Source organism: Anomaloglossus baeobatrachus, chromosome 7 (genome assembly GCF_048569485.1).
Source record: "Anomaloglossus baeobatrachus isolate aAnoBae1 chromosome 7, aAnoBae1.hap1, whole genome shotgun sequence".
NCBI lineage: Eukaryota > Metazoa > Chordata > Amphibia > Anura > Aromobatidae > Anomaloglossus > Anomaloglossus baeobatrachus.
This window is the reverse complement of record NC_134359.1, coordinates 273,366,125-273,424,052: the sequence shown is the minus strand read 5'-3', so window position 1 is coordinate 273,424,052 and position 57,928 is coordinate 273,366,125. Positions and strand designations below refer to the sequence as shown.

The 57,928-nt window shown below is 50.3% G+C and overlaps 2 protein-coding genes across 2 annotated transcripts; both read left to right on the top strand.

Annotated features, from left to right (window-relative positions):
• The first annotated feature begins 8,846 nt into the window (after positions 1–8,846).
• Positions 8,847–9,941, top strand: NHLRC4 (NHL repeat containing 4). Its single transcript, XM_075319381.1, has one exon. The coding sequence runs from the start codon at positions 9,259–9,261 to the stop codon at positions 9,895–9,897; it is 639 nt and encodes a 212-aa protein (XP_075175496.1). The 5' UTR covers positions 8,847–9,258; the 3' UTR covers positions 9,898–9,941.
• Positions 9,942–28,939: 18,998 nt separating this feature from the next.
• PIGQ (phosphatidylinositol glycan anchor biosynthesis class Q) lies at positions 28,940–56,256 on the top strand. Its single transcript, XM_075319380.1, has 11 exons — positions 28,940–29,069; positions 30,202–30,838; positions 32,087–32,218; positions 32,297–32,417; positions 32,516–32,642; positions 35,545–35,698; positions 36,369–36,480; positions 38,948–39,028; positions 41,011–41,125; positions 41,202–41,263; positions 53,772–56,256. Exons 2-11 carry the CDS (start codon positions 30,204–30,206, stop codon positions 53,922–53,924), a joined length of 1,692 nt encoding a protein of 563 aa, XP_075175495.1. The 5' UTR covers positions 28,940–29,069; positions 30,202–30,203; the 3' UTR covers positions 53,925–56,256.
• Positions 56,257–57,928: the final 1,672 nt, after the last annotated feature.

Here is a 57,928-nt window from a genome sequence, read left to right as displayed (position 1 = left end):
TGCTTTGCTGCCTCTGGCACTGGACTGCTTGACCGTGTGCATGGCATTATGAAGTCTGAAGACTACCAACAAATTTTGCAGCATAATGTAGGGCCCAGTGTGAGAAAGCTGGGTCTCCCTCAGAGGTCATGGGTCTTCCAGCAGGACAATGACCCAAAACACACTTCAAAAAGCACTAGAAAATGGTTTGAGAGAAAGCACTGGAGACTACTAAAGTGTCCAGCAATGAATCCAGACCTGAACCCCATAGAACACCTGTGGAGAGGGACCTGGAGCAGTTTGCCAAAGAAGAATGGTCTAAAATTCCAGCAGAGCATTGTAAAAAACTCATTGATGGTCACCGGAAGCGGTTGTTCGCAGTTATTTTGGCTAAAGGTTGTGCAACCAAGTATTAGGCTAAGGGTGCTAATACTTTTGTCTGGCCCATTTTTGGAGCTTTGAGTGAAATGATCAATGATTTGATTTTTGTTTCATTCTCTTTTGTGTTTTTTCATTGCAAGCAAAATAAATGAAGATAATAATACCAAAGAATTTGTGATTGCAATCATTCTCAGGAAGAAACGGAGTATTCTCTGACAGAATTGCAGGGGTGCCAATATTTTTGGCCAGCATTGTATGATGGATTAGGAGGTTGCACTTAGTTTAACAATACCATTTACTGTACAGTATGTACCAGTGCTTTTTTTGCAAAAAAATATTTGCCAATACGCATCTCTGAGGCGAGGGGGGAGGGGGTGTTGTCAGGCGCCGCCAGCTGAGAATGAGGAGCAGGGGGGGAGGGGGGGTGTGTTTCCAGCCTCAGTCAATTCATTTTCATTGAGCATGTTCTGTTCAGCACGTGACCACATCTATGTAAATCGCATACTTTAGCTTCGTAACCTCCCACTGTCACCACCGGCACCAGAGAATCCTGACAGCGTGCAGTGTGCGCACTGTGAGAATTCAGAAGGCTGCAGTCACAGAGTGACATAAGGAGTGACTGCAGACTCATCACAAATTTGGACAACCCCTTTAATGCTCCTAACAACATAAATAAAAACATAGTAACCCTTAACTTTTCAGACGGTACAAGACTTTATTAAAGAGATTGTCCACTACTTTAACATTAATGACCTTTTCTTAGGATAGGTCACCAATGTCTGACTGGTCGGGGTCCGGTACCTGGCAACCCCGCCAATTCCCTACTCTAGGTGCCGTGCCGGTGGTGGCAGGTGGCCAGAAGTGCTCAGTTCTGGATCTGCTCCGTCTTCTGATAGTGGCAGCAGTCTCCTATTAAAATCAATGAGGTGGATGTGCAGTACCCGGCCGCGGACACCATCAGAGGACGGAGCAGATCCAGAACTAAGCATTTCCGGCCACCTGCACCATAATCAGCTGATCAGTGGGGGTCCCATTGCGCTCACATCAGAAGCAATGCGCAAGTGGGACCAAGGCCTAATGATAAGACATAGTCAGTATCACAAATAAACTTTTACATTCAGGTACCTTATAGATGATGTTGCCTCTAGTCATTTCTTTCTATTCTTCACCTTGTCCTGACGCAATGATGACTTTTCACATTCACATCTCGTCTCTGCAGATTTCCATCTTCTCCGGTCTTCTGCGGCACATCCCGACACAATGCCCCTAAAAATAGCAGAATGATTATAATACTTCCACTTAAAAATATCTGCCCTACACTGTGTCCCAGAATAAATAATGACCCCCTCACAGTATTCTCTGCACAAAATATGACCCACACTGTCCCTCTTATGGTACATGCCCTCCATATTCCCTCTCTTTCCAAACTGAGCCTACTGTTTACAGTGTCCTTTACACTGTGTCCCCTTATACTGCCAGTCTTTATACTGTGCCTTCATCACACTCCCCCTCCTCGCTATAACCTCACACTGTCCTTCCATTCTGCCCCCTCTCCATACCACCCCCCTCCACCACCCAGTCTTTTTTCTGTGCCCCTCACATTCTTCTCATCCCTTACTGTCTTCCTCACTACCTCCTGTGTGTCCATATACTTTTCCCCCTCACTCCCCATCCTGCCCACTTGCTCCTCATACTAGGTCACTTTATTCTGTGTCCTCAAAATTTCTTTCCAGTTCGCTCCGCAGCCTCTCTGTCCCCATGCATCACCCCTCATCCTCTCTATCCCCATGCATCACCCCTCATCCTCTCTGTCCCCATGCATCACCCATCATCCTCTCTCTCCCCATGCATCACCCCTCGTCCTCTCTGTCCCCATGCATCACCCCTCGTCCTCTTTGTCCCCATGCATCACCCCTCATCCTCTCTGTCCCCATGCATCACCCCTCATCCTCTGTCCCCATGCATGAAATCTCATCCTCTCTCTCCCCATGCATGAAACCTCATCCTCTCTCTCCCCATACTGTGTCCAAAGATACTTCCCCCTCCCCATTCTCTCTTCCCACCATACTCTATCCAGATCGTTCCCTATCCCACCCTCTCCCCCTCATACGGTGTACATAGATATTGCCCCCTCCCCACCCTCTGTCCCCCCAAAGTGTGTCCACAGATGGTTCCCATTCCACACCCTCTGTCCCCCCATAGTGTCCACAGATAGTATGGGTGGGGGAGGGAACTATGTATATAGATTTTGCCCCCTCCACACCCTGTCCCCCCATAGTGTGTCCACAGATAGTTCCCGTTGCCCACCCTCTGTCCCCCCCATAGTGTGTCCACAGATAGTTCCCTCCCCCACTGTCTCTTCCCCATACTGTTTCATAAATACTCCCTCTCACCCCATAATGTTCCTCCTCCGTGTCTTCAGCTCCACAGTGGAGCACTTATCAGTGATTCTATGCCGCCTCCGCGCTGCGGTGCTGGCTTCCGGGTCAGCAGTGTGATCAGCTGACCTGATCACATGAAAGCCGTCGCGCTGACCCGGAAGTCAGCGCCGGTGTCACCGCTCCAATTGTCCTCGCGTCTGACAGATACAAGGATAATTGAGCACCGCCGCATCAGGTAGCCCGACAGCGCCCGCCAGCTCCCCCCTAGATACGCTTCTGGCTTGTGCCTCCCCTCCACACATGGCTAATTTGCATAGTTTACAAATTAGCCACGTGGACAGAGCCAGTGGTGCTCTTCAGATTTTCCGGTATGCTGTACCGGCACGTACCACCGCAAAAAAAGCACTGGTATGTTCTATTAGCAGTCTACAGTATTTCGTCAGGTATGACGTTGCACACTTATTTGCATAATAGGGTAATTCCCCGTTTTATACGTTCTAATCATAGCATTTCTGTATGCAAGGTGTCGATTCGTATTGAATTGATGATGCCCTACAACTTTGTAATTCACTTTTTTTCTGTATCTCGTTCCGTTTTCGAGATAAAAATGCTAACTCCGTTGTTTTCCAGCAGGTGGCGCTATAGGTGGTTTCATTGCGTAGCGTATGGCTACTTTACTATACCTAGACACCACTTCTATGCCTATAGCTGCCGCCGTTCTCAAGTTAATGGCGGTGGACAGAATATGGGTGGACACACTGTATATAGATACTGGAGACGGACACAATGTTAAGGGACCTGAAAACTAGCTTGCAGACTGGTATACTGACTAACTGAATGTGTTGTGCAGGCATCTCCCCTAATGGGAGGATCCCTTAAATTCACAGTGCCTCTCAGCCATAGGCTGAGAGACATTTACAGGAAAGGGCACACCGGCCCTTTTAAGATGAGGGCTGGTGTGTGCGCACGTCATAAGTGCACTCCTGGGAACCTTATGCTGCATGTACAGGGTTCCGCAGGGGTAGGAGGCCACAGCAGACGTGGATTGCAGGGGAAGTGCTGTGGAGGACGTGACCAGGCCGGGGCAATGAGTAAGTCGGCGTCTCTGCAGAGATGACAGCGCTATGGCGGTTGACTGAGTATCCCGGAGGCCCGAAATATTTACTTTGAAGAAATTATTGTTCTAAGCAGGCAGCCACCCCTGAATACGCCAGCTAGGAATAATAGAATTGGCCTCCGGTTCTATTTTGTTGCTTGTTGGAACTGGAGTCAAGATTAAGAGACCAGTGGACGACAAGGCGAAGGAACTGGAGGCACTCTCAGCCATCCAATCTAAAACCGCCTCTACTTGTTCTGGCCTCACCATTCATACAGCGGTACTCTGGCTGGCCAGGAGTAGGGCAAGGAAGGCGGCGCAGACATCTTCACCATTCAAAGTATCTCTGGGATTAGGGATAGCTAGGGCCCCCTAGCCTGAGGGCCAGTTTAAGAGCCCTGGTTCTTTGTTATCCCCAAGGGAAACTACTGGAAGAGGTGCTGCGTCCCTATGATAACACATCTGAACAAGAAGTGTTGTCATGGAGCGAGAGACACAGAGGCTGTTCTTACCGGAGTCCATTGATTGCTCAGCACAAGAAAACAAAATATGTAAAGGATCTTTATTATGAAACGGTAAAATCAATACTGAAAAGTACAAAGGCCATTCAGTAATATATCCTCATATCAGAAAGTGACAGGAGGAATGCTAAGAAACCACGGAGCTGGTGTCCACCATGTTTATTCAGTGCTGTGGTAAGAGGTGTTACTCAATCTTGGTCTCTAACAACATTATATCCAGGGACGTTGGTTTATCAGATAAGATTCCCGGAGGCGGATTATTATTATTCGCCTTAATATCGCACAGAAGGACACGGGCAGAGCCGGGGCCGACTAATCTAAGACTTGTAAGTACTGAAGGGGAATAATCTAATGTCTTCTATCGAGAACTGATCCTTCATAGTTACTGACGACAAGGTTTAATAACAGGGACTGGACACTCGGGCTCGATCCATGTTCCTTGAGCTCACTAGAGAAAATGACTCCGAAGACCATCCCTAAAGAATACATGTATAATCAGATTTAACCCTCCGTCAGGAACAATGGCTCTGACAGGCGCAGTTTGTGTTGTTTCATATAGGTAGTGAAAACAAAGTTTGGACATATACCATATGGTGGGACCGACGTCTTAAAGGAAATTTCCTATGGAATCTGAGAGCAGTATAATGTAGGGACTGAGACACTGATTCCAGCGATGTGTCACTTACTGGACTTCTTAATGCCGGCTTGATAAAATGCCTGTTTTATCTAATGTAGATGTAGCAGAGCTAAGACTTCTGTGCTATGTATAATCCGCCCACACCCCTGATTGGCAGATTCCTGTGTACAGGTGAACGGTCAGCAAGCTGTCAATCAATGGTGGGGGTATAACTGTTCTGCAGGAGACATCTAGTACTGCAGTGATAATCTCCTGCTGATAAAACACTGATTGTATTAAAACTAAAGCACACAGCTTAGTAAGCAACATAACCCTGGAATAAGGCCCTTTACATTATGCTTCTTTCTATTAAATGATTAAATAGCAAAAACCTGCTGACAGATTCCCTTTAATAATTGAATTTAGGTTTTTAATTCAGCCCCATTGCCCCTGGTATATAACCTCCGGCCCTCACCCCTGGTATATAACCTCCGGCCCTCACCTCTGGTATATAACATCCGGCCCCCGCTATGCCGTCTGCCTTTACTAATGTGTGACAGAACGGGTGGTGGTGCAGAGCTCACTGATACCAGCGCAGTCCTACAAGTCAGTTTCTTTGCATTGATGGGTCTCACTTCTGTGTCTGATGAATGAGTCTAGGTTTGGTGGATGCCAGGAGAACGTTACTCGGCTGACTGCATGGTGCCCACTGTACAGTTTGGTGGAGGACGGATAACATTATGGACTAGTCCTGAGCCCTTTAGTTGTAGTGAATATTTCAGCTTACAAGAGATTTTGGATAATTGTTGTGTGACGCCCTGGCAAAACCAGGCAGTCACACAGTGTAGGCCCCCGCATAACACCTTCCCACAAAGGGTTACACTAAAGCCAACCAAATCCTAGTCACCCCCCCAGGATAGGAAAATCACACCAGTGGGCGGGACCAGGCGGATGGAGAATGCCCACCTAGGGGTCTAGAGAACCCAGGGTGGGAAAAGTAGTCAGTCAAGTTCTAGTTGAAGTTCAGTGAAGGTGGAGTGGAGTAGTTGAGAGGAGGAAGTTGGAGTTGAGGAGACAGAAAGGAAAGGCGTCGGGGTTGGAGCCCCGCCGTGCTGGCTAGGTGGCAGACGGTGGTCCGTGTCTGCCAGGAGACGGAAGACTGCTGCCGGAGATCCGAGGTGGACCAGGACAGGGTTGGAGCCCGCCGGTACCGACACCGGAGAACCGACCCGGAAACCGTGCACAGAGGGGGTACTTGGACCCTGAAGCCAGGACCGGAACCAACGGCCTAGCTAAGTAACCAATTGAGGGCAGGATTATAGGTCCTGTCCTAACCAAAGTCTCAAAAGCAGACAACCATCCACCGCGGGGAATAGGGCATCCGCCAGGACCCGTAGATCCCAAGGGTCAGCATCAGCAGGCACGGCTTCCAACCAAAAGGACCGGGAGTGGACTCCTATGTTTCACGCCGGGAAGTCCACACACTACAAAACACAGTGCAGAGGAAAGTGACACAGACCACCAGCCCGGGTGTGGGAACAGAATACACCCGGCCACGGCGGCCGGTCACCAACACTTTGGTTTACCATTGGACTTGTGTGAAGTTATTTCAATCGTGAGTACATTGACATTCCCCGATCCATCCGGGCGCGCCGGCCCCTGGAGTCACCATCCTCAGCACAGAAACACTGGGCCCTGCGGCATCCATCCCTACCCACGGAGGGGTTAACATCCAGCTGCTATCCCATCACCCCCGGGTGCCCCACAACAGCAGCGGTGGTGCCACACTTCACCACACACCGTGGGTGGCGTCACAGACTGTTCACAGCAAACCCCGTACAAATACGGCCCCTTTTATTTGAAGTGTCCGCGCGACCCCCGGGTCCGGTAGAATCCCTCGAGCCACACTGCGGATCCGGATCCGAGCAGCCTAGCTGCTGGCACGGGGGCGGCACAGTAGCCTCCAGCTTTGTGAGAGAAGTCTAGAGAAGGCCCTTTTCTGTTCTTCATGACTGTGCCCATTGGGGGGGAGTTCTGTGAGAACATCAGCGGCTGTATCACTGCATCCCTGCACTCCTTGCTCTCCTGCAGGGATGCACTCTGACTCACTGCCGCGGCTTGGTCCTTTCATGCTGCCCAGCGTCCCAGCCTCTCTTCCACATGGGCTTCTCCTTCACTTATCGCTGAGAGGCACTGGGTATTTCAGGCATACTCCCACTAGGGGAGTTGCCTGTTCAACACCATTAGTCAGTTGAGTTCTGTCTAGTTAGTTGTCAGGTCACCCTGTCCATTGCGTCCCGTCCTGTTCCGGGTCCCAGCCCATCCTGCCCATTGGCACCTGGTTCCAATTCTGTCCTGCCCGTTCCTGGTCCCAGACAGTCCTGCTTGTTGGCACCTGGTTCCAGTCCGTCCTGCCTTGTTGGAACTGTTGACTGTGTCCATCCTGGCTGTACCATCTGTCTTGCTTTTGACTCTGCCTGTCCTACATGCATGGAGCCACTCTGGTGGTCCCTGTCTGCACTTGACACTCAATCCCATCTGCTCCGGTGTCCGCTCCTGTCCTGGGGGTCAGCCGCCACAGTCCCTGCCTCTACCCCACGTAAGGGTAAGCCCAGGGTCTCACTAACGCTCTGACTTTATCTCCATCCAGCACTACGCACAGAGATTGTGAGCCCGGCCTCTCCCCAACATCAATGTCTGGCCTCACAAATGCTCTTCTGGAAGAAGGAGGAAGAAAAATTCCGTGGGATCCAAAATCTTGTACAAAAGCTTCCCAGAAGAGCACGAACTGTTCTATTTGCAAAGAACAGACTATATATTAAAGTCCATGAAAATAGAATGGGAGGTTAGAAAGCCCCTGGAGACATGATGTCATGGGGGCACATACTTCTGTCCATATAGTATAGCATTAATAAGGTGAAATTTGGTATTTGTGGTCCATCCATGCAGAATAGACCTTATTGTTGAGTGATTGTCTTCTCCATAAATAAGGTTGTCTTTTGTTGGATGTTTTGGCTCCGCCTTGTTAGAGTTTGGTGTATATAAGAGATCTTCAGTTTTTTGGCAGGACAATCCAATCTTGGGTCTAAAGGGATGGAATCCGACTGACGATAGTAGAATGGGCAATAAATATGTCACTAAAGTCTTGAGAATTATGGTTGTACATTGGTAATGGAGGTAGACCCTTAAGGGTGCTTTACACGCTGCGACATCGCTAACGATATATCGTCGGGGTCATGTCGTTAGTGACGCACATCCGGCGCCGTTAGTGACATCGCAGCGTGTGACACCAAGGAGGGACGATAAACGGCACAAATCGTTGATCGTTGACACGTCGCTCCTTTTCAAAATGTCGTTGGTGGGGCATGCCGCTGGTTGTTCGTCGTTCCTGCGGCAGCACACATCACTATGTATGACACCGCAGGAACGACGAACATCTCCTTACCTGCGTCCACTGGCAATGAGAAAGGAAGGAGGTAGGCGGCATGTTCCGGCCGCTCATCTCCGCCCCTCCTCTGCTATTGGACGGCTGCCGTGTGACGCTGCTGTGATGCTGAACGCACCTCCCCTTGAAGGAGGGATTGTTCGGCGGTCACAGCGACGTCGCTGAACAGGTATGTGCATGTGACGCTGCCGTAGCGATAATGTTCGCTACGGCAGCGATCACCACATATCGCACGAACGACGGGGGCAGGTGCTATCGAGCTCGACATCGCTAGTAATCGCTAGCGATGTCGCAGCGTGTAAAGCACCCTTTACTCTCGAAGTAGCATTCAGTGGGCATATTATATATCGATGAATATAATTTGTAACTAGCTTTTGTCGGGAAGTCATAGATCTGTAAGAGAATTCTATATCTTTTTCAGAATAATGGACAGCTCTCTGGAATTCTCTCGTCAAAAGGAAGACCTAGTCCGCACAGTAAGGAGTCTTCAAGTAGCTTCACAGAACACTCTTCAAAAAACCGTCCCTCTTCTTTCTTCTCAGCCTGGACTTGGACTACTGAAGCCTTCACATGTACAACAACTATCCAAAAAGACCACTCAAGTCTGTCGAGATCTCGAAGATGTGGGCAACCTGCTCTTGTTTCGCCAGGATGAACTTACTCAAAAAATATCGGTGCCCAAAAATGGGGGTGCGTCTTCTCTTCACTGGTGTTCAGACGGCACCTTCTATGTCTGTGGAGATAACGGTCCTTACATCCATTTGTTGAATAGTCACGGGAAACCCACCCAGACCATCCAATGTATTGATGATGTTCTATTTCTTCCAGATGGCATTACCATGACTCGTTTCAGTGCGGTAGCAGTCTCGGACATGGCTGAGGGTACAGTCCGAATTTACAGTCCAAATTCACACCCACCTTGGACTAAAATAGGTGGTAACTTCAAATCTCCAAAGGGTATAGCTGTGGACTCCTCAGGACGAATGCTAGTTGCAGAATACGCTTCTGGGGAAGTCCACGTTTTCCATATTGACCGAAACTATCGCATCCATGGAGTCAAAAAAGTGTCAGGACTCCAAGGGCCTCAGTATATTTGCTCGATGCCAGACGGTGGCTTCGCAGTTAGTGAAGAGTGCGGAGATGTCAAGTTATTTACATCAAACTTTAAATTCTCCGGCTCGCTTTCAGAAAGGTACAATCATGAGTTTGGAAACCCTGCAGGAATATGCTCCGATCCAGAAGGAAACATTTTAGTAGCAGACGCCCAGAGTAGAAGCATCATCCTCTTTCCACCCAGCGGCTCACCCATTTGTATCGTTTCACAGGGTTTGTCCAAACCAATGGGGATAACATGTTCCCCTTTTGGGCTCTTGTATGTTGCAGACTCTGGTGACAATTGTGTAAAAGTTTATAAATACCGTGCCAAACCATTCTACGCTCCCACCAGCCCTCGGAGGTCAGGAGAAGCCCCGTCATAGATGCCAATGTCTTCACTACGTCAGAGATATCAAAAGAGTTCTCCTCTCAAAGACAATCTCTGATGCTGGGGCTACAAGGCGTCATGTGTGGTGCGACAGCAGTTCCCAGACAAGTTGTGCGACAAAAAAACATTTGTGCAACTTGCTGTTGTGTGATTAGATCCGAACAGTCAACAGACAAGTCAGCTTGCACTGACGCCTATGGCAAATGAGAGGCAAACCACAACAAACAATCCAACACATTTGTAAAAATGTATTTCTGCAATACCAAGATGTCACTGTCGCGCAACACGTCACATTGTAGCCCTGCAGGAATATGCGCCGATATGTAAAGAAACATTTTAGTATCAGTCAAGGCAGCTTGCATTAAAGCCTATGGCAAATGAGAGGCAAACCGCAACAAACAATCCAACACATTTGGAAAAATGTATTTCTGCGATACCAAGATCTCAATGTCGTGCATCACATTTCATTGTAGCCCTGCAGGAATATGTGCCGATCCGGAAGGAAGCATTTTAGTATCAGTCAAGTCAACTTGCATTGAAGCCTATGGCAAATGAGAGGCAAATCACAACAAACAATCCAACACATTTGGAAAAATTAGTGTTTCTGTGACAGCAAGATGGTAATGTTGCGCAACATGTCGCATTGTAGCCCTGCAGAAATATGCGCCGATATGGAAGGATACATTTTAGTATCAGTCAAGTCAGCTTGCATTGACGTCTATGGCAAATGTGAGGCAAACCACAGCAAAAAATCCAACACATTTGGAAAAATGTATTTCTGCGATACCAAGATCTCAATGTCGCGCAACACATGTCGCATTGTAGCCCTGCAGGAATATGCGCCGATATGGAAATAAACATTTTAGTATCACTCAAGTCAGCATGCATTGAAGCCTATGGCAAATGAGAGGCAAACCGCAACAAACAATCCAACACATTTGGAAAAATGTATTTCTGTGACACCATGATCTCAATGTCGCGCAACACATTTCATTGTAGCCCTGCAGGAATATGTGCTGATCCGGAAAGAAACATTTTAGTTTCAGTCATGTCAGCTTGCATTGACACCTATGGCAAATGAGAGGCAAACCACAACGAACAATCCAACACATTTGGAAAAATGTATTTCTGCGACACAAAGATCTCAATGTCGCACAACACATGTCGCATTGTAGCCCTGCAGGAATATGTACCGATCCGGAAGGAAACATTTTAGTATCGGTCAAGGCTGCTTGCATTGAAGCCTATGGCAAATGAGAGGCAAACCACAACAAACAATCCAACACGTGGAAAAATGTATTTCTGTGATACCAAGATCTCAATGTCGTGCAACACATTTCATTGTAGCCCTGCAGGAATATGCGCAGATATGGAAAGAAATGTTTTAGTATCAGTCAAGTCAGCTTGCATTGACGCCTATGGCAAATGAGAGGCAAACCGCAACAAACAATCCAACACGTGGAAAAATGTATTTCTGCGACACAAAGATCTCAATGTTGCGCAACACATGTCGCATTGTAGCCCTGTAGGAATATGCGCCGGTATGGAAAGAAACATTTTAGTATCAGTCAAGTCAGCATGCATTGAAGCCTATGGCAAATGAGAGGCAAACCACAACAAACAATCCAAAACATTTGGAAAAATGTATTTCTGCGATATCAAGATCTCAATGTTACGAAACACATTTCATTGTAGCCCTGCAGGAATATGCGCCGATCCGGAAGGAAACATTTTAGTATCAGTCAAGTCAGCTTGCACTGAATCCTATGGCAAATGAGTGGCTAGCCGCAACAAACAATCCAACACATCTGTAAGAATGTATTTCTGCAACACCAATATATCAATGTCGCGCAACACATGTTGCATTGCAGCCCTAGCCTTAAGGATGGGACACAGATCGTGTGGCCAATGACCTCTGTCTGCTGCTGCCACATCATAGTGTAATGCAGCCACTAAGGTACCACAACAAAATAAGTTGAAAAAGTTTAATTTTTGACACTTCTCATGGTACCTCGTGATGAAGCCTGTATTATTCTATGACGTGGCAGCTGCAGAGTGAACTTAGCTGTCTGAACTTTGTCACTATTTAAGTTTTTAAAACCCATTTTTTTATTAGCCATTGTCAAAGGTTTAAAGGGAACTTGTCACCAGATTTGGTGACTATAAGCTGCGACCACCACCAATGAACTCTTATATACGGCATTCCAGAATACTGTATATAAGAGCCCAGGCCGCTCTGTAGAACGTAAAAACACCCTTATAAATACTCACCTAGGAGCGGTCCGGTCTGATAGGTGTCACTGCTCTCCGGTCCAGCGCCTTCTTTCTTCGTCCTCCTTCTTCTGAGGCCTGTGTCCATGACGCGTCCTACACTATGCACACTCACCGGAATGGAGATCCTGCGTAAGCGCATTTACATCTCCCCTGCTCAGGGCAGATCAAAGTGTTGTAGTGCGCATGCAACGGCGGTCTTTAACCTTTCCTCGCACCTGCGTATTACGGTACTTGGTCTGCCCTTGGTGGGGATGATCAAAGTGCGCCTGCGCAGGACCGCAATGTCGGCCTTTGTGGATGACGTGGACGCGTCATCCACACTGTGCTGGGTAGAAGGAGGATGGAGATCGCAGCAGAGAGGAGACGCCGGACCGGAGAGCAGCGACACCCATCAGACCGGACCACCCCTTAGACGAGTAGGTGTTTTTTACATTCTACAGAGCGGCCTGGGCTCTCATATACAGTATTCTGGAAGGCTGTATATATATAAGAGCTCAGTGGTGGTGGCCGCAGCTTATAGTCGCCAAATCTGGAGACCGGTTCCATTTAAAAAGAAAAAAATAATACTTGTACCGTCATTCTGGTCGTGGCATGTGTCTGTTTACCAGGCTCCAGTGATGACGTGGCGTATAGACCTGTGAGAGCTGCAGCCAGTCATCTCGACGGCCACTGATTGGCTGCAGAGGTCACATGTCAAAACTTTATGATGTTTGGCTAAACCCTTTAATATGGTTTCCACTAGTCAGGCAAAAAAATAAAAAATAAAAAATTAGTCCATCTATACATTTTTGCTACAGCAACCACAGGACATTTCAATAACCAGTGCGAGACATGTAGCTCAGACTGTCAGTCATTACATGTCTCACACTGGTAACGCCTACTTTACTTTACAAACAGCTCTGGAGACAGATTTTTAAGGAGATTTAGGACCGACCCATAGAGCTTAACAGCTCATTGACATATTAAGAAAAAGGTGGATTTCTCTGGAATAAGACATCGGATCACAGATATCAAGGCAACATTTTATTCAGTTTTCTATGACCTATATTCCCATGTAGCCGGCTTAGGACGGCTAATCCTACTGACACATCCCCTTTAAAGCTGTCCATATTAATCCATTGTATACTGGATACACAATCTATATATTATATAATATATTGTTTGCATTTACATATATACATTTACATTTAATGTTTTGAGATAATTATGACAAATATATAGATAATTGTACTTTTACCAATTTGTGAACCTTTTGCTGGCTTTTGTTTCAATAGATTGTTTTCAGAGGAGTAAGTCACCATTGCTGCTTCTACTGAAATGCCCTAAATTCATGATGAAATATCACTGTAGAGGGAACTTTTCACATTTTACATAAGGGTCATCCGAAAGTCAAATATCCCAAACTTTGTATGAGTGCGTATAACTATAAACGCAATAATTTTGTTTTTGCTTCCATTTTTCATGAGCTGAGCCCAAGGCACACCTGTGCAATAATCATGCTGCCCAGGCTAAGGAACACCTGTGCAATAATTATGATGGCCAGGATAAGGCACACCTGTGCAATAATTATGATGGCCAGGATAAGGCACACCTGTGCAATAATCATGCTGGGTAGCCCAGCCCAAGGCAAACCTGGGCAATAAATCATGCTGGCCAGTCTAAGGCACACCTGCGCAGTAATCATGGTGGCCAGCCCAAGGCACACCTGTGCAATAATCATGCTGAACAGCTTAAGGCACACCTGTGCAATAATCATGCTGGAAGCCTAATACACACCTACGCAATAATCATGCTGGCCAGCCTAATACACACCTATGCAATAATCATGCTGGCCAGTCTAATTCACACCTATGCAATAATCATGCTGGCCAGCCTAATACACACCTACGCAATAATCATGTTGGCCAGCCTAATACACACCCAAGCAATAATCATGCTGGGCAGCCTAAGACACACCTACGCAATAATCATGCTGACCAGCTTAAGGCACACCTGCGCAATAATCATGCTACCCAGGCTAAGGCCGGTTTCACACATCTGGATTGCCGGATGCGGCGCACACCAGTACAGTGTATACGGTACAATGGCAGCGCCGCAACCTCCGAGTCACATGCTTCGGTCACATAACAGCATGTGACCGGTGCTTGTCTCGCTGCCATTGTACTGTACACAGTGAACTGGTGTGCGCCGTATCCAGCAAAAAGCCGGATGTGTGAAACCGGCCTAAGGCAAACCAGTGCAATAATCATGCTGGCCAGCCCAAGGCACACCTGCGCTGTAATCATGCTGGCCAGCCTAAAGGGTGCTTTACACGCTGCGACATCGCTAGTGATCTAGTTAGCGATGTGACACGCCAGATTGCATCTGCGATCTGGCGTGTCACATCGCTAATGAGATCGCTAGCGATGTTGCAGCGTGTAAAGCACCCTTAAGGCACACCTGTGCAATAATCATGCTGGCCAGCCTAAGGCACACCTGTGCAATAATCATGCTGGCCAGCCTAAGGCACACCTGCGCTATAATCATGCTGGCCAGCCTAAGGCACACCTGTGCAATAATCATGCTGTCTAATCAGCATCTTGATATGCCACACCTGTGAGGTGGGCAGATTATCTTCACAAAAGGACAATCTGATATCTACAGGGGCCTCCTGTCTCTCCCTCAACAAAGATGTCAGAGGAGAGAAGGATGAGGCAGCTGGAATTTCAACACCCAAAAGTGTCTCAGAGGCTTTTTCCTGTCTCCCTGTTGAAAATACATTAACCCTCTTGCCGAGCCGAACATTCATGTATTCGAGGAAGTCGAGAGAGATACTGGACCCGCCAACCGTTACCTCGTGTTTGGCCAGCTTCAAAGTTCCCCATGAACAGAATCATCAAGACTTTTCCAATATAAAGTGTATACTTGCCAACTCTCCCAAAATGTGCAGGAGATGCCCAGAAAAAAGGGGAGACCTCTTAGGAGAGCTGACAAACATCCACCTTCCCAAAATGTCATAGAAAGTAACGCTCCGCCATGATGGAGCCCAGAAATCCAAACACATTCACAGGATGCAAAACAGGGGTGAAAAAGAAGTTAGGCATCACCAAAAGATGGAGTGCCATCTGAGTATCCGTATAGATGGTGCCGGCCCTCCGGTGTGCCCCTTTATAGTTCCCCTGAGCACTTCTTTGTCCAGTGCAGTGGGTTTATGTGGTTTTTGTCTTCTTTTCTGCCAGGAGGTGTGTGACGGGGTATGCAACAGAGCAGTGAGGGACGCCAGGCCAAGGAACAATCCAAAGGGCTTTATTGGAACCACAAAGATAAAGCAGCAAACATAAATATAAATCCTTCAAATCTGCAAGGAGTCCACAACAGAAAACAAAAGATCCAGGGGCACCGCCTGGTATTCCGATGCCAGGGAAATTAGGGCAATGGTCCTTATATGAGTTCCTTGAGTCCAACAGGTGAACAACAAAACACAATCCCACGTGGCCGCGGATCTCCAGTCTGTAACAGTCCACACACACAGACCCCAGGATTCAGCCTCAGCTATAGATCCTAGTCCTTATCTAGCCGAGCTCCAACTAAATGAACTAACATGTTCTTCTCTCCTGGGATCAGCCCCTTAGGTGGGCACACCTCCCCCTGGCCATTTGATGCATGAATGGACTTTAGACTGCTGGCTCTGTTCTGTTTACCAAGTTGTAGATTGGAGAAGTCCCATGCTGAGAAGAACAATATATACATGCACCACCAAATCAATGACAATAGCTACTGCTGAAGCCTGATTGCAATATGATACAGGCTGGGGGAAGGTATGGTCACTTACATCACAAGACATAGTACTACAGCAAATACAGAGAGAAGGTAAAATACATCACATGGCATCTTATACAAAAATATGGGATGGAGAAAACTACATACATCATGACAATTCCTTCCCCTCCCAACTTGTGTACGTACTAGGGACCACTACAGGTCGCTAGTTAAGTACACGCAGGCATGGCTGACAGGATTCAAGGCTCCTCTTGCCTGGACAGTCCATCTGCATTTTGGGTGTTGGCTCCAGGTTCTTTAGTGTATGATGAAGATGTAGGGTTGGATGTTCGGGTCCAGTTTATATCCTCCTTCACTTAAACTCTGCTTCCTGCACCCACAAATCGGCATTGTATATCTCCCACATCATTGCCTAGGAGTATGTCTGCAGGGAGGCCGCTCATCACAAAGATTATGCATTGTTTTGCCCCAAAGCCATAATCCAGGGTCACACTCGCTCTTGGAATGTATCTTTGAGTACTTCCAGCCAATTCAATGGCAATTCCTGGTCCCTGTTGAATTGCTTCTGGTTGAATTACTCGGGGATCTGCGATGGTGAGAAAAGCCCCAGTGTCACGAAAGCCAACAACTTTTTGGCCATCCAGCACAACCTCCTGTAGATGTTTATGCTGAAGATCATAAGAACGCGTGGCTGTGGCTCGCACTCCATAGACTCCTGGTAGGGAAGTCAACATATCAGGGTCACTTGGCAAATCATCAGGGCCTGAATCCAGCTCTTCTCCTGCTGAAGGTGTCTGTAGATAATGGACAGGCAAAGGTGGTCTGCAGCTGTTCTGCCTCTGAACACCTGGACAGTGAGCTTGCAGATGACCAGGCTGCCCACATTGATAACATCTGTGCTGCATCTCACTCCTTCCAGTTTGCCTTCTGGAGAAGTAGGTAGGAGACCCTGGTGACTGATAGGGAGGTGCAGGTGCTGGAGGTGGTTGTCGATTTGGAGGATGACTCCACTGGATAGATGGGCATGTGGCCCGCAGATGTCCGGGATGCCCACAGCTATAACATCTCCGCTCTTCTACTTTCTCTCCTCGTCGTATTCCAAAAAATGTGGTAGAAACAACTGGAGGCACGTACACACGGGTATCCACATGAGGTGGTGATCTAGGTCGAGGAACATTGGACACTGAAGGACAAGGAACCTCTGGTGTTGGGGAGCTGTTCATTTTTGCTCCCTCTGCTAGCAGCTTCTTCCATTGAGGCTTGATAGTGAGCACCTCATCAGCTAGAGCTGCAGCTTCCTCCACAGTGGCTGGTCTCCTTTCACGCACCCATTCCCGGATCTCAGCGGGGCACTTGAAGTAAAACTGCTCTTTTAGGAGGACCTGGAGGACGGTCTCCAAGGTTAAGGCCTCCTCTGCCTCCAGCCAACGATGCCACAGATGTTTGAGTTTGTGGGCATACATCTTGAAGGACACTTCCTCATCACATGCTAAAGTACGGAACTGAGTCCTGTAAGTGTCTGGCATTACAGCATAATGTTCTAGAATAGTCTGTTTAATATCCGCATACTCACAGTTCCACCGAGGGTCCATAGCTCTATAGGCTGCAGCAGCTCCACCCTCTAAGAGCCCAACCAGATGCCGGACGCGCTCCCTTTCTGGGACTTCCATTAATCGACACTGATGCTCAAAGTCCTGGAAGAAGCCCTCAATGTCACCAGCAGCCTCATTAAACTGCTTGAAGTCTTTGCGGGACACCCTGGGAAGTTCCCTCATGATGGGTGCTGGGGTTACAGTCTGTCTGGAACCTCTCGCGGCTTCCACAGCGAGCTGCTTATCCAGCAATGCCATCTCCTCCATCCTGCGCTCCTTCTCTTTAGCTCCACGCATGACCTCCATCTTATATTCTATGGTGGTCTCCTCTCCCAGCAAGGCCATCTCCTCCTCGTACCACACAACCCATTGACTTTTTTGGGTATTTACCTCCGGCTCCCGTCTTTGCTCCCCTTGCTGTGGAAATTGTTCCTCGGTGCCATCTTGCAGGCAAGCGTTTTCCAATGCCTCAATTAGTTGCTCCCTAGAGAGTCCTTTGTAGCCGACACCTAATTCACGGGCCTTTGTTTGTAGGCTCACCACAGTCCAGTTCCTGTATCCTGAGGTTCTGGTTTCAGACGTTGATTGGCCGTTGTACTCCATTTCTTCTGCTCTGATCCCGCTGCTGCCAACCAGTTTGTGACGGGGTATGCAACAGAACAGTGAGGGACGCCAGGCCAAGGAACAATCCAAAGGGCTTTATTGGAACCACAAAGATAAAGCAGCAAACATAAATATAAATCCTTCAAATCTGCAAGGAGTCCACAACAGAAAACAAAAGATCCAGGGGCACCGCCTGGTATTCCGATGCCAGGGGAATTAGGGCAATGGTCCTTATATGAGTTCCTTGAGTCCAACAGGTGAACAACAAAACACAATCCCACGTGGCCGCGGATCTCCAGTCTGTAACAGTCCACACACACAGACCCCAGGATCCAGCCTCAGCTATAGATCCTAGTCCTTATCCAGCCGAGCTCCAACTAACTGAACTAACATGCTCTTCTCTCCTGGGATCAGCCCCTTAGGTGGGCACACCTCCCCCTGGCCATTTGATGCATGAATGGACTTTAGACTGCTGGCTCTGTTCTGTTTACCAAGTTGTAGATTGGAGAAGTCCCATGCTGAGAAGAACAATATACAGTTAGGTCCAGAAATATTTGGACAGTGACACAAGTTTTGTTATTTTAGCTGTTTACAAAAACATGTTCAGAAATACAATTATATATATAATATGGGCTGAAAGTGCACACTCCCAGCTGCAATATGAGAGTTTTCACATCCAAATCGGAGAAAGGGTTTAGGAATCATAGCTCTGTAATGCATAGCCTCCTCTTTTTCAAGGGACCAAAAGTAATTGGACAAGGGACTCTAAGGGCTGCAATTAACTCTGAAGGCGTCTCCCTCGTTAACCTGTAATCAATGAAGTAGTTAAAAGGTCTGGGGTTGATTACAGGTGTGTGGTTTTGCATTTGGAAGCTGTTGCTGTGACCAGACAACATGCGGTCTATGGAACTCTCAATTGAGGTGAAGCAGAACATCCTGAGGCTGAAAAAAAAGAAAAAATCCATCAGAGAGATAGCAGACATGCTTGGAGTAGCAAAATCAACAGTCGGGTACATTCTGAGAAAAAAGGAATTGACTGGTGAGCTTGGGAACTCAAAAAGGCCTGGGCGTCCACGGATGACAACAGTGGTGGATGATCGCCGCATACTTTCTTTGGTGAAGAAGAACCCGTTCACAACATCAACTGAAGTCCAGAACACTCTCAGTGAAGTAGGTGTATCTGTCTCTAAGTCAACAGTAAAGAGAAGACTCCATGAAAGTAAATACAAAGGGTTCACATCTAGATGCAAACCATTCATCAATTCCAAAAATAGACAGGCCAGAGTTAAATTTGCTGAAAAACACCTCATGAAGCCAGCTCAGTTCTGGAAAAGTATTCTATGGACAGATGAGACCAAGATCAACCTGTACCAGAATGATGGGAAGAAAAAAGTTTGGAGAAGAAAGGGAACGGCACATGATCTAAGGCACACCACATCCTCTGTAAAACATGGTGGAGGCAACGTGATGGCATGGGCATGCATGGCTTTCAATGGCACTGGGTCACTTGTGTTTATTGATGACATAACAGCAGACAAGAGTAGCCGGATGAATTCTGAAGTGTACCGGGATATACTTTCAGCCCAGATTCAGCCAAATGCCGCAAAGTTGATCGGACGGCGCTTCATAGTACAGATGGACAATGACCCCAAGCATACAGCCAAAGCTACCCAGGAGTTCATGAGTGCAAAAAAGTGGAACATTCTGCAATGGCCAAGTCAATCACCAGATCTTAACCCAATTGAGCATGCATTTCACTTGCTCAAATCCAGACTTAAGACGGAAAGACCCACAAACAAGCAAGACCTGAAGGCTGCGGCTGTAAAGGCCTGGCAAAGCATTAAGAAGGAGGAAACCCAGCGTTTGGTGATGTCCATGGGTTCCAGACTTAAGGCAGTGATTGCCTCCAAAGGATTTGCAACAAAATATTGAAAATAAAAATTTTTTTTTTGGGTTTGGTTTATTTGTCCAATTACTTTTGACCTCCTAAAATGTGGAGTGTTTGTAAAGAAATATGTACAATTCCTACAATTTCTATCAGATATTTTTGTTCAAACCTTCAAATTAAACGTTACAATCTGCACTTGAATTCTGTTGTAGAGGTTTCATTTCAAATCCAATGTGGTGGCATGCAGAGCCCAACTCGCGAAAATTGTGTCACTGCCCAAATATTTCTGGACCTAACTGTATATATGCAACCCCCACCAAATCAATGACAATAGCTACTGCTGAAGCCTGATTGCAATATGATACAGGCTGGGGGAAGGTATGGTCACTTACATCACAAGACATAGTACTACAGCAAATACAGAGAGAAGGTAAAATACATCACATGGCATCTTATACAAAAATATGGGATGGAGAAAACTACATACATCATGACAAGGTGCAACTGCAGTAACAGACTATTATATGGCAATGTAACATTTTTCCGCCATCAGCAGCTCTGGGCGGTGTCTCAGTGGCCCTGGAAGGAGGGCGGTTTCCTTATCAGTAGTAGTTCAGGACTATTGTGCCATTACATGCGTTCGGTGTGCAGTCTGTGAGTATATACTGTATGCTGTACTTGTATTACAATCCTCCATTTATAACATTGCTGGAGTTGTGTGTGTATAACAGTATATTGGATGACGCCGCAGCGCGGTATTAAATTGCATTATACTTTTAAGCCTGTAATATGGTTACTTTCAGGTCAGTTATAATTGTCTTTAGCGCCATTAGAATACGGTATTATTTATCAGCCCCGTACTTTGTATCTGCTGCATATCACACTACTGTGCCGCCATATTCTGTAAAAACGTAATTACGAATGCAATTGTATCCAGGCTTTCCTGCATTGTGGGGATATCTTCTAGGGGGGCACGCTAAGGAGTGACCCCAATATGGACATTTTTTTTGTACTGTTGTCCATTCATGGGACACGCTTTCCTGTCAGGGGTGTTAGTAGTAATAATAATAATAATAAAAAAGTTTATATAGCGCCAATATATTCCGCAGAACCTTACAATCCGGTGGGGGGTTGTATAGACAAAAACAAAACAAAATAGTACATAATTCAACAGCTACAGTAGGAATGAGGGCCCTGCTCGAAAGCTTACAATCTATGGGGAAGAAGGGGGACACAAGAGGTGAAGCACACTTGTAGATCTGGCCGGCCATCGTTATGCTAGTTGATTGGTTACATGTAAGGATGAATGATCTGGTCTTTTGACAGTCACCTTTTGGGTGCCCTTACATGCTATTGGTTGTATGTAGGATGTGAGGACAGCAATAGGAGAGAGAAGGTTACGAGTAGCATTTAGAAGGTGGGACGGGGGAGAGTTATTATGATAAGCTTGTCTAAAGAGATGTGTTTTTAATGTACGCTTAAAAACTTGGGGGCTGGATATTAGTCGCATTCTTTGGGGTAGTGCATTCCAGAAAACTGGCGCGGCACGAGAAAAGTCTTGGAGACGGAGGTGTGAGGTTCGTATTATGGAGGATGTTAGTCTAAGATCATTTGCGGAACGAAGGGGGCGGATAGGATGATAGACGGAGATGAGGGATGAGATATATGGTGGTGGAGAGCTTTGTGGGTGAGGGATATGAGTTTGTATTGTATTCTGTAGCTGATAGGTAGCCAGTGTAGTGACTGGCACAAGGTGGAGGCATCGGTGAAGCGGCTGGACAGGAATATGACCCTGGCTGCTGAATTCAAGATGGATTGGAGAGGGGAGAGTTTGGTCCGAGGGAGACCAATCAATAAAGAGTTGCAGTAATCCAGGCGGGAATGAATAGGAGCGACAGTAAGGGTTTTTGCAGTTTCGAAAGTAAGAAATGGTCGGATTCTGGAGATGTTTTTGAGATGTAGGTGACATGTGCGAGTGATTGTATATGGGGAATGAAGGAGCGTTCTGAGTCAAATATGACCCCAAGACAGCGAGCATGCTGCTTGGGAATAAGACTAAGTTACCTTGGGGCTGGCAAAGGAGTAAGACATTGAGATCGGAGACCTGGGGTGCGGGACAACAGACTCCATTGATAGCACTTTGGTGTCAGGTGGCCATGGACTAGGGGTGTTGGTAAAATTCTTAAAAGAATTTGATGATGTTCCCGACTCATGCTAGGTACTGTCACGGATGTGTCTGGACCTTCAGGTACTGCTACTGGGACCAGGTGCAGAAGGGCCCGGCCATCGTCCATTAATGGATGCTGTCCCTTTAAGGGCTGGATTTAGGGGTTTTTTTTCTGTTCCTTGCCAGGTTGGGGGAGCCTTTCCTCAAGCTGGTAATTAAGGGCCTTTATAAGGTTAGGCCTCTCACTCCTCCAGTGCGGGTTATACTCTTCACTTGGAGAAGTTGCTTGCTCAGGAGTGCATGTGGCTTCAGACTACTGTTGCTGTAGATTCCCTCTCAAAGATAAGTTGTTTTTCCTTATTACCGGTTATTTTTGTGTTTGTTTTTCCCTTCGTGTTTTGGTGGGTGGTGGGATCTAGTCCTAGGGTCTGGCTAGGAGACAGGGGCACGTTGGCAGGCCACACCTCCTAACCCTTATAGGTACCTGTGGTTTGAAGGCTAGAGCAGGGCCTCCCAGTATCGGGGGTCAGCTCAGGAGCCCCTGATTTCCCCCCCCTCTTTGTGTTTCAGCCTCCCTTATTCCCAGGAGTCCACTTGCTGGGGTCTCTCCCCACACCCAGCGTGACAGGTACAGGGAAGTACCCAGCATACGGCGAAAGGTAAACCCGTGTCTAGGGAAGGGTGAGATGGTGACTCCTGACCGAACCTACCGCAGGGCCTTGCCTTCCTTCCCCATCCTAGATAGGCCCCGCACCTATGCACCAAGCTGGAAACCTGACCCTAGGCTGACCCTGATCTGGGCCCTAGGTAGTGAACGGATGGGACGAGCGCTAGTCAACCCCACTAGGTGCTAAAGGATACACAGGGATAACAAGCGAGGGAAGGAACCTATAACTTTTCTCCAGACGCCTCAGGATGGGGAACTGCAAACAACAACCAGGTTACACCATAAGAATGCGAACCGACTGTTTGCACTGATGACTTGTTAAGGGTAGAGGACTTACCACCAGCACTGAGTATGGGGAAATGAGGGTATATAGAAACACCAAGGAAGTGTTGATGAAAAGCAGCTAAAAATGTGAGGAACTCCACAGGGTCCTAAAGGGAAAACAAAGCTGGGGCGATACATAGGATACCAAATACATCAAGCAGGAATGATAGGTCAGGGAGCAGTTTGCGCAGCCAAACACTGTGACCTTCTACTGCCAGACACCATAAGACTGTCTGGTACCAGAGACACGGGGGTATCTGTTTTAGTAAATGCTTGAATTCCCCACAATATAACAATTTTGGGGTATCTTTTCTGTGAACTTTCTAATGTGCCATTCCTCTGTTATTCATCCTGGGTATGTATGAATGATTTACCAGCACTGATTGGATAGCGTAGTGACATGTTCCCCCACCAACGGGTAACACCCAGTCGTTAAATTCTTACTTCCAGGAGGAGTAATAGATGAATATCACAACGCAGAGTGCTACAAAAAAAAAAATACTTCAGAAGTGGAGAGCTGACAAGTGACCTTTATGTGTGATACTATGGGCCACTGACTTAGATGCCCCAGGTGCCCAATGCTTCACAAATGTTGGCAGACTTAAGATATTTGATGCTCTATGGGAACTGGCAAAGAAGAAGGACACAATCAGATGTGGTGATTGCTGATGCCAGGAGACTTGGGCAGCAAACGTTTGGGCACGTTGTCCTAGTGCCAAGTAGTAAGACCCTAAGAAGAGTTACCAACATTTATGCAAGTTTTTATTGGCAATTTAAGGGTGCTATAGACCAACCAGTCGGGCTCACCCTGTCCCATCCAAATGCCCTCATTTGTGATGGGGTTCATGTAGGCCCCTGCTCTCTTTTTGTCCTACGAGTCTGCCTATCTGACACATGGTCAGAAGAATAAAAGGAACACGATGAAGAGGAAGACCCGATGACTTGATACAATCAAGATAACGGTGGAGAAGACCCCGGTGGGCCTATCTAGGCTTAGAAGACCCCGGTGGGCCTATCTAGGCTTAGAAGACCCCGGTGGGCCTATCTAAGCTTAGAAGACCCCGGTGGGCCTATCTAAGCTTAGAAGACCCCGGTGGGCCTATCTAAGCTTAGAAGACCCCGGTGGGCCTATCTAAGCTTAGAAGACCCCGGTGGGCCTATCTAGGCTTAGAAGACCCCGGTGGGCCTATCCAGGCGGAGAAGACCCCGGTGGGCCTATCCAGGCTTAGAAGACCCCGGTGGGTCTATCTAGGCTTAGGAGACCCCGGTGGGCCTATCTAGGCTTAGAAGACCCCGGTGGGCCTATCTAAGCTTAGAAGACCCCGGTGGGCCTATCTAAGCTTAGAAGACCCCGGTGGGCCTATCTAAGCTTAGAAGACCCCGGTGGGCCTATCTAAGCTTAGAAGACCCCGGTGGGCCTATCTAGGCTTAGAAGACCCCAGTGGGCCTATCTAGGCTTAAAAGACCCCGGTGGGCCTATCCAGGCGGAGAAGACCCCGGTGGGCCTATCTAGGCTTAGAAGACCCCGGTGGGTCTATCTAGGCTTAGAAGACCCCGGTGGGCCTATCTAGGCTTAGAAGACCCTGGTGGGCCTATCTAAGCTTAGAAGACCCCGGTGGGCCTATCTAGGCTTAGAAGACCCCAGTGGGCCTATCTAGGCGGAGAAGACCCCGGTGGGCCTATCCAGGCGGAGAAGACCCCGGTGGGCCTATCCAGGCGGAGAAGACCCCGGTGGGCCTATCTAGGCTGCACAGGGTTCATCTTCCCACGGAGCTTTCATCCATCATGTCACCATGGCTCCAGATCTAGCTCACGGCCATTGAAGAAAAAAAAAAATCAGGAAAAAACCATTTCCAACAAATTAGACTCTTAATTTACCCAGGGAACTGACAAGGAGGAAGGACACCATATAATGTGATGATCACTGGTAGGCAAGAAACCATGGACTTTGGGCAAAAGACCCAAGGCAAATGCCCCTAGGGTTAGGTGCCCGGATTACTACTGAGACATTGGTAGGCTCCATACCCCTCCTTGCCCCATCCTCTCATCCGTCACCCCTCCAGCAACATCCTCAAACCCCAATCCTCCACCCCTCTCCCTTCCCCCATCCTCACACCCCCTCCGCCCCCCCATCCTCACCATATCCTCACACCCCCTCCGACCCCCCATCCTCACCATATCCTCACACCCCCTCCGCCCCCCCATCCTCACCATATCCTCACACCCCCTCCGCCCCCCCATCCTCACCATATCCTCACACCCCCTCCGCCCCCCCATCCTCACCATATCCTCACAACCCCTCCGCCCCCCCATCCTCACCATATCCTCACACCCCTCTCCCTTCCCCCATCCTCACCATAGCCTCACACCCCCTCCGCCCCCCATCCTCACCATATCCTCACACCCCTCTCCCTTCCCCCATCCTCACCATATCCTCGCCCCCCCATCCTCACCATATCCTCACACCCCCTCCACCCCCCCCATCCTCACCATATCCTCACACCCCCTCCGCCCCCCCATCCTCACCATATCCTCACACCCCCTCCGCCCCCCCATCCTCACCATATCCTCACACCCCTCTCCCTTCCCCCATCCTCACACCCCTCCCATCCTCACCATATCCTCACACCCCTCTCCCTTCCCCCATCCTCACCATATCCTCACACCCCCTCCGCATCCTCACCAAATCCTCACACCCCCTCCGCCCCCCCATCCTCACCATATCCTCACACCCCCTCCGCCCCCCCCCATCCTCACCATATCCTCACACTCCTCTCCCTTCCCCCATCCTCAGCATATCCTCACACCCCCTCCGCCCCCCCCATCCTCACCATATCCTCAGACCCCTCTCCCTTCCCCCATCCTCACCATATCCTCACACCCCCTCCTCCCCCCCCATCCTCACCATATCCTCACACCCCTCTCCCTTCCCCCCATCCTCACCATATCCTCACACCCCCTCCGCCTCCCCATCCTCACCATATCCTCACACCCTCTCCGCCCCCCCCATCCTCACCATATCCTCACACCCCCTCCGCCCCCCCATCCTTACCATATCCTCACACCCCCTCCGTCCCCCCATCCTCACCATATCCTCACACCCCCTCCATCCTCACCATATCCTCACACCCCCTCCGCCCCCCCATCCTCACCATATATTCACACCCCCTCCGCCCCCCCATCCTCACACCCCCTCCGCCCCCCCATCCTCACACCCCCTCCGCCCCCCCATCCTCACACCCCCTCCGCCCCCCCATCCTCACCATATCCTCACACCCCCTCCGCCCCCCCATCCTCACCATATCCTCACACCCCCTCCCATCCTCACCATATCCTCACACCCCCTCCGCCCCCCCCCCCATCCTCACCATATCCTCACACCCCCTCCGCCCCCCCCCATCCTCACCATATCCTCACACCCCCTCCACCCCCCCCCATCCTCACCATATTCTCACACCCCCTCCGCCCCCCCATCCTCACCATATCCTCACACCCCCTCCGCCCCCCCCATCCTCACCATATCCTCACACCCCCTCCGCCCCCCCCCATCCTCACCATATCCTCACACCCCCTCCGCCCCCCCATCCTCACCATATCCTCACACCCCTCTCCCTTCCCCCATCCTCACCATATTCTCACACCCCCTCCGCCCCCCCATCCTCACCATATCCTCACACCCCCTCCGCCCCCCCATCCTCACCATATCCTCACACCCCCTCCGCCCCCCCATCCTCACCATATCCTCACACCCCTCTCCCTTCCCCCATCCTCACCATATCCTCACACCCCCTCCGCCCCCCCCATCCTCACCATATCCTCACACCCCTCTCCCTTCCCCCATCCTCACCATATCCTCACACCCCCTCCGCCCCCCCCATCCTCACCATATCCTCACACCCCTCTCCCTTCCCCCATCCTCACCATATCCTCACACCCCCTCCGCATCCTCACACCCCCTCCATCCTCACCATATCCTCACACCCCCTCGGCCCCCCCCATCCTCACCATATCCTCACACCCCTCTCCCTTCCCCCATCCTCACACCCCCTCCATCCTCACACCCCTCTCCCTTCCCCCATCCTCACCATATCCTCACACCCCCTCCATCCTCACACCCCTCTCCCTTCCCCCATCCTCACCATATCCTCACACCCCCTCCATCCTCACCATATCCTCACACCCCTCTCCCTTCCCCCATCCTCACCATATCCTCACACCCCCTCTGCCCCCCAATCCTCACCATATCCTCACACCCCCTCCATCCTCACCATATCCTCACACCCCCTCCGCCCCCCCCCATCCTCACCATATCCTCACACCCCCTCCATCCTCACCATATCCTGACACCCCCTCATCCTCACACCCCCTCCGCCCCCCCATCCTCACTATATCCTCACACCCCCTCCGCCCCCCCATCCTCACCATATCCTCACACCCCCTCCGCCCCCCCATCCTCACCATATCCTCACACCCCCTCCGCCCCCCCCATCCTCACCATATCCTCACACCCCCTCCGCCCCCCCATCCTCACCATATCCTCACACCCCCTCCGCCCCCCCCATCCTCACCATATCCTCACACCCCCTCCATCCTCACCATATCCTCACACCCCCTCCGCCCCCCCCATCCTCACCATATCCTCACACCCCCTCCATCCTCACACCCCCTCCGCCCCCCCCATCCTCACCATATCCTCACACCCCCTCCATCCTCACCATATCCTCACACCCCCCCCATCCTCACCATATCGTCACACCCCCTCCTCACCATATCCTCACGCCCCCCCATCCTCACCATATCCTCACACCCCCTCCGCCCCCCCATCCTCACCATATCCTCACACCCCCTCCGCCCCCCCATCCTCACCATATCCTCACACCCCCTCCATCCTCACCATATCCTCACACCCCCTCCGCCCCCCCCATCCTCACCATATCGTCACACCCCCTCCTCACCATATCCTCACGCCCCCCCCATCCTCACCATATCCTCACACCCCCTCCGCCCCCCCATCCTCACACCCCCTCCATCCTCACACCCCTCTCCCTCCCCCACATCCTGAGCTCTCTCACCCCTCATCCTCACTCCATCCTGAGCTTCCTCACTCTCCATCCTCACACTCCTCCGCCCCTCTCCTGAGTTCCCTTAGGGTATGTGCGCACGTTGCTTTTTACCTGCTTTTTACCTGCTTTTTTGCTGCTTTTTCTTCTGCGCTGTTTAATGCCAAAATGGATGTGTTCTTCTATTCAAGCAAAGTCTATGGGAATTTGGGTTTCTTGTTCACACTATGTTGTTCAAAATGCTGCCTTTTTGTGGCAGAACTTTGGTCAAAAACTCAGCTTTGCAGTGCAAAACCCAAATGGCAAAAACAATTGACATGTTGCTTCTTTGAAAAGTTGAGTTTTTGACCAAAGTTCTGCCTCAAAAAGGCAGCATTTTGAACAACATAGTGTGAACAAGAAACCCAAATTCCCATAGACTTTGCTTGAATAGAAGAACACATCCATTTTGGCATTAAACAGCGCAGAAGAAAAAGCAGCAAAAAAGCAGGTAAAAAGCAACGTGCGCACATACCACTCTCCATTCTCGTGCCCTGCCCTCAGTGATATTTGTCTCTCTCTACAGCTCAGCGCTGCGCTCTTGTCTCGGCTGCAGATGCCCCGCCCCTTCCGGTGACGTCACCCCTCCCCTCCTATCAGCAGCTCCTCTCAGACGCCACATTTCTCGGGCGCGCGCCGTCGCTTAGTTACGGAAGTCGGGAAAGCCGGAAGTAGATTTAAATGACGGTCTATGGAGAAAATGACCTCCTGAGGAGGGTAATTAACCCCTACAGAGGAATCTCAGTCATGTGACGGATGTGAGAGCGGTTGACACCGGACAGACTCTCTGACAGGTGAGCCGATATTCCCCGCATATTAGAACACCCTGGCGTGATGGAGAAAACAACTACAACTCCCAGCATGCCGTGCAATACCAGTAATATTACATGCTGGGATATGTAGTTAGACCAGAGCTGGGGAGACATTTCTGAACAGGGCAGGGGGGCTGTTTTGACCTGGTAAGTGGGGGGACACAACTGCTGGTATCCCACTGAACACAGGGGCAACGCTGAACCCGCAGGAAGCCCGCAATGTAAGGTGACGCTGCGGACCCCCCAAACATGGCAATAGAAGCCTTTTATTAATCTGATGTATTGGGTTTCCAATGTGGCGGCACTTTATGGGGTCACCCCAACCACAAAGCATCAATTAATGGTGAAGTCTGGACCATATGTCGCTAAAAGGGGTCATCTGAAGGGTGTCGGGGCCATGGGAGGGGAAGAGGGCCTCCCCGCGAGGGAGGGTATGAAGGGGGCCGTCTCATGAGTGAGCGGCTCCACGAGGGAGGGGGAAGAAGGGGTCCTCCCCGCGAGGGAAGGTATGAAGGGGGCCGCGTCGTCAGTGACCGGCCTCGCGAGGGAGGAAAGGGGGCCTGCCCCGCGAGCGAGGGGCCCCGGGAGGCAAAGAGGGGGGGGGACTGCCCCGCGAGCAAGGGGCCACAGGAAGAAGGGGGCTGCCCCATGAGTGAGGGACCGAGGGAGGGAAGGGGGCCTCCCCGCGAGCAAGGGTCCCCGGGAGGGGAAGAAGGGGGCCTCCCCGCGAGCAAGGGTCCCTGGGAGGGAAAGAAGGGGGTCCGTCTCACGAGTGAGGGGGCCGGGAGGGGAAATAAAGGGGTCCGACCCTGAGAGGGGAAAGAAGAGCCAGTCAGAGAGAGGGGGGCCCGGGAGGGGAAGAGGCGGGAGGTGGATTAAACAGTGACGATGGGTTGCTCAAAAGGGGTCACCCTGAAGGGGCTGCTCTTAAAGGGAAAGTCAGTTACTTTATAGTAGGGGGCACCTTGGCGGTTCTTGGTGGACAGAACGTAGGACAATGGTTGGACCCCACCAATATATTCATATCCTTTAATATGAACTCCTGGAAGGGGACGGCCCCATTTTCTGTTGGTGAAGGCACAATATGACCCTCTTTGTTTTTCTCTATTTGCAGTCATGGCTATAAAAATCTTCTTCCCGACCTCGTGCTCCGGAGCGGAGAATGGGCTCCTGATCGGACGCTGGCTGGACGAGCACCGCTCCGCCGTCATCCTGGCCACGCTGCAGTTTCCATTCATTCCTGCCAATGTGAAGGAATACCTGGGCCAGCTGGAGCGAGCGACGGGCATGGCCCTCTCCATCCTGGGCACCTGGAGCCACAGTAAAGCAGAGGCGGATGAGAAGATGGAAAACTTTCTGGGGGAGCTGAGCCGCATCTTCAAGCACCAGCCCTGGCTCCGGATGGCGAGGGAGTCCACCAGCAAGTTCTGGGACTGTCGGATTGAAAGACTGGAGGACGGGGCCTCGGAGGACGTAGTGTTGGTCTACTACGATCAGAGGAAGGTCATGTTATCAGAGCTGCACGCTGCGTCTGACCACTCCGAGATCGCCGCCATGTTTAATACAGTGGCCAAGAACCAGCTCCTTTTTGCCAATGACAAGTACGACGAGGGGCTGGTGAGGTTAACGCATTGGCAATCGGAGGGCATGGAGGCCAGTATTATTGTGGAGCTGGCGAAGCAGGCGTCTGTGCCAGTGTGCGCTGTTCTTTCTTTCTTTGTGTCTGTGATCACCAGCATCTGCAGCCTCAGGTAATAATATAAAACAATATGATACATTGTCTATGAGACTGGCGAGTGCGCGTTCATTGTCTATGAGACTGGCGAGTGCGCGTTCATTGTCTATGAGACTGGCGAGTGCGCGTTCATTGTCTATGAGACTGGCGAGTGCGCGTTCATTGTCTATGAGACTGGCGAGTGCGCGTTCATTGTCTATGAGACTGGCGAGTGCGCGTTCATTGTCTATGAGACTGGCGAGTGCGCGTTCATTGTCTATGAGACTGGCGAGTGCGCGTTCATTGTCTATGAGACTGGCGAGTGCGCGTTCATTGTCTATGAGACTGGCGAGTGCGCGTTCATTGTCTATGAGACTGGCGAGTGCGCGTTCATTGTCTATGAGACTGGCGAGTGCGCGTTCATTGTCTATGAGACTGGCGAGTGCGCGTTCATTGTCTATGAGACTGGCGAGTGCGCGTTCATTGTCTATGAGACTGGCGAGTGCGCGTTCATTGTCTATGAGACTGGCGAGTGTACTTTAATGGTTTATGGGACTGGTGAATGCACTCTCATTGTCTATGGGACTGGTGAATGCACTCTCATTGTCTATGGGACTGGCGAGCACAGTGCGTGGCTATTTCTGTCAGTCCTACAGACAATGGAGCAGAGGCCACGCATGCACATCTCAGCTCTATGGGGTCCCTGTGCTCTGACGCCCAGCAACACCAACTATCAATTTATTTCTAGATTTCCAGGAGGAATAACAGAGGAATGAGACATTGCAGACTTATACAAAGACATGATCCAAAATTGCCATTTCATGTGGAAACCCTTTTATTTACTAAACTAAACCTATCTGGAAAGGGTCAGATGGGGGTGAACGGGGTTCTGTAGATTATAGACATAAACGCCCTAATTACTAGAAAGTTTAATTCCGAATTGATGACTTATTTTAGCTATTTTTTTCAATTATTATTTTTATTATTGTTATTGTTTATTATTTATTATTATTAATAATAATAATATATATTATTATTATTATTTTAAGGGCTTTATCCATCTCCACAGGATATGCCATAAATGTATAGTAGACGGGAATCCCATTAAGGGGCCCAGGGGTCTGACCGAAGCCCACTCATTGTTTATCCCATGCACTTGCCACAGCTCTGATTTCTTTTATTTCAGGGGCCACCATTTTTTTTGCACTATTTTTTTTCTGTGACACTTAGATGGTTAAAATGTGCCGGGTGGTCTCCATGTATCAATCCCCTCTCCGTGTTGCAGGGTCCTGAGTGGGAAGCCGCTCTCCTTCCTATGGAACAAGCTTTCCACTTGTGAACAACTGGGGAAACGCCTGGAGAACCTGCGTGTCATCAGCCGGCCGGAGAAGGCCCGGGACCACCCGACGTCCATGAGGTGCCCGCTGTGTTCTGATATTACCGGGGTCCGCCCGAGGTGTCTCCCTCCTGATGATCTTGTCTTCTTGTTTTCCAGGAAGGCCGGTATTGTCCTGTCGCTGCTCCTGGACGTGGTGCTCGGGATCCTGCTCATGTCCTGGCTGTATCGGGGGAACCACATAGGTCAGCTGGCCAACGCTCTCATGCCGGTGGCAGACGTGAGTCCCGTCTATTCTCCATAAAGACGTCGTTGAGGGTCTCGCTTCTGAATAACTATCTATTCTGTCTCTATTTTTTGGGTTTGTACCCTCAATAGCGCGTGGCTTTGGAGCTTCAAGGCCTCCTGCAGTGGCTGATGGGAGCCCCGGCCGGGCTGAAAATGAACCGGGCGCTGGATGAAGTCTTGGGGCGATTCTTCATGTATCACATCCACCTGTGGATCAGTAAGTTACATTTATTACACAGCCGACATCCGGTTTACTATTCACCGATCCTCCGATATACTTCCTTGTCCCCCATGGATATAAAACTTGGGTCTGCAGAACTTTTTTGCCAACAGATTCACCTAGATCCGTTGTAACAGATGGACAGGGGAACTAATAGTACATCACCGTTGGGGTGCACATGTACCGAGCAGGCGCTGAGCCTGGTAAATGCCAGGCGGGTGCTCACTGTGTTCCTCATCCAGCCCCTGTGTGATGCCCTGGCGCCGCCAAGTGGTCACAGAAGAACACTACACCCCACACAACACCATCCCACACCAGGTTCCATCAGCCACCCCCCAAAGGGTAGGAAGGACACACCAGTGGGCAGGACCAGGCGGATTGGAAGCGCCCACCTAGGGGTCTTGAGGATCCGGGGGAGGAAACCAAGAGAGAGTGGAAAGTAGCCAGTGACAGTGACTGACTGTGGCGGAGAGTTTGAGTCTGTGCCTAGTGCAGGTAGCCAGGGTAGTGGCCCTGGTCTACTGGCTAGGTGGGAAGCAGTGGACCGTGTCCAAAGGCGACAGGAGTCCGGTCGCGGGAGATCCAGAGTGGACCGGGACAGGGTTGGAGCCCGCCAGTACCGACAGCGGAAATCCGGTCCGGAAACTGTACTCAGGCGGGGTACCTGGACTCTAGTTAGAAGACGGTTGCAAGCCCCTTCTCTAATTCACCAGGCCGGGAGCAAGGTTCCAGACTTTGTTCCAGTGTGTTAGCCCAGATAGAGCGAAACGGCAGCACACCGCGGGGGACAGGGTATCCGCAAGCACCCACTGAGATCCCGAGGGTCAGCTTTCGCGGGCACTTCTCTTAACCAAAACAGAACTGGGAGAGGACTTTCCCGTTCCATACGAGGTCGTCTAAAATAGAAGGAAAATACAGAGTGCCGGAGGAAGGGACACCGGTACACCAGCCGAGTGTAGGAACCGTATACATCCTGAAGCCGGCCACTGACACCTTGGTTTACCAGCAGACTCGTGTGCATTTATTCAGCCGTTAGTACACCAACACCCTCCGGTCCGGCCCGGTGCATCACCACCAACAGCCATCACCTTCCGTGTTCTGGACACTGAGCCCCGGGGCATCCACCCCTACCCACAGAGGGGTTAACATCCAGCTGCCATCCCATCGCCCTCGGGTGCTCCCCAATAGCAGCAGTGGTACCCCACCTTACCACACACCGTGGGTGGCGTCACGAAGTATCTACAACAAATCCCCTGCACATATTGCGCCCCTTTTTATTTGAGTGGCCGCACATCGCCCCCCCCCCCCCCCGGGTCCGGAGACCCCTCGTGCCACTGCGGATCCGGATCCGAGCAACTGCTGGCTCGGGGGGGGCGGCACACCTGCCTCTCGGGGGGGCGGCACACCTGCCTCTCGGGGGGGCGGCACACCTGCCTCTCGGGGGGGCGGCACACCTGCCTCTCGGGGGGGCGGCACACCTGCCTCTCGGGGGGGCGGCACACCTGCCTCTCGGGGGGGCGGCACACCTGCCTCTCGGGGGGGCGGCACACCTGCCTCTCGGGGGGGCGGCACACCTGCCTCTCGGGGGGGCGGCACACCTGCCTCTCGGCAGCGATCAGATCTAGCTCCAGGCGCTGCTGTTTAACCATTTACATGCCGGTGTCGATCACTGGTTGGGGAGCTGCTGTGCACAATGCACTCACAGGCTTCCGATAGCCATGTCAGCCGGAGGCTTCATGAAGACCCCTGTCGCTGCCATCTTGGTCCTGCCATGATCCTTTATAGGTCATCAGTTTTATTATAAACTGCAAAACAGAAGTATCGCAATATGTAATAGAAGCAATGAAAGAGTCGCGGGTTCACCTTCCGTACAGAGACCAGAAAATAATGTAGTAATGGTTTACTGTGCAGTAGCGATGATATCACTTTTACACACATGACCACTGCAGCCAATCACTGACGCTCACAGTTGTTGATCCCGAGCAACTCATTCATTAATGAAAAGGGGTTGTCCACTTTTTAGATAACAGCTTCTTAAATGCTGCAGTCACTTGAGTAAATTAAAAACGTTTATACTCCCCTCTCACCCTAGTGATGTCTGCCCATACATGACCCTGTTATGTCCCAGGTACGCTGCAGCCAAACAGAGGGCACTAATGCGCTCTCTCTCTCACATTCCCTTCGACAATCAGGGGGACGTGAGTGCTGCAGCCAAACAGAAGGCACTAATGGGCTCCTTCTCTCACATTCCCTTTGGCCGTCAGGGTCGTGCTGCAGCCAAACAGAAGGCACTAATGGGCTCCTTCTCTCGCACTCCCTTCAGCTGTCAGGGGTACGTGAGCGCTGCAGCCAAACAGAGGGCACTAACGGGCTCCTCTCACATTCCCTTCTGCCCTCGGGGACATGAGCGCTGCAGCCGAATGGAGGGCACTAATGGACTCCTCTCACATTCCCTTCGGCCGTCAGGGGGATGTGAGTGCTGCAGCCAAACACAGGGCACTAATGGGCTTGTTCTCTCACATTCCCTTCTGCCCTCGGGGACGTGAGTGCTGCAGCCATTAGATGCTTATGGGGACTTGTGAGCGCCGGCAAATGGGGGGCTGACATCACTGGTGCGGGAGGGGGGTATAATAAGGGGACAGCGTGATATAAGAAGGGGGTGTCCCCGTACTGAAACATCAGCTGAAAATTGGATTTCAAGTAACAAGGAAAGAGGATTATTGGGTCATTTTCTATTTTAATGTTTTGAGATATTTCGCACCCGTCGATGATGACTGATGCCGCATGTTTTCTATAATTTCATTCCGTTTTCTAACCCGTGGGATTAACACTGATCACTTACCACCTGTAGTGGTTGCACCGCATGTGGCTCACGGCTCCCTCACTTCACTGCTTGCAGGTTACATCCGCCTGATGTCTCCATTCATTGAGGTTATCCTGTGGTACATCGGGCTGTCAGCTTGTCTCGGGCTGTCCGTGGCGCTGTCCATTCTGTCCGATATCATTGCCCTCCTCACCTTCCACATATACTGCTTTTATGTATACGGGGCCAGGTAAGCAAACCACCCACCGGACATCACTCACACCACCATAGATGATCTGTTAATTCAGCTCATAACATAAAAATCCAGGATTTTTTTTCCCCCCTGGATTTATGCATTCTGCCGTTCCTCTGTAACACCTCCTGGAAATTAATGTATAAATCGACATCCGGGTGTCACCTTGCACACTGACACTGTCCAATCAGAGCTGCCAGTGTCAAAACTGTGTAGGAATGGTAACATCCATAATGGCAAAACAGTGTAGGAAGGGTGACATCCACTTATTCATACATTTCCAGGAGGAATAATAGAGGAACAACAATGAAGATGGAGAAAAAAAAAAAAATCGGAATTAATATACAAGTATTTATTAAAATGGACATGTCTAGTCCTTATTTTAATCAGATATTGGGTTGGTGCACATTGGGGATGTATTGGTTGCATGTTACCGGAGTCTCAGGATGGGCGATGGTTTTAGCCGGCACGGCCACTCACCAGCAGTTTTCACTTTGCATCACAGCCATCTTTAATCATATTAATTTCTATGGCGTTTACACTAATGCATGTGATTTAAAGGGGCAGGCACCATCTCTGTGCAAGATCACACAATGCTTTTTGTTTTATTGTTTTGGTTTTTTGTTTTTTTTTTTTCCCCCTTGTCTGCTCTTTCCTCCTTTGTCAGATTATACTGCCTAAAGGTGCACGGCCTGTCCTCTCTCTGGCGTCTGTTTCGTGGTAAAAAGTGGAACGTCCTGCGACAGAGGGTGGACTCCTGCTCGTATGACCTGGATCAGGTACTCGTTCTGCACATGCACTACCGCAGATCTGCCAGCAGAGGGCAGCGTGGCAATGCAAATGTATAACTACCGTATATAGACCACATATCCTATGTCAAACGGGTCCTCCAAAGCCAGGCGCCCATTATTCTGTATGGAGGGCTATGTGGGGCCCATTATTCTGTATGGAGGGCTATGTGGGGCCCATTATTCTGTATGGAGGGCTATGTGGGGCCCATTATTCTGTATGGAGGGCTATGTGGGGCCCATTATTCTGTATGGAGGGCTATGTGGGGCCCATTATTCTGTATGGAGGGCTATGTGGGGCCCATTATTCTGTATGGAGGGCTATGTGGCGCCCATTATTCTGTATGGAGGGCTATGTGGCGCCCATTATTCTGTATGGAGGGCTATGTGGCGCCCATTATTCTGTATGGAGGGCTATGTGGGGCCCATTATTCTGTATGGAGGGCTATGTGGGGCCCGTTATTTTGTATGGAGGGCTATGTGGGGCCCATTATTCTGTATGGAGGGCTATGTGGGGCCCGTTATTCTGTATGGAGGGCTGTGTGGGGCCAGTTATTCTGTATGGAGGGCTGTGCGGGGCCCGTTATTCTGTATGGAGGGCTGTGCGGGGCCCGTTATTCTGTATGGAGGGCTGTGCGGGGCCCGTTATTCTGTATGGAGGGCTGTGCGGGGCCCGTTATTCTGTATGGAGGGCTGTGCGGGGCCCGTTATTCTGTATGGAGGGCTGTGCGGGGCCCGTTATTCTGTATGGAGGGCTGTGCGGGGCCCGTTATTCTGTATGGAGGGCTGTGCGGGGCCCCGTTATTCTGTATGGAGGGCTGTGCGGGGCCCCGTTATTCTGTATGGAGGGCTGTGCGGGGCCCCGTTATTCTGTATGGAGGGCTGTGCGGGGCCCCGTTATTCTGTATGGAGGGCTGTGCGGGGCCCCGTTATTCTGTATGGAGGGCTGTGCGGGGCCCCGTTATTCTGTATGGAGGGCTGTGCGGGGCCCCGTTATTCTGTATGGAGGGCTGTGCGGGGCCCCGTTATTCTGTATGGAGGGCTGTGCGGGGCCCCGTTATTCTGTATGGAGGGCTGTGCGGGGCCCCGTTATTCTGTATGGAGGGCTGTGCGGGGCCCCGTTATTCTGTATGGAGGGCTGTGCGGGGCCCCGTTATTCTGTATGGAGGGCTGTGCGGGGCCCCGTTATTCTGTATGGAGGGCTGTGCGGGGCCCCGTTATTCTGTATGGAGGGCTGTGCGGGGCCCCGTTATTCTGTATGGAGGGCTGTGCGGGGCCCCGTTATTCTGTATGGAGGGCTGTGCGGGGCCCCGTTATTCTGTATGGAGGGCTGTGCGGGGCCCCGTTATTCTGTATGGAGGGCTGTGCGGGGCCCCGTTATTCTGTATGGAGGGCTGTGCGGGGCCCCGTTATTCTGTATGGAGGGCTGTGCGGGGCCCCGTTATTCTGTATGGAGGGCTGTGCGGGGCCCCGTTATTCTGTATGGAGGGCTGTGCGGGGCCCCGTTATTCTGTATGGAGGGCTGTGCGGGGCCCCGTTATTCTGTATGGAGGGCTGTGCGGGGCCCCGTTATTCTGTATGGAGGGCTGTGCGGGGCCCCGTTATTCTGTATGGAGGGCTGTGCGGGGCCCCGTTATTCTGTATGGAGGGCTGTGCGGGGCCCCGTTATTCTGTATGGAGGGCTGTGCGGGGCCCCGTTATTCTGTATGGAGGGCTGTGCGGGGCCCCGTTATTCTGTATGGAGGGCTGTGCGGGGCCCCGTTATTCTGTATGGAGGGCTGTGCGGGGCCCCGTTATTCTGTATGGAGGGCTGTGCGGGGCCCCGTTATTCTGTATGGAGGGCTGTGCGGGGCCCCGTTATTCTGTATGGAGGGCTGTGCGGGGCCCCGTTATTCTGTATGGAGGGCTGTGCGGGGCCCCGTTATTCTGTATGGAGGGCTGTGCGGGGCCCCGTTATTCTGTATGGAGGGCTGTGCGGGGCCCCGTTATTCTGTATGGAGGGCTGTGCGGGGCCCCGTTATTCTGTATGGAGGGCTGTGCGGGGCCCCGTTATTCTGTATGGAGGGCTGTGCGGGGCCCCGTTATTCTGTATGGAGGGCTGTGCGGGGCCCCGTTATTCTGTATGGAGGGCTGTGCGGGGCCCCGTTATTCTGTATGGAGGGCTGTGCGGGGCCCCGTTATTCTGTTCCGAGTTTTTCACTGCAGAATGACGGACGCTATCTGTGCAGGGAACTGCAGCCGGTGTGAAAGAAGCCACAGTGTAGAGCGTGGCCCCTGCAGACAGAAAAAACTATGCTGGGGCCCTGTATTCACTGGTGGTCCCAAAGGTTGTACCCACAGTAATGATAAAGTGATGACGTATCCTGGAGATATAATATATATAAATACCCCTTTTATAATTTATATACAATAATATATATATGATCTTTCCTAAGCAGAAATGTTGTTTCTCCTGTAGCTATTTCTCGGGACGCTGCTGTTCACTATCCTGCTCTTTCTGCTGCCGACCACCGCCCTCTATTACCTCGTCTTTACGCTGGTATGTACTGATCCCTATGCCTACTATAGCAAAATAGATGCCCCTCATTTTAGAGAGGTGGTCACGTCCATATCCTATCAGTACCGGTGAGGTCCTCACTCCCGGCCTCCTACCTCCTTGATATGTGATGGGAAGCCCATTAAATGCTATTTCTCTCCCATTATCCTATGATCTCGTCCCTCCACCCTCAGTATACAGAGATCACATCTCCCGATCAGAGGAGTCCTCCTGACATTAGGACAGATAGGTAAATATTAGATTTGTAAAGCTTGATTGCACTTAAGTAAATACATATATACGGTGCTGGCACCAAAATGTGTGGCACTGAGCCCGTCTGCAAATACTTACACAGGGATGCCATCCTCTACATAGCTGCCCCGACAGGGACTGAAAATGGACTTATTAGTAATGGAAAAACTGGTCGTACAGCTCCGCAAGCTATTTAGCCATCAGAAATCCAACCGGCAACACTGAGCCCAACACGGACGGCCAAGATTTCCTCCAGACGCGTACAATGGATGTGCACATTGCATACATGAAGCGGGCACAGGAGCTGAGACCGCTCTTTACAGAGCGGGGGCTGAGGGGAAAGAAGCCATTAGTCTCCGGCAGTGATCGCAGGAGTATGGCCTCTTAGATTTCACCGATATTTGTGACAACCGCTTTAAGGGGCTGGAAATGGGGAGGAGTGGGTTCGGGGTGGGAGGGGGGATTTAGGGAGGAGTGGGTTTGGGGGGGGGGGAGGGGGGAGGAGTGGGGTCATGTGGGAGGGGGGGGGAGGGTGTGAGACAGGAGGGAGTGGTATCATGGGAGAGTGTGGTGGGAGGGCACGGAGTAGGGTCATGAGGAGAGGGGGAGCAGTGGGGTCGTGGTAGAAAGGGGAGGAGTGGTGTCGGGGTGGGAGGGGGAGGAGTGGGATCAGGGGGGAGGAGAGGGACAGAGTAGGTTCATGGGGGAGGAGGGAGAGGAGTGGGGTCGAGGGGGGGAATGGGGTGTGGTTTTAGGGTGGGAGGGGGAGGAGTGGGATCGGGAGGGGAGTGGGATCGGGAGGGGGGTGGGGTTGGGGTGGTAGGAGAGGAGTCATGGTGGAGTGGGGTAAGGGAGGAGTGGGGTTGGGGGGTAATTACATGGGTGAGTGGGGTCATGGGGGTAGTGGGGATGGGAGGGAGTGGGGTGGGCACCACTGGTCTCTGTACCCCCTGTAGTAACTGTCTGCCGTGGAGGAAGCACAGAGACTGGTCCCCGACCAGGAACACTTGGAGCTGCATAACTGTTAGCTGGGTTTGCCGTCTACCATAACCTGGTGATAGAAGGTGTAAAAGGGACTCTGTCAGCACAAAATGACTGATCAAACAAAGCAGTGACGTAGCTGAGCATTTCAGTGCGTTTCCCACCTGTTTATTTTCCATCTTTTCTTTTATGATTGACAGCTCTGGCTTTACAGGTTCCAGAGAAAGGCAGCGATAAGATGGGAAACAAGTAGGAGGAAGCTGCACGGAATTGCTCAGCCGCGCCCTGGGTGCTCTGCACGCCTGTGCTTTGTTTGATCAGTCATCTTGTGCCTAAGAGTCTATACATTGCTCCATACGTGACCTTTATAACCAAGAGACACCAACTGAATGGGAAGTTGTGGCGTTCAGTCACCGCTCATATACCAGTATAAGTTACCAGTGACTGGTGCCCGGTTATCTCACATATTCTGTGTCTTCTCCACGAAAAAAGAAGGAAGTGACTGAGTGAGAAAAAAAAAAAGGAGCTTCGCTCAATAACCGTGTAAAGGTTTTACTACAAGTGCCTTCATACAAGAGAAACTGTCTATGAAGTCAGGATCACCTCACCCCTATTGACATTTTTTTTTTTTTGGTGGGGGGAGGGGGATACGTTTGCATACAGTACTATTTTATATAGAGGCCGCTCCTGTCCTGGCGACACGTTCCCTCCTCCATACATTACATTTCTTGCTTTATTCTTCTCTCCGTCAGCTGCGGCTCGTCATGATCGTGGTACAAGGCATGATCCAGATGACCATCGATCTCCTGAGCACCCTGCCTTTCTATGCACTCCTGCTGCGCCTCTGTCGCTCCTATAGATTAGCCGGTAAGTGTTTTCTTCTTCTTTTTTTTTTTTTTTTTTTAGCCATTAGTGACGGGGCTCTTTCTTTACCTCCTTTCAGCCGGTGTAAAATTTCAGATGCTGGAGCAAAAAACTGGAAAACCTCTTCGATTACTGATGCAGGTAATGGTGACATGTCTAGATCTAGACTAAGGCTATGTGCACACGCTGCGTTTTTTTTTTTTTACGCTGCGTTTTTGTGCATTTTTGGCCGCCAAAAACGCACTCGCGGCAAATAAACGCGGCAAAAAAACGAAAAAACGCATGCATTTTTACCGTGTTTTGGTGCGTTTTTGGCTGCGTTTTGCTGCAATTTTGATCTTTGCGTTTTTCCAATGCATTGCATGGGGGGGGGAAACGCAGAAAAACGCAGGAAAGAATTGACCTGTCTTTTTTTTTTTTTTTTTTTTTTTAAGCTCAAAAACGCAGCTTAAAAAAAAAAGTTGTGTGCGGACAGCAAAAATGAAAACTCATAGACTTTGCTGGGGAAGCAAAGTCATGCAGTTTTGAGGCCAAAAAACGCACCCGAAAAACGTGCAAAAACGCACTGTGTGCACATAGCCTAACTGGTTAATGAGCTTTAAAGGGAACCCGTCACCAGATTTTGGTCTTCTAAACTAAAACTAGCACCTTAAGCAGCGCCTGTACTGAATTCCATGAACGTGCATGTTACACCCCCCCCCCCTACATAGACCCCACAAATACCTGTATAAAATCTCCCACCCAGTATGTAAATTCTCCGGTCTGATGTGCGTCCTAATCTGCACCTCCTGTCCCTCCTCTCGCCGTCCTCCTGTGCTGATTGATGTGGATGACGCCTCAGGTGTCATCCATGTAGGCGGGCAAAATCTTGCGTCCGCGCAGACATATTCCCTTCCTGCGCAGGCGCACTTCACTCTGTCCTATTGCGGGCAGAGCCGAAAACATAGGAGCCCCAGCGGGAATCAGAGTTCTTTGCGCAGGCGCAAGATTTTGGCTGACGTCACCTGCTTCATCCACATTGCCAGGCAAAATCTCACGCCTGCGCAGAGAACTTGCCAATTCGCGCAGGTGCACCTATGTTTTCGGCTCTGCCTGAAATGGGGCAGAGCGAAGTGCGCCTGCGCGAATTGGCAATATGGCGATCTTTTCCGCCTATGTGGATGGCGTCCGAGGCGTCATCCACATCAATCAGCACAGGAGGAGGACGAAAGGAGGGACAGGATTAGGAAGCCCATTGGACCGGACAATTTACATAAAGGGTGGGATATTTTATACAGGCCTTTTCTTTGTCGCTCCATTGGGAGACCCAGACAATTGGGTGTATAGGCTATGCCTCCGGAGGCCGCACAAAGTATTACACTTAAAAGTGTTAAGCCCCTCCCCTTCTGCCTATACACCCCCCGTGCTCCCACGGGCTCCTCAGTTTTTTGCTTTGTGCGAAGGAGGTCAGACACGCACGCACAGCTCCACAGATTGGTCAGCAGCAGCTGCTGACCATGTCGGATGGAAGAAAAGTGGGCCCATATAGGGCCCCCAGCATGCTCCCTTCTCACCCCACTCTTGTCGGTGGTGTTGTAAGGTTGAGGTATCCATTGCGGGTACGGAGGCTGGAGCCCACATGCTGTTTTCCTTCCCCATCCCCCTTAGGGCTCTGGGTGAAGTGGGATCCTATCGGTCTCCAGGCACTGAGACCGTGCTTCATCCACAACTCCTGTGGAGCCTGCTGGATAGGAGCCGGGTATCGTTCAGGGACATGGCCCTGCTACTTGGAGGTACTCTGTATCCCTGTGGGGACAGCGCACAGCAACACTCCAGCTTTGCTGGGTGTGCTAATGCACCGGGGACCACGGCGCTGACCGGGTTAATATGTGCCATTACACACTCAGCGTTGCTGAGTGTGTTTATGTATAGGGACTGCCGCACTGACCGCCGCAGCCATGGAAACACTGCGGCGCGGCTGGGACTTGTAGTGCGCCGGGGACTTTCACGCCGGCCGCGCTTTTACGGCGGCCGCGTTTATTACTAGAGTCCCCGGCTTTTTTGCGGCCTAGTTTCCTTTCCTCCCGCCCACAGCCCTGACAGGCAGGGGAAGGGCGGGACGCTGCACAGAACGAGCAGCACTGAGGGCTGGAGCATGCTTTGCATACTCCACCCCTCTCACTGTGCACAGTGCGGGCACCAGTTCCCGCTCTTTCTTTTGCCCCAGCATTCGCAGCCGTATGGGCGCTACAAGCTATCTCAGCAGGTCAAGCGCAAATTGACGCAGCCACACGCACGTCCGCGCCACAGGTGGCGTCCATAACCACTCAGACGTCGGCATTTGCGTCTTACGCTATTAATGCTGTCCTGGACTCTGCGAGCCGTACGGCGGTTGCAGCCGCCAATTCGGTGGTACTCCGCAGGGCCTTGTGGCTACGGGAATGGAAGGCAGATTCTGTTTCCAAAAAGCGCTCAACCAGTTTGCCAATTTCTGGCGACCGATTGTTTGGCGAGCGTTTGGATGAAATCATCAAACAATCCAAGGGAAAGGATACATCCTTACCCCAGCCCAAACCGAACATACCCCAACAGAGGAAGGGGCAGTCGAGGTTTCGGTCCTTTCGGGGCGCGGGCAGGTCCCAATTCTCCTCGTCCAAAAGGCCTCAGAAAGATCAAAGGAACTCTGACGCATGGCGGTCTAAGTCACGTCCTAAAAAGGCCACCGGAGGTGCCGCTACCAAAGCGGCTTCCTCATGACTTTCGGCCTCCTTACTCCGCATCTTCGGTCGGTGGCAGGCTCTCCCGCTTTTGCGACGCCTGGCTGCCACGGGTAAAAGACCGTTGGGTGAGAGACATTCTGTCTCACGGTTACAAAATAGAGTTCACCTCTCGTCCCCCGACTCGATTCTTCAGGTCATCCCCGCCTCCCGAGCGAGCCGAGGCTCTTCTGCAGGCGCTGGGCACTCTGAAGGCAGAAGGAGTGGTGGTTCCTGTTCCTCTTCAGCAACAGGGCCACGGTTTTTACTCCAACTTGTTTGTGGTCCCAAAGAAGGACGGGTCTTTCCGTCCTGTCCTGGACCTGAAACTTCTCAACAAACACGTAAAGACCAGGCGGTTCCGGATGGAATCCCTCCACTCCGTCATCGCCTCAATGTCCCAAGGAGATTTCCTTGCATCGATCGATATCAAAGATGCTTATCTCCACGTACCGATTGCTCCAGAGCACCAGCGCTTCTTGCGCTTCGCCATAGAAAACGAACACCTGCAGTTCGTGGCACTGCCGTTCGGCCTGGCAACAGCCCCACGGGTTTTCACCAAGGTTATGGCTACTGTAGTAGCAGTCCTCCACTCTCAGGGTCACTCGGTGATCCCTTACTTGGACGATCTCCTGATCAAGGCACCCTCTCAAGAGGCATGCCAACACAGCCTCGACGCTACCCTGGAGACTCTCCAGAGTTTCGGGTGGATCATCAATTTTCCAAAGTCAAATCTGACACCGGCCCAATCGCTCACATACCTTGGCATGGAGTTTCATACCCTCTCAGCGATAGTGAAGCTTCCGCTGATCAAGCAGCGGTCACTACAGACAGGGGTACAATCTCTCCTTCAAGGCCAGTCACACCCCTTGAGGCGCCTCATGCACTTCCTGGGGAAGATGGTGGCAGCAATGGAGGCAGTTCCTTTCGCGCAGTTTCACCTGCGTCCTCTTCAATGGGACATCCTACGCAAATGGGACAGGAAGCCGACGTCCCTCGACAGGAACGTCTCCCTCTCTCAGGCGACCAAAGCTTCCCTTCGGTGGTGGCTTCTTCCCACTTCATTATCGAAGGGGAAATCCTTCCTACCCCCTTCCTGGGAGGTGGTCACGACAGATGCGAGTCTGTCAGGGTGGGGAGCGGTTTTTCTCCACCACAGGGCTCAGGGTACGTGGACCCAGCAAGAGTCCTCGCTTCAGATCAATGTTCTGGAAATACGGGCAGTGTATCTTGCCCTGAAAGCGTTCCAGCAGTGGCTGGAAGGCAAGCAGATCAGAATTCAGTCGGACAACTCCACAGCGGTGGCATACATCAACCACCAAGGCGGCACACGCAGTCGGCAAGCCTTCCAGGAAGTCCGGCGGATTTTGATGTGGGTGGAAGCCACGGCCTCCACCATCTCTGCAGTTCACATTCCAGGCGTGGAAAACTAGGAAGCAGATTATCTCAGTCGCCAGGGCATGGACGCAGGGGAATGGTCCCTTCACCCGGACGTGTTTCAGGAGATCTGTTGCCGCTGGGGGGTGCCGGACGTCGACCTCATGGCGTCCCGGCACAACAACAAGGTACCGACGTTCATGGCACGGTCTCAAGATCCCAGAGCTCTGGCGGCAGACGCCTTTAGTTCAGGATTGGTCGCAGTTTCAGCTCCCTTATGTGTTTCCTCCGCTGGCACTGTTGCCCAGAGTGTTACGCAAGATCAAGGCCGTCTGCCGCCGCGTCATCCTCGTCGCTCCAGACTGGCTGAGGCGGTCGTGGTACCCGGATCTGTGGCATCTCACGGTCGGCCAACCGTGGGCACTACCAGACCGACCAGACTTGCTATCTCAAGGGCCGTTTTTCCATCTGAATTCTGCGGCCCTCAACCTGACTGTGTGGCCATTGAGTCCTGGATCCTAGCGTCTTCAGGGTTATCTCAAGAAGTCATTGCCACTATGAGACAGGCTAGGAAACCAACGTCCGCCAAGATCTACCACAGGACGTGGAAAATTTTCCTGTCGTGGTGCTCTGCTCAGGGTTTTTCTCCCTGGCCTTTTGCCTTGCCCACTTTTCTGTCCTTCCTTCAATCTGGACTGGAAAAGAGTTTGTCGCTCGGCTCCCTTAAGGGACAAGTCTCAGCGCTCTCTGTGTTTTTCCAGAAGCGCCTAGCCAGACTTCCACAGGTACGCACGTTCCTGCAGGGGGTTTGTCACATCGTTCCTCCTTACAAGCGGCCGTTAGAACCCTGGGATCTGAACAGGGTGCTGATGGTTCTTCAGAAACCACCATTCGAGCCAATGAGAGATATTTCTCTCTCACGCCTTTCGCAGAAAGTGGTTTTCCTAGTAGCAGTCACTTCACTTCGGAGAGTGTCTGAGCTAGCAGCGCTGTCATGCAAAGCCCCTTTCCTGGTGTTTCACCAGGACAAGGTGGTTCTACGTCCGGTTCCGGAATTTCTCCCTAAGGTGGTATCCCCCTTTCATCTCAATCAGGATATCTCCTTACCCTCTTTTTGTCCTCATCCAGTTCACCAATGTGAAAAGGATTTGCACTTGTTAGATCTGGTGAGAGCACTCAGACTCTACATTTCTCGTACTGCGCCCCTGCGCTGCTCGGATGCACTCTTTGTCCTTGTCGCTGGCCAGCGTAAAGGGTCACAGGCTTCCAAATCAACCCTGGCTCGGTGGATCAAGGAGCCAATTCTCGAAGCCTACCGTTCGGCTGGGCTTCCGGTTCCCTCAGGGCTGAAGGCCCATTCTACCAGAGCCGTGGGCGCGTCCTGAGCTTTGAGGCACCAGGCTACGGCTCAGCAGGTGTGTCAGGCGGCTACCTGGTCGAGCCTGCACACTTTCACGAAACACTATCAGGTGCATACCTATGCTTCGGCGGATGCCAGCCTAGGTAGACGAGTCCTTCAGGCGGCGGTTGCCCACCTGTAGGAAGAGGCCGTTTTACGGCTCTCTTACGAGGTATTATTTTACCCACCCAGGGACTGCTTTTGGACGTCCCAATTGTCTGGGTCTCCCAATGGAGCGACAAAGAAGGGAATTTTGTTTACTTACCGTAAATTCCTTTTCTTCAGCGCTCTATTGGGAGACCCAGACGATTGGGGTATAGCTACTGCCCTCCGGAGGCCACACAAAGCACTACACTAAAAAGTGCAAGGCCCCTCCCCTTCTGGCTATACCCCCCCGTGGTATCACGGGTACTCCAGTTTTCAAGCTTTGTGCGAAGGAGGTCAGACATTCCATGCATAGCTCCACAGATTTTAGTCAGCAGTAGCTGCTGACTATTTCGGATGGAAGAAAAGAGGGCCCATATAGGGCTCCCAGCATGCTCCCTTCTCACCCGTTGATGGTGTTGTAAGGTTGAGGTACCTATTGCTGGTACAGAGGCTGGAGCCCCACATGCTGTTTTCCTTCCACATCCCCTTGTAGGGCTCTGTGGAAGTGGGATCCTGCCGGCCTCAAAGCTCTGACGCCGGGCTCCATCCACAGACCCATAGAACCTGGTGGATGCCGAGCAGGAGTACCATCAGGGACATGGCCCTGCATCATACAGGTACTCTGTGTCCCCGGCAGGCACAGACACACTCCGGGCTGGCTGGGTGTTGTAGTGCGCCGGGGACCGTAACGCTAGAGCTAGTGTTCCTACAGTTTAACTGGGGGACTTTTTTCTGTGTTGTGGGAACGCAGCGCCGACCCCCGCTGGACCGGCGGCGCTGCTGTGACTTTTAGTTCGCCGGGGACACGCCGACCGCGCTTTTACGGCGGTGGCGTTTATAAATCTAGTCCCCGGCTTTTGCGGCCTAGGACGCCGGCAGCTCCGATTCGTTCCCGCCCCCACCCTGTCAATCAGGGTAGGGGAGAGACGCTGTTTCACGGCAGCGACGAGGGCTGGAGCCTGATTTACATGCTCCAGCCCTCTCACTAGGCACAGAGGGAAGCAGGCTTCCCGCTCTTAGTCAGGAACGCCCAGGGCCCGCCCCCCCTCCTCTCTCAGGACGCCGGCAGCCATTACATGCATGTCTGGCTGGAGGAAGGACGCAAGGCTCTGGGAGACCTGGACTAGGGGGCTTTGGGAGATCACACACCCGCTCTTAAGCGGGCGGTAAGCGGCTTTTCAGCTGGCCCCTCTAGTGCCTCAGTGTGTATTAGTGTACTGTGTCACTGGACATATATATATTTCCTTATTGCTTGCACTGTGAGGTCGCTTCCTGGCTGTATACCCAGATCGCTCTGAGGAGGCAGCAACATGTCATCCACAAAACGCAAGGCTGCCAAGGCTAGGGCTGTGTACACTGCGTGTGCTGCATGTGGGGCTGCTCTACCAGCAGGCTCCAAGGACCCCCATTGTGTGCAATGCTCAGATCCGGTGCTGCTTCGCCAGCCGGAGTCCGGAGAGGTAGTGACCCAGGCTGAGACGCCTGTAAGTCCTGCCCCGGTGTCAGGGACAGACTTTGCAGTTTTTGCTGATAATATGTCTGTGACTATGGCAAAAATCCTTGAGACTTTGCATTCCATGCCTGGGGCTCAGTCTATGGACACGGCGAGGTCTCTGTCCTCTAATCCCCCTCAGTTGGATTTAATCCAGACTGCAAGGGGGTCCCCGGCTTCACAGGCTGAGTATTATGACTCAGATGATAGCCCCAGCCACCCTAAGCGAGCTCGCTGGGAAAGACCCTCAACGTCATCACACTGCTCAGGGTCTCAGCGCAATCAGTCTCCCTGTGATGCGTCTGATGAGAGTGATCAGGAGTCTTATCCTGGAACCCCTCTCAATCTGGATACCCCGGATGGGGACGCCATGGTAAACGGTCTTATCTCAGCCATCAATAGACTGTTAGATATTTCTCCCCCAGCCCCTTCAGCAGAGGAGGCAGCTGCAGAGCAGGAGAAGTTTCGTTTCCTCTATCCCAAGCGTAAATTAAGTGCTTTCTTGGATCACTCTGACTTCAGAGAGTCAATCCAGAAACACGACGCTCATCCAGAAAGGCGTTTCTCTAAACGTTCTAAGGATACACGTTTTCCTTTCCCCCCTGATGTGGTCAAGCGCTGGACCCAGTGTCCAAAAGTTGACCCACCGATTTCCAAACTTGCAGCTAGATCCATAGTTGCAGTGGAGGATGGCGCTTCACTTAAGGATGCCAATGACAGACAGATGGACCTTTGGTTAAAATCTGTCTATGAAGCTATCGGCGCGTCGTTTGCTCCAGCATTCGCAGCCGTATGGGCACTCCAAGCTATTTCAGCTGGTTTAGCAAAAGTGGATGCTATCTTACATCCAGCGGTGCCGCAAGTGGCGTCCCTTACCTCACAGATGTCCGCGTTTGCGTCTTACGCTATCAATGCGGTCCTAGAATCTACCAGCCGCACCTCAATGGCGTCCGCCAATTCGGTAGTTTTGCGCAGAGCCTTGTGGTTAAAGGACTGGAAAGCAGATGCTGGTTCCAAAAAATGTTTAACCAGCCTGCCTTTATCTAGAGATAGACTGTTTGGCGAACCATTGGCTGACATCATTAAACAGTCCAAGGGTAAAGACTCTTCTTTACCCCAGCCCAGAACAAGCAAACCTCAGCAGAAAAAGTGGCAGCAGAGGTTTCAGTCCTTTCGAGGTTCGGGCAAGACACAATTCTCCTCGTCCAAAGGGACTCAGAGGACGCAAAGAGGCTCAGATTCCTGGCGGGCTCACGCGCGCCCCAAGAAAGCAAATGGAGGAACCGCTTCCAAAGCGGCTACCTCATGACTTCCAGCTCCCCCCCTCCGCATCTCCGGTCGGGGGCAGGCTCTCCCGCTTTTCCGTCATTTGGATGTCACAGGTCAAAGACCGGTGGGTGACAGACATTTTGTCTCGCGGGTACAGAATCGAGTTCAGTTCTCGTCCTCCAGCTCGGTTCTTCAGAACCTCCCCACATCCAGACCGAGCAGATGCCCTGCTGCAGGCGGTGGACTCCCTAAGAGCGGAAGGAGTAGTGGTTCCTGTACCACCTCAGGAACAAGGGCGAGGGTTTTACTCCAATCTCTTTGTGGTTCCAAAAAAGGACGGCTCGTTCCGTCCTGTTCTGGATCTAAAGCTGCTCAACAAACATGTGCACGCCAGGCGGTTCCGGATGGAAACCCTCCGCTCTGTCGTGGCCTCAATGTCTCAAGGAGACTTCCTTGCCTCAATAGACATCAAAGATGCTTATCTCCACGTGCCAATTGCTACAGAACATCAACGTTTTCTACGTTTTGTGATAGGAAACGAACATCTTCAGTTCGTAGCTCTGCCATTCGGTCTGGCGACAGCCCCACGGGTTTTCACCAAGGTCATGGCGGCAGTGGTAGCAGTCTTGCACTCTCAGGGACACTCGGTGATCCCTTACCTAGACGATCTACTTGTCAAGGCACCCTCTCAAGAGGCATGCCAACTCAGTCTACATGCTACACTGGAGACTCTACAGACGTTCGGATGGATCATCAACTTTCCAAAGTCGAATCTGTCTCCGACACAGTCACTAACGTATCTTGGCATGGAGTTCCATACTCGAGCAGCGAGAGTGAAGCTTCCGCTGAACAAGCAGCGGTCACTACAGACAGGGGTGCAATCCCTCCTTCAGGGCCAGTCGCACCCCTTACGGCGCCTCATGCACTTCCTCGGGAAGATGGTGGCAGCCATGGAAGCAGTTCCCTTTGCGCAGTTTCATCTGCGCCCACTTCAATGGGACATTCTCCGCCAATGGGACGGGAAGTCAACGTCCCTGGACAGGAAAGTCTCTCTTTCCCAGACGGCCAAGGACTCTCTACAATGGTGGCTCCTTCCCACCTCATTGTCTCAGGGAAGATCCTTCCTGCCCCCATCCTGGGCAGTGGTCACGACAGATGCGAGTCTGTCAGGGTGGGGAGCAGTGTTTCTCCACCACAGGGCTCAGGGGACGTGGACTCCGCAGGAGTCCACCCTTCAAATCAATGTTCTGGAAATCAGAGCAGTGTATCTTGCCCTACTAGCCTTCCAGCAGTGGCTGGAAGGAAGGCAGATCCGAATTCAGTCGGACAACTCCACAGCGGTGGCATACATCAACCACCAAGGGGGGACACGCAGTCGGCAAGCCTTCCAGGAAGTCCGGCGGATTCTGATGTGAGTGGAAGCCACGGCCTCCACCATATCCGCAGTTCACATCCCCGGCGTAGAAAACTGGGAAGCAGACTTCCTCAGTCGCCAGGGCATGGACGCAGGGGAATGGTCCCTTCACCCGGACGTGTTTCAGGAAATCTGTCGCCGATGGGGAGTGCCGGACGTCGATCTAATGGCGTCCCGGCACAACAACAAGGTCCCGGCATTCATGGCGAGGTCGCGCGATCAAAGAGCTCTGGCGGCAGACGCTTTGGTTCAAGATTGGTCGCAGTTCCGGCTCCCATACGTCTTTCCACCTCTGGCACTCTTGCCCAGAGTGTTACGCAAGATCAGATCCGATTGCAGCCGCGTCATACTCGTCGCCCCAGACTGGCCGAGGAGATCGTGGTATCCGGATCTGTGGCATCTCACGGTCGGTCGACCGTGGTCACTGCCAGACCGACCAGACTTACTGTCCCAAGGGCCGTTTTTCCATCAGAATTCTGCGGCCCTGAACCTGACTGTGTGGCCATTGAGTCCTGGATCCTAGCGTCTGCAGGATTATCTCAAGGAGTCGTAGCCACAATGAGACAAGCTAGGAAGTCAACGTCTGCTAAGATCTACCACAGGACGTGGAAGATTTTCTTATCTTGGTGCTCTGCACAGAAAGTATCCCCTTGGCCATTTGCATTGCCCACCTTTCTTTCCTTCCTGCAATCGGGGTTGGAAAAGGGCTTGTCGCTCAGTTCCCTTAAAGGGCAAGTCTCGGCACTGTCTGTGTTTTTTCAGAAGCGTCTAGCACGTCTTCCTAAGGTGCGCACGTTCCTACAGGGGGTCTGTCATATTGTGCCCCCGTACAAGCGGCCGTTAGATCCATGGGATCTGAACAGAGTACTTGTTGCTCTGCAAAAGCCGCCCTTCGAGCCTCTAAAGGACGTTTCCTTTTCTCGCCTGTCACAGAAAGTGGCGTTTCTTGTCGCGATCACATCGCTTCGGCGAGTGTCTGAGCTGGCAGCTTTGTCATCCAAGGCTCCTTTCCTGGTGTTCCACCAGGACAAGGTAGTGCTGCGCCCCATTCCGGAGTTTCTCCCTAAGGTCGTATCCTCGTTTCATCTTAATCAGGATATATCCTTGCCTTCCTTTTACCCTCATCCGGTTCACCGGTATGAAAAGGACTTACGTTTGCTAGATCTGGTGAGAGCACTCAGAATCTACATTTCCCGAACGGCGCCCATACGCCGTTCCGATGCACTTTTTGTCCTTGTCGCTGGTCCGCGCAAGGGATTGCAGGCTTCTAAAGCCACCCTGGCTCGATGGATCAAAGAACCAATTCTAGAGGCCTACCGCTCTGCGGGGCTTCCGGTTCCTTCAGGGCTAAAAGCCCACTCAACCAGAGCCGTGGGTGCGTCCTGGGCATTACGACACCAGGCTTCGGCTCAACAGGTGTGCCAGGCAGCAACCTGGTCCAGTCTGCACACTTTCACCAAGCATTATCAGGTGCATACCTATGCTTCGGCGGATGCCAGCTTAGGTAGAAGAGTCCTGCAGGCGGCAGTGACATCCCCGTAGGGGAGGGCTGTTTTTGCAGCTCTAACATGAGGTATTTCTTTACCCACCCAGGGACAGCTTTTGGACGTCCCAATCGTCTGGGTCTCCCAATAGAGCGCTGAAGAAGAAGGGAATTTTGTTACTTACCGTAAATTCCTTTTCTTCTAGCTCTTATTGGGAGACCCAGCACCCGCCCTGTTGTCCTTCGGGATTTTTTTGTTGTTTGCGGGTACACATGTTGTTCATGTTGAACGGTTTTTCAGTTCTCCGATGTTTCTCGGAGTTAATTTGTTTAAACCAGTTATTGGCTTTCCTCCTTCTTGCTTTGGCACTAAAACTGGAGTACCCGTGATACCACGGGGGGGTATAGCCAGAAGGGGAGGGGCCTTGCACTTTTTAGTGTAGTGCTTTGTGTGGCCTCCGGAGGGCAGTAGCTATACCCCAATCGTCTGGGTCTCCCAATAAGAGCTAGAAGAAAAGGAATTTACGGTAAGTAACAAAATTCCCTTCTTCTTCTAGCTCCAATTGGGAGACCCAGCACCCGCCCCTGTTTTTTTGTGTACACATGTTGTTCATGTTGAATGGTTTCAGTTCTCCGATATTCCTTCGGATTGAAGTTACTTTAAACCAGTTTATAATTCTTTTTCCTCCTTCTTGCTTTTGCACCAAAACTGAGGAGCCCGTGGGAGCACGGGGGGTGTATAGGCAGAAGGGGAGGGGCTTAACACTTTTAGTGTAATACTTTGTGTGGCCTCCGGAGGCATAGCCTATACACCCAATTGTCTGGGTCTCCCAATTGGAGCTAGAAGAAAAGGAATTTACGGTAAGTAAACAAAATTCCCTTCTTTTGGATCTACAGTGGGGGTCAGGGGGTAACAAGCCCCTTTTTATAGAATGCAGCACAGGCGCTGATTAAGCTGCTAGTTTTAGTTTAGAAGGCCAAAATCTGGTGACAGGATCCCTTTAACGTACTTTTTCATCATAGCAGAGTATGTGTCTTGCTCAGGAGCTGAGCCTGCGTCATGCCAGGCAGGTGCCGGCTGTATTAGATAGCCGACATCTGCCTGCAACTGCGAGCTCTGATGATCACAGCAGGTTTAACTATTTAAATGCCACTATTGATCTGACTGCGGCATTTAAATTACACATCGGGGGAGGGGGGGGGGGGGAGTGATGAACTGATGGACATGACAGCCAGAGGTCTGATGAGCAGCCCCATATCTGCCACGTTAATCCTCACTGTGAAGCGTCGCCACATTTTGGGTTTCATCTCGTATGTTCTCTTTTTACCATAGATCAACCCATTGCCATATGGACAGGTGCTGGAAACCTACCGGCTGCCCTCTTGGAGATGCTACCCCAAAGATTCCTGGGGTTCCTTATGCAAAAAATTGTTCATTGGAGAAGTGATCTATCCTTGGAAGCAGAAGAAGAGTAAACAGCATTAACTATGTAACCCGACGTTGGGGTGTCCCTTTTTTAAAGGGGTATTCCCATCTCCAAGATCCTATCCCGATATATAGTTGATGTAGTAGTAATAATATTATTATTAATAATAATAATAATAATAATAATAATAATAATAATAATAATAATAATAGCAAATACCTCCAACTAGAAATATAGTATAGTTCTCCTGATTAGCCATGTCACTTACCTCATGTGCAGGGCATTTCAGCTTACATATCTAAAGTTACGAACATGAGCAACTAACTGTCGCTATATGAGTGGTTGTAACCATGGATACTTAAGCTGTAATGCCCTGCACATGAGGTAAGAGACATAGCTAATCAGGAGAACTATACTATATTTCTATGTGTCTTACCTCATGTGCAGGGCATTGTAGCTTGGATATCCATGGTCCAGTGACAGTTAGTTGCTCATGTTCGTAACATTGTATTCCCGATGGGGACAGTGTTGCCAATGTATGTAAAGCTCTGTGGCATTAATAGCGCTATATAAATGAATAATTATTATATTATTATTATACCTAAGCTGCAATGCCCTGCACATGAGGTAAGACGCCTAGAGATGTAGTATAGTTCTCCTGATTAGCTATGTCTCACCTCCTTTGCAGGGTATTGCAGCTTGGATATCCATAGTTACAACCACTCATATAGTGACAGTTAGTTGGTCATGGTCGTAACCATGGATACCTAAGGTCCTGCAATGCCCTGCACATGAGGTAAGAGACATAGCTAATCAGGAGAACTATACTACATTTCTATGTCTCTTACCGCATGTGCAGGGCATTGCAGCTTAGGTTTCCATGGTTACGACCATGACCAACTAACTGTCACTATATGAGTGGTTGTAACTATGGATATCCAAGCTGCAATGCCCTGCACAGGAGGTAAGAGACATAGCTTATCAGGTTTCCATGGTTATGACAACTCATATAGTGACAGTTAGTTGCTCATGGTCGTAACCATGGATACTGAAGCTGCAATGCCCTGCACATGAGGTAAGTAACATAGCTAAAAGGAGGACTATACTACATTTCTAACTGAAGGTATTCGCTAATATTCTTATACCTACTACATATTAGGATAGGATCTTGGATTTGGAAATACCCATTTAAGGGACTTTAAAGGGGTTTCCCACTTTCTGAAAACCCATCTCCAAAAATTGCAGTATGATTTAAGAAACCAAGCTGTGCTTTACTCACCCTCCTCTGGTCCAGCGCTGAGTCTCCACCGCTGCCCACATCAACGGTGCTGCAGCCAATCAGTGAGCTCTGTTTTAGTAGGCTGCACGAGCCGCTCAGAGCTGTTGAGCTCACTGATGGGCTGCAGCGCTGTGAATTGACATCCGAGTTGCAGACAAGCAGCAGCGGAGACGTCACTGGACCTGGGGAGGGTGAGTGTTTTTTGTTTTTAGGCAAACTAAATCCAGACGACATTAGTTTTCTGAAACCGGAAAACCCCTTTAATATGAACCATTTCCTTTTTACTGTGATCAGCCAGACCCTGCACAGGGGCGTGCCAACCCTCCTGCTATATTTTCTTCCACTCCATTAGATTTAATAGTAAAAATTCTGCCGTCGGTCCAGAAAAAGCGGCACGTTCTGGTGAGAATCCTGATTCCCGGCAGCTTGTGAGTAATGGAACACAATCTGCTGCTTCTCCAGAAACAGCGCCTCCCTTGTTCATGGGCTGTGTCTGGTACTGCAGCTTAGTCCCCTTTACCCGGTGTATAGGCCTACACACTAAACTGGCAATGTTTCTGGAAAGGTTAGGAACGAAACTTTTAACCCATAAAGTTCCTAAAAGTTTTTTTTGTTTGTTTTTTAAAGACTTTTGCTATCCTAAGTATTAGAAGATGGCAGCTATGCAAACAGGACACTGCAGGGCAGGGAGGTACATGTGCACTATAGGTACATATACGCCAACGAGATAATGCCGAAGTAAGAGACTCATAAGTGCCACAGCAACTTTATGCTCCTGCCAAATTCAGACTCCCCCCCCCCCTTCTATTTTATGAGTGTGTGGTCTTCTATCACTAAAGGTCCCTTTACACAGGCGAATAATCTGCAATCGAGTGTCTATCAGAGCGCTCCTCCCCATTGGCCTGTGTTTCTGAATCAAAGTCTAGCACGGGCAGCTATGCTCCATTCATTCTCTATGGGTTTGTTGAGTACTGTGCTCACTCGGTTATTGCCGGCAGTCCCATGTAAAATGAGGTGCGCATTCTCGACTCCCCTGCCATCCAGACTACTCTGCAGAGGTTTTTAATGTTGTACGTATATATATAATATATATATAACAACATGAAGAAGGATCCAGCAAGGCAGAATGACTCCAAAGGGCAACAAAGGTTTTTTTTTTGTCTCTGACTTTATTATCTAAGAATAAAAAATTCCAGAGCTCTTGACAAGCTGTTAAGTGCAAGGTATATGCAGTATGGACTACGCGTTTCGGCGGACGCAGCCGCCTTCTTCACGGTCCCAAGACAAAACTTTTGTCTTGGGACCGTGAAGAAGGCGGCTGCGTCTGCCGAAACGCATAGTCCATACTGCATATACCTTGCACTTAACAGCTTGTCAAGAGCTCTGGAATTTTTTATTCTTAGATAATAAAGTCAGAGACAAAAAAAAAACCTTTGTTGCCCTTTGGAGTCATTCTGCCTTGCTGGATCCTTCTTCATGTTGTTCTACATATCTTGGAAGTCTCCCACTTCGGGTCCGTGCAATAAGGAGAACAAGGACGCCGGGGCTTGAGCTCAGACAGGTGAGCTGGTCTACAACCTTTATTTCAAAATATATATATATATATATATATATATATATATATATATAATATTATATTAGAAGTATAATATATATTATATACACAATATTAAAAAAAGAAAATATATATAATATATACGTTTTGTAAGTCATGACGTAGCTTTTTAATATACTGCGCCTCAATTTCTCGCCATTTTCTTGGCTTGCTGCGAGGAAGCCATCACAATTGCATCTCTGGAGCATAAAGCCTGTACGGCTCATGGCTGACTAATTCAGAGGATGCAAAGCTCGTCACGGTGTGTCAGTGATTTCTCTTTTCCCTTTAAAGGAGAAGAAAAAGAAAAAAAAAAAAAAAATATGTGCTAGTGTGTGTCGTTACCCCCCCCCCCCCCCCAAAAAAAATCATATATTTTCACTGAGAGAAAAAAAAATATATATTTAGTTATATATAATATTGTTCAAAAAAAAATAAAATTTTATATATATAATTTTCCTAAAAGGGGATAAAAAATATTTATTTTAGGAAAAATAATAAATTTTTCCTAAAATAGATTATTTTTTTTATCCCCTTTTAGGAAAATTTATATATATAATTTTTTATTTTATTTTTTTAACAATATTATATATAATTATAATTTTTTTTTTTTTTTTTTTTGGGGGGGGTGGGATTAAAACAAATGGGGAGAGAGAGATTTTCCCTAAATACAAAGAAAAAAAAAATATATACGCATATTTTAATATGCTTAAAAGTGACAAAAATAAACAATTTAAAAAAATAAATCCAAATTATGGTGGGAAACAAAAAAAAAAGTGTATTTGATTTATACCTGTGAATGTTTCCTTACAATAGGATAAAATAAGAAATCTGATAATACGGTAAATGATTTATTGGCTGAGCCTGGATGTGATTAAGGCTCTGAGCACATTGAGGTTTAGGCTTCCGGCATATATTACAGTATAGGCAGACGTCGCCCATAAACTGCCGTTATACGAATAAATAAATCTGCACAATGTGTTTCTATGGATAGGAAAGCGCAGTCTGCAAATGCATGAAAGGCAGAGGCTGGAACACAAAGTGCACAGAGCCTGTTTTTTTTTTTTTTTTTTTTTTTTTTTTTTTTTTTATAATATATTATTGTCTTTTTCCATTAATGTTTTCTTTCCTGGTCCCCCAATAAATAGGATCTGACCCTTTTGTTACACAATCCTGTTAGGGCTCATTCA

Coding starts and splice junctions, on each gene's coding strand:
- PIGQ (XM_075319380.1), top strand. CDS start 30,204: ATGGCTATAAAAATCTTCTTCCCGACCTCGTGCTCCGGAGCGGAGAAT. Junction 30,839..32,086: donor ACCAGCATCTGCAGCCTCAG/GTAATAATATAA, acceptor TCCGTGTTGCAG/GGTCCTGAGTGGGAAGCCGC. Junction 35,699..36,368: donor TTTTATGTATACGGGGCCAG/GTAAGCAAACCA, acceptor CTCCTTTGTCAG/ATTATACTGCCTAAAGGTGC.
- NHLRC4 (XM_075319381.1), top strand. CDS start 9,259: ATGACTCGTTTCAGTGCGGTAGCAGTCTCGGACATGGCTGAGGGTACA.